The following is a 71,323-nucleotide window of genomic DNA, read 5'->3' as shown; positions in this document are numbered from 1 at the left end:
GAAGATTCTCTCTCTCAAGGCTCAGCTGAGGAGTCCTATTCAAAAGCTTCTTCAATACTGATAATCAAATATTAACTGAGGGATGAATTGCTTCTCCTTTGGATGTAGAAAGCAATTTGGATTGACTGAAGGAGTGACATTGAAAGTGACAACCATACTGGAAGCAGAGTGTGAGGTGGAGCAGGTTAATCCCCATCAGATTAGAGTTCTCTCACAGTCTGGAGCATTTTTATGCATTTTTGCTCTTGATTCCGAATCAGACTTAATTTACAGTTAACAAGACAACCTACTTTGGATTACAGTACGAGGCTGACTTCGTGTTTGTCTTGCGTTCTGTATTTTTAACGCACCAAAGAGAAGCAAGGCTCCTAATTGCTTTGCATGCAGTGTGCACACATTAGCATTGAGGCTCGTCAGTCTTTGAGCTTTTATGTTCCAGATGAAAGAAATCACACACCTGTTAAGGTGCAGGAAAACCATACAGCATAACATAACACTTTTGTCTTGATTGTTCTTCTGAAATTTTAACGGATTAAGTCTGTTTGAAAATCAGATATCTTTTACCTAAAACCTGTCTGAATCTGTGGTTCCTGCATTAAAAATACATTATTTTCAAACAATATACTGGCAAGTGATTGCGTTTCCCTTAGAAACATGTCATCCGTCGCAAGTTAGTTATGTGTAGCTGTTATTTCTAGAAGATATGCATGATGCAAAGATTCCCTAATGATTGTGTTTTATTGCAGCTGAAAGGAATATATTTATCCAGCTCACATAAAACAAAAAAAACAGAAATGAATGTTTGAGTCTGTCATTTATTTCTTTGTTGTTTTCTGTGGGTTCCTCGCGCCATCCAAGTCTGAGCATGTGAAAACTACAATATTACAAATTATTTTAAATTATCATGAGGCGAAGAGAGAAGAGACGAAGGATGATCGTCTGGCTTCAGACATCTGAGAGAAAAGGAAGAAGGGAGAGAACGAGACACAAAAATGAGAGTTTGAAGTTAAGAGAAACAAAAAGAGAGAGAAGTGGAGTTCCAGAAACGGGGTGTTGTGGTCTCTGCTGTGTCCACTTTGCTGCGATGACGTCAGGTTTCTCTCTTGCTCTGATTGTGTTGCGTTGGTACCAAGGTGTCTGTCTGTCCGTCCGTCTGTTAGCAAGATAACTCAAACCGTTCTGGACGGATCTTGATGACATTGTCAGGAAATGTTGGGAATGGTACCAGAAACACATGATAAAACTTTGGTGACGATCCAGAAGAGATGATTATGATTATGGATCAATTTGAAAGTCTTGGCAAAGTTGCAGTCAATGGAGCTTTAAGATTGGCTCCTCAATATCTTGGTTGATTATTGAGCAGTGCTTATGGAATTTGACGCAGTCATGTAGGGTGGGGGCCTCTCTCTCACAATCGAATTTCATCTGGATAGGATTCAGAATGACGTTAGCAAAAAATATTTTATTTTAAGATTGAAAACTCCATTGAGGGATTCAAAAATCTGTTTCAACTCCGATTCACTTTGACTTTTCATGTTTGGTGTATAAAGATACCAAGAACAATTTAGAACCTTTTGGTGATGATCCAGACATGTGAACGGTGTAAATGTAATTAAGAGGGGAATTAACTGCTTGGGGGATGCCTGAGCTCTGAGTGCTTTTCGAATTTGAGTCTTCATCTGTTGAAGTATTTGAGGATGAGGAGGGCTTTCTAGCTGCCAGACATTTACTTTGAAACTACGTTCAATGTATTTTTTCCCCTGGTGGAATTGCATGTGCCGGAAAGAAAGATAAGTGATGGCCTTAAAGCAACAAAGTCAGGGCAAGAACACCATTTATATGAGCGTGTTTTCTTACACACAACAATAAGCTCATTATCGCTGCAAACCTATATTTTAGCAGGACCCTTCAGGTTAACAGGGAAGTATTTCACCATTCCCAAATCTAGGAGTAGATATGTTTGTTGTTTTTTTAAATGAAATAACCAAAATACAAATACATTTGCGAGTCAATGCAAAAACACATCATTAAAGACAATAACCAGGATATAGAGCACAAAATTAATAATGACATCAAAATGTTTGAAGTCAAAACAACCTGTAGAAGCCCTTCCCAAACCAAATCTGCCTCTTGATATATCAAGCTTTATTCTCTCGTTTGATTTTATTAGGGCATACTTCTGGCGTGGTGCTGCAAAAGCTGTCAAAGAAGAAGAGCATGTACTAATCGACACCAAATTATCAGGCTGTGCTTGTTATTTTCAGCACATTCCTACATTTTTCTTTGAATTCATGCAGCCCAGCAGGAGAATGGTGCTTTTCGGATCCTGCTAATTCATTCGTTTTTATAAGTATATTTCTGCAAGCAAGTTCTAAACATAATTAAAGAATACGGTGAGAAGATGAGCTTAGCATTATCAAATGTGCTTCAGTGCAGTGTGTAGTAGACATTATAGCAGGGTATATATATATTAACATCCCCTCAAGCCTTCTCGATGACACTGGAAATAATCATTATGCCATCAAAATGATTTGATACTAGCGCAGGAAGCCTGCAGGGACAGCTGTACTTCCAGCCAGTCCCTGCTTGTGCAGATAGTGTGAATACTGCCGCATCTTGGATGCAGTGCTTACCAAAAAAAAAAAAGTGTAATGATTCGATGACCTCGTTTTGGTTAGAATGAATGTCACTCTGAGTAAACACAAAGAACTCCTCCAGGGGAAAATGGCAAGGAAGGATTTTCCAGAGATGAAAACAAATCCTGCACAGTGAAGAAGAAGAAAAAAAGTTCCATAGGTGTTGCAATCTAAAATACAAGATGACCCAATCTTAAGACTCATCAAAGTGTGGAGAAAATAAACTAGTTTGGCAGAGTCAGAAGCAGTCAGCGATACTAAAAGCGTGCATGTTAGGTTACTGGTCCTGTCTGTGCTGCACAGTGGCTGCTCTTGATTCTTAATGATGGAGGGTTACAAATTTCAATACAGAAGAACTAGCATATAATTTAAAATATCTAATTTAACTCACCTCTCTCTGGAAAATGATATTCTGTTCATGACGTGAGAAAATGTGGGAATGAAGTTGTAAAATCAAACGATGTTAATCGCCCTGCGGTCCGTGACGCAGTTCGATATTCTTACAGTGTTTTGACAGGGACTTGGATATTCAGTAGCCATACGGTTGAATTTCCTACCCAATCAAGTCAAGTCCATTTTATTTATGTGCACCAAAAAATATCTAGACCATCCAATATTTTATAGATACCCAACGAGTCCCCCATCATCTACCACTTGGTGGTAAGGGTGAAGACACGCAGCGTAATACTGTATAAGAGAAATGACATGAATCTTTTCTTATAATAATAATCTTGATAAAGTTTTCACTTAAATCACACATTTTTAATTTTTACTGGATAAAGATTATAAAGTAATATTACAATACTATCACTTCTACTACTGCAATAATACTGCAAAACATTACTAGGAAGTGACATAGGTTTATAAAATAGTAAAGTAAAGTATTATAGCAAAGCTGATAGGAGGAGAGCTGTGCTCCCATTTCCCCGAATGTATTTCACGTATTTGTAGCCTATTTGGTTGGATTCCAGGTTTGGTTCTCTGCCGAGTTTATTCTCCACATGTCCGAGTGAGTTCCACCTTCAAAAACATGCAATTCAGGTGAAATGATCGCTCCAAATTGTCAGCAGAGGAGAGTGTGAGTATGCATGGCTGGTTGTCTTTCGTGTACCCCCGCCTCTCACTCAAACTGTGGTCTGTTTTGTCAAGAAACAAAACATTACCTTTAAAATAAATAAAATAAAGAAATGAAGATGAGCGGTAGATAGACAAAGGTCAGGAAAGAAATTTCAATAAAGCATTACTTTTTTTTTTTAAGTCACCATTTTATTGTGCAGACTCAGCCCCCCCCCCCATAGTGAAGAATAGGCCAATCTGTGGCATCAGTCTCGGTGCGGCAGCGATCCAGCACAAACCATGTTTACGACGTCACCTACAGGTGAAGACCGTTCAGCTTTATAGACCACAAATCAATTTGCCAATATTCAGTTCAGACAACTTTATTTATCCCAGGGGGCATTCAATTCAATATGCGCACAATTTCACGGGTGTGGGTGTTACTATAATTAAGAGTTGTCAGTTTGTTCAGCCGTTCTGTGCTGAGCAGTTAACAAAAGCATCAGCTTTTCAGTCGTGAGTAGAAAGACACAAATAAATCAGGAAACCGACTCTTTAGTTTAGTTAAATACAAAATAACACTTGGTTGTAAATCCCATAGAAGGAACCCAACTATAATGGCATGTTAGCTCTATATGATTTATTTTATTGTATTATTTTTTCTTTATGAACGCTATGGAGGCTTACCTTCCTTTCTGTATTCCCTTTTGACTGGACATTACTTCTGAAAGCAGCGCAGTGTGGCATTTTGTTTTGATTCGAAGGTAGTTAGATCGCTGTGCTCGTAGCTAGCGGCAACCATTCAACGTCATCAACCCAGAATGCACTGCGCACGCAAAAACATGGCAATTATATTATAAGAAATAAATTTTTGTCAATCTACTTGCATTGCATGGGTCTATGGTTGTCACAGCTTGAGCTGGGCCTGTGCTCTTCCATGCATTAACTTCTCCTGCAATCAGCTCATTCCGGTCACCTGTGGTCCTACGCTCACCTGCAGCTAATCACTAATCAGCCCGGACTCCACACTTGCTCAGCTCAGGCGACACATCCTCGCCAGATTGCCGTGATTTGCGTTGTGATTTCCGGCACTGTATCCTGATCCTGACTCGTGTTTACCTGCCCTGCCTGTTTTTGATGTCGTCAGTCTGCCTGCCTGTCTTGGTTACCTGGTTTTTGACCCTTGCCTGATTTCTGGAACTCTCCTTTTGTCTGTCGCTCTTGTGATTTGTCTGCTGGTTTTTGAACAGCGACAGTTGTCCAGTCTGATCAGCTGCTGCCAGACTGTCCGTGTCCACACCAGAGACGCGGACAGTCTCCCGCAGCTTTGACAGTCAGAAACAGCTTTTCTGTGTGTGGGTGTAGCACAAACTGTGAACAGTCAGACTCAATCAACATTTGTTTGAAAATCAAAACACACACATGTGTGCAGCTCATCTCTGATTCCAGGGGAGGATGGGCATGTTTGGAGCGGCAGGCTACAATGTGCTCTCCACCACCGCCATCATGAAATCGGCAGACGTTTGAACGCAGTTTGCAGAAAGGCCGTTCATCCCGGCAGCAGAGTCCCAGTGTCTTTGAGGCTGTTCTAGAGACTAATTGAGGAGCACATTTGTTCCATTTCATTCATCACCCACCTCTAAATGACTGACAGCTCTCTGTTACACTTTGTACTTGGCAATAAAATGAAAGTGTATTTTTTTTAACAGCTGAATTGGATTTTCCAATCAGCGGGGTCGGCCATCCAATTAGCCCCTGGTGACCAGCAGCGACTTCAGAAATTGTGGATTTTGGTTTGAACATGCATTCGAGTCAAAGTGGAGGGCAGGATGATTATATAAAAAAAACAGGCTGTGTCTGGGATGCCACATTATATTCTCGGAGCCTGCTGTTGGTGTCATGGCCGTATCTTAATGAAATATGGAGCAGGGAATGCCCTTACTAGATAAAAAATGTCAACCAGTGTGCACTTCCACCAGGCACTTTTAGATTAGGTCGTCAGCAAATTGCCACAATGACGTAGATCCGTATCGATGCCTTCCACCATAAACATACCACTTATGTAGTCCATCATTCTGCACTGTGTGTTGTGTGTTATTGTGGCGTAAGGAATTATTACATGATAGTAAAATAAGCAATATATAAACTTGGCATTAGAATGAAAACAAATATAACGCTAGAATGAAATTCCCCTCTCTCTCTCTCTCCCTTTCTCTGCCCTGAGTCACTCCCAATCCAAACTGCATGCATCATCCATGACAACAAACATGCACACGTGTTTCAGCGTTTTCTGCAGTCATGTCGATAAGCGAGGGAGCAGCGTTCCCATAGGCAAGTGGTGCTGCGCAAAACAAACGTACAAGGCGCTACCGAGCAGAACAGATAGAGATCATGCAGGTATTGATAGACGTGTTTCTGAAGAAATTTCCACCCAAACAAATATGCAACACCTCGTCTACGCATATGTGCACAAGGGTGACAGTAGGAGTTGCATTAAATGACGCATGAAACAGAGATGGTGGGAGGAAACAGACACGGAACCAGATCGAGGAACAGAGACACGCTTCTGCTGCATCAACAGAAATGGGAGAGACGCACACTCGACACAATTAAACCTCCATCACATTTCCTTGACTGTGTGTGCTGTAATGTCGAAGAAAACCCGGCACAATACAAACTAACAGATCATGTCCTTTGATTTAGCATGACAGATGCACCGAAATGGGAACACCGGTGGTGAAAGAAGCTGCAGCGATCACCTCGGTGAAACACTTTCCAGCGCTCCCTTTCATGATGCATGCCCATGAATAATCCATTACAGCCATCATGGCTTTCCTCTTAAAGCCAATTCACCGCTAGTGAATTAGTCAGGTTTGTTATGTGGCTTGAGTTGCAGATAAATACTCTTGAACAGTGAATGTTTAGACGGGCAGCAGAACAACAGCTCATTCCCCTCCTAATTGGATTTACACCGTCCGCATGGTGATCTGGCTCATCATCAAAAGGTTCTAAATTGTTCTAGCTATATCTTCATACACCAACCATGAAAAGTAAAAGGGAATCGGGGTTGATGTGTATTTGTAAAGCTCCATCCTTAACTTTTTGAGTTATATTGCTAACGGACGGACGGACGGAAGCTGATCAGTGCTCACATGCATGTGCAGCAAGAAAATGGGCAGGTTTTCAAAGGGTCGAGACAGAGAAGATAAAGATTTATCAGATGATGCGATCGTCTCGGCCTGTGCTGAAGTCGTTATAACTTATTATAACGTTTGTGTTCACGAAGGCATGAAGGAGAGACACTGGACTAAGAAGCTGTAAGGAATGTGTGCATCTGTGATTATACGTGCGCCTGTGTGTGCTCTTAAGATAAGGAGCATCAGCTTCCATGTGTGTTTCCCATCACTCGAATTGGTTGAGACAGATTCAGCAGTCATGCATCAGAAATATCGAACCGCGTCCTTCTCTCCCTGGCTCCCTCTCCTCCTCACCCCCCCCCCCCCCCCCCCCCCATTTAATGTGCTGTCACTACACAAGCACAAACTCAATCTGCTTCTAATGATTGCTTTATTGACGAGGCGTAGGTCCATTCACAGACACAGGCCTGCGACAACTACAGGCCAAATCAGTTGGAAAGGGGGGGGGGGGGGGGGGGGGGATATATTTACCCTGCATTAAGTAATTGTGAACTTTGCAGCAGTGGTACTGAGAGAAATCTCACTTAATTGAGTTTGGTATAAAATGTGAAATGTGTATGTAATGAGGAATTATAGTGGTGAGGTTTTCTCTTCAAGTAAAGATGTTCTTTGTATTATGGAGTTACTGACACCTTTGGAAGGAGAGTTCTAAGATTTTGTTTCCTTCAGGGTGTATAAAACTCATGTGATGGGTGCAAATTACATATTCGTTTAGGCCTACTTGGAAAAAACACAAAGAAAAGGCGAGTAGTTTTTTTGGCCTCTGTTAATCCGATGAACGACACATGAGCGGGGCCATGACAGAAATATTATGTGGAGAATTTAAACTTTGGTAGATTCAACCCTGGTTACTCTATTCATGCAGCGGCTCACATGCGCCGCTGCATGATGTGGATGTGAATGCCAGATTAACAGGTCATTTACAGACATCGCAGCATCAGAATGGAGCAGGGGGAGGGCGTTCTGAAGCCGTTCAACCATGTGACCAGCACTGCTGATGAAGCATACTGGCACAGTAAGTATGGTAAACATCCCAGCTGCCAAACATCAAGCATGCTAATGCTGCTGCGAGGCAGAGAAGGACTCGGGCTTCCAAAACGAAGATAGAAAGGGTACCTGCATGTTGCCGGGCCCAGCAGCATGTAGAAGAATCCATTTATGGCCATTCTGCATGCTGCTGGAAGATCTTTCTCTCATGTAGAGCACCTCGTATTACATTTCCAGCATCTGCCCACACCTGAATACGACCGACTAACAGCTGTCAGAGCCGTTTATTCTCCGTCTTGTTCTTCGAGAAAGCTTCATGCTGTCTTTGTCATTATATTTCAGACAAACACACTGTTTTATGTTAGCTGGTGCTTTATTTGCCATTAAAACACGCGCTAGCCTGTTTCTTAGTCTCCACTGAGATATTGAGATATTTCTGTGAGATGTCTTAATTTTTCTGGCTCCTGGAGATAATTCCTGAGTTTGGACCGTTTCTCATGGGAATAATTTTTGAATCGTCTTTCTCATGTAAATTTTGCCTGCAGTGATAATCTATCTAAAAATAATTCTTGACAATCTACCTCATCAGCCATAAAAATGAAATCACCATGAGATGCTGGTAAAACTGAGCTCTTCTTTCTTTTGTCTCTTTCTGAGGGAAACAGTCATAAGGTGAGTGATGCGTTTTGTGCTGTATTGGATTTTGACAGATTACGGTACTATTGTAATTGCTGTTTAAATATAAAGAGAAATTAATAGGCAACACTGAACATTGATTATACATATATGAAGGTCTCCTGAAATATGTCTTGAACATTTTAAGAGTGTGCTCTGCAAATTTATTTGAAGGAAAGCCATTCAATCTTTCATTTCTTAAAGGGACAGGCAATCCAACACTTGAATCTCAAGATAAATGCGAAACATTTGACTTTTCAGTGGAGGAAAAACTCCTACGTAGTGCCGAATTAATGAAGCACGTGTCTGTTACGGCCGGGGAACAATCTGCCATGCAATGGATTAAAAATACATTTTGTTTTGTTCTGCATCTGAAATAGTAAAAGGTCAACATGTAGATAAAACACAAAAGTTGTTTGTCAAGAAAGGAGAAATGTAATTATTGAGGGAGGCGCTTCAACCAGTGTATGGCCGGATTGTTCGTGCACCCTCAGCTTGTACATTTGAATAAAGAAGCGTCAGGGGAAAAAGTTTGGAAGTTGGTAAATAGGTATGTTGTTCTGTCCATATGTGTGTGTCCGTGTGTGTGTGTGTCTTTGTGCGGCTTTCAGTTCGAGCAGTAGGAACCATCATGCACGCTGTTGTCCGTGTTTGTTTTTGTGGGTATTTCCGGTGATCTGAAGAGCAAGAGAGTATCTTTTCCCTGCCGCCTGGTTTTCATGGCTGGTTTCATCCAACACTATCAACAGACTCTCCTTTGTCTCTGCACAGAAACCCATATCTTGTGTTTGTCCGTTACGCTGCGGCATCAGTGCACTGCATGTGACACGTTCATATGCATGCAATAAAGAAGTGCAGCCGGTGATTTTCCGGCGCTCACAGCAACCGTGCCGCTGCTGATCGGAGCTTCTAAGAGTCGCTCAGCCGCCGTTCAATAATTGAGCTGTTCCTTGATTGCTGCGGCTCCCGGTGTCAACTGAAGGTGTTCGGTAATTGTCACACCAGTCAAACCCGTCATGACCTCACACGTCTAAATGTGGGTGGCGCCTTGATGTGCACAGCGGAGAGCGGACGCTAACAAGGGCTTGGTATAACTAAGTGGCGTGAATGTATAACTACGCTCCTCTCACCAGACCAATTACCTTCCAGTGGAAGCTCGCTATTACAGACACTTATTTTACCAAACGGGCTCCACCTGGCTCACCCCTAACGTGAGGTCGCCCTTGACTCTGTGTTTAAAAGTTTAATGGTCTATTGATTGGTTAAGTCGATCACATCGCCAACAAGGAATCACAATTATTAGTTAAAAAATAAAGTGCTCTTATCTCAGATTATCTTGGGAGTATCATGAAACAAGCAGTTTCCCGTGCCCAGTGTGGTAGGATTTATTTTATTTATTTTTATTATTTTCATTTTATTTGAATCCCTACAAGTGGTCCTCACTAATCGTCGTACTCCTTTAACGACGACTTGGGCTTTCCCAAATTTAAAAGTATGTGTTTAGGGACAAGAAATCACTGTTAGGACGAGCAGAATGCACTGGCAGAAGAATTATGAGTGAGTACAAATATATGTTTTTAATTCATTCATCGATACAATTCAATTTAATTTTCTATTTCTATAGGGGCAGATCGTAACAGAAAGTTATTTCTGGGCACATAAGAAACATAATGCATTTACACCACAGCCAGTGATTTTCAACATATCCTCCCGATTCACTTTCATGTCCGCTTTTTCCGCCTTCCGGGTGTTGATGGAGGGGGGTTAATTTCACAATGAAATGGTTTAGGGGCGGGGTCTTCTGAACGTAACTCCGTCATTAACTGAGGACTACCTGTACAAACACAGCTTTCTATATGAGTGAGGCAGGTGACAACAACATAAAGACTGGGACCACTGAGGGGTTTCTAGCCCCGTTCCCTGGCAATTCCATCCTCAACATCCTTCTACCGATATAGCCCCTTAGGTCTGTCTGTCTGTCTGTATATCTATCTGCAGACCTCAATATTATTAGTGCTAGCTCTGAACAACTGAATGCATTAAATTAGTATAACATAATGTTATATACGTTATTATTCCTGAACTGGAAACTACTCATTTAAGTCATCAAATTAATTTAATGGAGCAAAAAGCACAATATGTCTAAAATGAAGAAAAAAAGATTACTTGTAGTATGAGTATATGACCTTCATTGGTTTCACTGCTTATTTCTTTATTTTATTTTGCACTACTAGACCAAGTGCAGACCCCCCCCCCCCCCCCCGGTGTGTTTTGCATCGTGAATTTTTCAATAACTTTACACGCCGTTTTACACACACAATCCAATTTGCCTCCAATATTGTAATGACAGCAGACATATTGAAAAGCAGATATGACAAAGCTTAAAGTAATAAATTTATATGTGGTTTGATGTAATTGCCGTCAGCCGTCTTCACCTTGTGTGCATCAATCTGCAGCAGGAGCTTCCTATACTCGTCCCATAGTGGGGATAATTTGGTTTTAGTGAAGCCGAATCCAAAACCTTTCAAGGTTGAACATACTCAGCACATTCTCACAAAGAATTGCCACAGATGTGGAAGCATAATTCACTGAAGCAGGTCTTTGCATTTGTTTGTTCTTGGTCTAAAAGCGAATGCGAATGCATGCAAAACAGGGGGGGGGGGGGGATTTATACATTTACCAATTGGACCTTTGTCTGTGACTCTTGATTTATACGCAGGCGGTGAAGATTTGTTAGCTGTGTTCTTCTCACATCGGCATAAAGCAGTCGCTTTTGATTTCTCGCTCATTTGCGCACACATTGAACATTGGTACGGTTCAAATGTGCTTTACCAACATGGACAGGGCTTCAACAGCGTCTGAATGGGCGTTACGGTTTGGCCATTATAACGGATGTTAACGTCTGCATGTTCATCTTTTCATTAGAATCTACATTGTGATGGATCGGCCGATACAGAGTAAACAGTATAAACTGTGTTACTCTCAATGCCTTTTCAGTGTTTAGTCTCGGGTTTTTTGTGTGTGTACTGTGTGGATGAGTGTGAGATATTAGGAGGAAGAGAATTCAAACACTCGCTTTAGGCCTCGGTTTGGGCGCAGTCGGAGCTGAGCCAGCAGGGGCTCATGCAAATTTTGGGAGATTGGGCTGGTGTTGAGATTTGAGACCTGAGCGGGGGGGGGGGGGGGCGACGACTCTCATGAGAGTATATGAAGACTAACGAGGTGTCGAAGGTACGCTGGCTGTTTACCGACTGTTAAGGACCATAAAGGTTTGACTGTGATGTTTGCATTGCTTTGTCTGCAGCTGAGTTGACAGATACGAGTGTGCACGTGCCTTTGCATGCACTGCATGCTATGCGTGGCTTGTGTAGTACAGAAAAGTACACCCGCGTCTTCCACTTCCTCCTATTTGTTTGATGTAGCACTGCTGAGAGGCGGAATTTGTTCAGCAACAATATGACAGCCTAGATTTATCACAAGTCTGCAAAATGAGCATGCCGGCAAGCACGGGGCAGCTACGGAGCTCGCTGCCGGGGCACCCGAGTTGTTGTTGTGCATTGAGCGAAGGCATTATCGCCGCCCTGATTTGGCACTCTGGCACAGGTTAGGGCTAATCATCCCCTGTGGGAGAATCAATAGCTAGTACCATTCGCTGGGAGAGAGGCCGGAGGGGGGGAGACGCAGGCAAAGAGAAGAGAGGAGGATTAAAAGGATTCGGCATCGCAGTGTTGGCGACGCAACCGGAGCTTATTTAGGATGTTTTTCAGGACAATTTTTTAAAATTTGGTCGAGTTGTCATTGCTGTCGAGCTCTTCCAAAAACACGAGTTTTACAGTTTTAGATCAGCTGTTTTTAGGATTGATTTTTTTTTTAAATCGCTCCTCTTTTTTATAAAGACTATAAAAAACAATGGGGTTTCACACAGACGCTTCCCTTCCATGTTTGGACTTTCAGCTGTCGTTCTGATGCTCATCCGTTACAGATTGCTTGAATGTTCTCGACTGGAAAGTTGATTGAGAGGATTTTCGGGCTATTTCAGGCCTTCATTCATGTACCGGTATGTGTTTTGCTCTTGTCTGGTGAGGGCTGCTGTGAATTATGTATTCACATACTGGAAACCAGTACGTTCGATTCCAGTGTCATATCAAAGCCTTAATGTTGATAAACTTTTAATTTTCTTTTTTTTCTGCTACCTCTCCTTAAGTAGAATCGTTATAATGTAAACAAAGACAAGTCAGAATAATTCTTCATAATTTCCTAAAACATTATTACATTAGAAAATGAGGACCTTAGATGTAGTTCTTCTGTGGTTTGGAATGGTTTAGCATAGTATTCATATTCAAATGAAATTACTCATGTCTGAAAATCTGTGACTGTCTTCCCAGTGAGTTTAAGCTTAATTAATTTTTTATACTGGGGATAATTTGGTTTTAGTGAAGCCAAATCCAAAACATTTCAAGGTCGAACATACACAATCAGCACATTTTCACAAAGAATTGCCACAGATTTGGAAGCATAATTCACTGAAGCAGGTCTTTGCATTTGTTTATTCTCAACAAACAAATGGGCCAAAGTCTGCAAAATCATTTATCAATGAATCCTTGCATTTTAGTGAAATACTGGACCAGATAGAAAACCCAGTGGATTCACCAAAGTTCAAATGCAATCACACACACACACACACACACAAATGCCCGAAGATTCAAAAACACGGAAGACTCGACTTTTTTTGCTCCCCTTATCTATCTAACTGCATTTGGGCAAAGTGCCTGAACCAAAGCAGATTAATTAGGCAAAACAAAGTGCATACTGTGGGGAAAATCATACCTCCATTTCTGTGCTGCATTCATCTATTATTGGGAGGTGGACAGGCACTGGGTGGAGGGGGCTGTTGCCTCTGGTGCTTGATTTTGCAGATGGCACCCCCCACCTCCAGTCTGCTGTGTGTTGATTAATACGTTGAAAAGAATGCAATGAAATACTGAATATTTTGGGGAAAAAAGATACTAACAAAATTCAATCAGTGAAATTATTGTTTTGTCTTGTTGTGGAATTGTCTGACAATAATGTGCCAGGGAGTTAAAAACATTTAAATGTATCTATCTGTATATTACACACTTACACAATGGGTCTGCCTCATTGGTCCATCTGAAGATGCAGAAATGTCCAGAAGACTGACAAACAAATGGATCATATTTGAAAGTGGCACGGCTGGATGAATTTGTTAGGGGGGGGGGGGGGCACAAATTTGTATGTATTGACCTCCTCATTCACCAGTGGAGTGGCCTGTCAGTCTGGGTTTCTGTCAAGGGCCCGACAAGCAGCAGACAACGCATGCAGCTACACAGCCGGAAAAATACGACCTGGCCTCAAGGTTTCTGTGTGTCTGAAATAGTACACACGGGTGCCCTGGGACATCACAAGCAAAAAAAAAGGAAGTCTGCTTTGCCTTGTTGGAGACTTGTTAGCCTCGGTGAGTGTGCAGTCAGGGGACTGGAGAATGAATGCCTGGTGACACAAGCATCGGTGAAAAAAAGTAAATGCACACAAAGATCCACAAAATTGATTCTTAGTTTTAAAAAAAACAACTAGAATTAAAAGTATAGTTTTGCATTTTTTTTATGCAATTCTTTGCGTTCTTGCTAAGAGAAGACATTTAAGGTGAAACATGCACACAGAAACCCGCTGTTTCTGTGTGTAATTTTAAAACACCATAATTGGTGAAACATTCCGCTTCCTCACATTCCTTTGCTTCCGACACATGAAACAAAAGCGGATGACGTGAACACGCGGCACTGATGCAACACAAATAGTGTGAGCTGTATTCTCCATGTTAAATTATGAAAGCCCCTTCAGAATTTAATGCTCCCCTGCTGCCATTCTCCATAATCAAAGTGGTATCGGTTTGCTAATTTAATTTTAAATATAGAACCATCAAACTAATTTAGATAATGGAGAGCAGCAACAGATTACTGATGGGGCTCATCATAGAGACATGCTGATATTCCTTGAGGGAAAAAAATCCAACTCGCCTTATCTCACGCAAACACCTTTAAGCTGCTTGAGTGAGCAGACAAACAAAACGCCTGTTTCTTAAGAGGCAGCGCCAATAAGGTGCCTAAACTCACCTACTCTCTTACAAAGAGCAGGACAAGCTGGAACAACCTGCGCTATTAAATACAGCGTTACATTTAGGGAGTTTAGTGAGCGATCTGTTTTCATTTTGTTATCCAGGCAGCCAAAAAAGACACGGTTTGGAATTAAACCAAAGAAAGAAGGCGTGTCCTTTTTCTGAGGTATTGTTTTGTCGTGTCAAAGTTAAAACAGAAGGAAACTCATGCAATCCAAGTAACGAGCAGCTGTCGATGCCACGTTTGATGGCAAGCAGATGTTGTGCAGATGACAGAGGATTAGTCTGTGTCCAATTTTTTTACTGAAAGCTTTCCACTTTCTTTCTTCCTTCTTTGTCAACAGGTCCAAGAGGCAGAGGCAGAGCAACATCTCGAGTCAGAAATGCAAGATCAAAGGTAAATGAGGGGACCAGAAGATGAAAGTGGGCAATAAGGTTGGCTCCAGCATCGCTTTCTGACACTGCCGGGAAGGCTTTATGAACTTTTTGGATTCGGCGTCCCTCATCCTGCAACAGAGCAGCATCACGCATTTTGGATAGCGTCATTAGCTCTGCTCTGTGCATCTATTACCAAAGACACTGTGGGTGCAAAATCGTGATGAGTGGGATTATACTTTTGATTAAACTGCGACTCCGTCAGATCTGGGGTGAAACTGTGCGGCAGTGATTATGATCAATCTTCTACCGCTCGAAAGGGGCTGCCTTCAAGAGCCGCGTTGGAATTGGTTAAGCCTTACGAATTGCCTGAATTAAGGAAAGCCCGTCAATGCCTTAATGTCGGATGCGATAACCTCCCGATTTCCTTAGGTTGACATTATTTATCACACTTGTAAATGTGCCCTTGTTCAAATCATTTTGCCTCATTTCTGTTGCAAAAAAAAAAGTAATTACAAAAACAATCCATGCAAGTGAGCCACGACAGCTCACACTAGATTACGTGCATGGTTAGAGTCACATATTAAACCAACCCGCGTGTCTTCGGTGGGCGGGAGGAAGAGGGAGCCCTGGAGGAAGCCCACGTGGATGAGGAGAGAACACTGAACCTCAGACACTCATGAATTGTCTCCTTTTCTGGAACAAGCCCAGATTGACCTGGAGTGTGGGTCAGCTTCTTTCCCTTTGTGACATGACATCTCCCGCTCTTTCCTAAAGTCTCTCGCTAGGTTGACCTTTCCAAACAAAATGCTCCAAAGCCCCCCAAAAATGTATTGTTGACTGTCGGTGCACTCAATAATTCATCCTTACTGCCATTACTTGATGCTGCTGCTTCGTAAATGTGCTTCAGTTTCTGTTCAAATATTTGTTCAACATGCGACTGCCTGTAATTGCAGCCTAATCAATGATTGCCTCCTAATAATATCATATTTTGTCATCTTGTCTGTAAAACCAAGTGTCGTTTTCTCTGTTCAGTCCGTGTTTACAGACCATGAGCATGATCAGACTGCTCTACCACCACCAGAATTAAGGATTGATCAGATGAAGCTAAACTGGGGTTATTGTGTCAGGACTAAATTAATCTTCCTCCTCCTCCTGACAGCAGCTCAGTCGGTTGGGCCTTGGGTCGGGGACTGGAGGGTCACCAGTTCAAGTCCCAGCCCAGATGAAATATGGAGCGTGGCTGCTGGAGAGGGGCCAGTCTACCTCAGGGCACCGCCCCCAGCTGCTCCGGGTGCACCGATCATGGCGGCTCCTTCACCCCATGCCCTCTCTGCATGCTATGGGGACCCTATACATATATGCGTGTGTGGGATTGTTTCGAGGGGCCCCTTGTAATATAGGGTGTAAATACAATTTTCTTGTTGCATGGCTAAAAATTATTAACAATGACAATAATAAAGCTTTCACAATACCAGCATTTAGTCAAACGCCTCCTTCATAGGCCTCGCGTGGTTCATGATTGAGGTAATAATTTTTGTTTGATGACACAGTTCATTCTCAAACATGGACAAATGTCATCCATCCCTCTGGTATAACTCTTCAGGTGAAGTTAATGACGAGTCTTGGGTTATAACGTTTAGAGCCGATATGCAGGTCAGGGTCCTTCGTTAGTAAACTCTTAAGTCACAAGAATCCTCTCTGAGATCACATTGTCAGGTACATTTTCTTCTAGGTCTCTTTCCCTCAGTAAAAATGCGGAGCCACCCGACCCCCTTAAGGGATAATAATCATAACACACGGGGTTATTGATCCGCACTGGAAAAGTCGCTCATAGATAAACTCTATAGAGAAAAGCCTCCGGTGAAAAAGTGAAGGAAGGATCTCATTCTTCTAACCATTTCAGAAAACATCAAGATAATCACTACCCAGTTGACGTATATTATTATTATTTTTTCTGACGAAAGTGGAGCACAATTTTGCCGCACCATGAAGCGGCTCAGGTTTTTGGTGCAAGTGCATGAATGCAATTGTGTGCCTGTGTGTGTCACTGTTGTATTTTTGGATACTTCGCTTCCCTTTAGAAAGGCAAATTGTTGCAAAGGTTAGTCTCAGGTCGCTTCAGCAAGTTAGGCGTGCACACTTATCCCCATCTTTCCATTAATTTTACTTTCACAAAGGGAATGGTGCAAAACTCCACAATGACAATATGCAAAAACCTCCAGAATCTAATTTCTACTCTACTCATCTGAATTACAATGCCGTCATTATCGTTCCGATGCTGGAATTATACACTCCATCAGATAGAATAAGCCGTTTCCACTGACAAGCTGACTGTGTGTGTGCGTATTGCCCTCGATGAATACTGTGCCTGTGCAGCATGTTTATGCACAACACGAGATTTTATACAAGCGTGCATACTTTCTCAGATTAAAAGGTTCATTTGTCAGACCTAAAGTAATTATACTCATTTTATAGCCTGTGCCAAAAATGCCGCCTCCTCAAAAACAAGTAATTACCAAGAGTGCAAAAATGTGTGACTTGATATGCAATGAATATTGAATAATGTGATGGATTTTTCCTTTGGGAGTGTCTTTTTGTTGAATTTGAACAAAGTTGGAGACCTCACTCAAACGGCTTCCGTCTCCGACCAGCTGTGCTCCAATAAGGAGGCGTCCCTGCAGCTGTCAGCCTGTCCAGGTGTTAGATCTGCATGTTCAGCTCCTTGAAGGGACTGCTATCATTTCACAGACTATTCATAAACATTAACTAAATGGAGTATCCCAGCGTGTTGAGAACAGGCCGACTCCAGTCCCCTGAGACCCGGACTCATGGTCATTCTTTATGGTTGAGTTTGAAGCATCTGGACTGCACTTTAGGGTTTGAGGACATTTCAGCATGTTCATTTCAGCACCTTCTCTTTTCATTACCGTCTTGTCCTCTCAAAAGTAGAACCCAAATGAAGAAAGCTTGGACTCGTGAGACTCGTGAGTTTGTATTTTTGTGGAACTTCTGAAGTAAACTTCTAGTGTCCTTCAAGTTTGATTTGATTTAACTTGAAATATAAAATTGATGTCCAAGCCATTAGAAACTAAATGGCTGGGCTTCTATTTAATGTTAAATTGTTTTGTGTGTTCAAGTCACTGGTCGGGAGCACCGCATGTTTTTAAATCAAAATGAAAACCCTTTCAGCACTTCTGTTGATGTTCCTGTGATACAATTAGGAACTTGTGCAGACGCATTTTGAAATGGTAGTACCACTTCAACAACAGGTAAACAGCTTTCAAAGTGTTTCCACGCCTGAAGAACATAACGACAAACCCTCTCCTGAGTGCGTACAGATAGTTCAAGAGCACTCCGAACTAAAAACCTCGGGACGAGAGAATGTGAGGAGGCACGAGCTGCACCAATATTATAAAGATTGTCTTGTGCAACATCCATCATTCCCGCAGAGCTTTTATCCACAGCAACTCGACTGCATCCATTTAGCATGGGTGCTCCCAGTGGGAAATGAATCCCTGACCCTGCAGTGGTACCAGCGTTATACTGAAAACACTCGCAAAACTACTTTTGGTGTGAATCATCCTCTGTGCAGGAAAATAATTCAACAAAACCTTAGCAGATCGGAGTGACCAAACTGTTAAAGGTATACACTATACATTTTTACAGCGACTTAAATAAGTATAATAAAGTAAAATGAATAGGTAAAATGATGTCACATATTTGTAACGGTGTCACTAGGAGACACCTCCGTTGTCAAAGTGCTTGCTCTTTTGGTTCAAGTTTGGTTCTGTCTTTCCCTGCAGGTCTTTTCCTGCTACACCTGTAAAGTGACCTGAGATAACTTTCTGTTCTGATCTGGCACTATAGAAATAAAAATGAATTGAAATGACTTGAACTTAAAATGTAGCTGATGCCCTCATAATAAATTAAGACTTTAATTTGAATAAAAACAAAATTGTTAAAAAATGATTGCTCATCTAGAAATGAGAATACTATTGATCCATAATGCATGTTAAAGTTTCTTTTAGCAATATGCTGAATTACAAAGCATTCATTCAAAACAAAAAAAATACCTGAATACTTTTTCAACCATTAAAATTAGTTAGTGCAAAAAAAAAAAGAAAAAAGAATTCAGCAGGAAAAAGCCATATTACAAGGCTGCACCGACTTAATGAAAAGAAACCCCTGCACTGTGTGTCATCTGCTTTGAATAATTACAGACGATTAGTCAGTATAGCTGGAACACTTCTTTCAAGGGCCGTGAGTCTGAAATCCCTCTACATTCTGTAATCTACTGTTGCTTTCACATACATATATTAAGCCCTTCTGAAAACCAATCGTACAAAATAAGCTTTACTGAGTTAAAATCAGACATTTAAATGAAAGTCTTTGTATCACGTTAGTCCAGTCTACAGTCTCTCTACTGATCTAAAAGAAGGTCCAAGTAATCAATACAAACACTCAATGGGGTGAAGAGAAATGAAGCTCAGTAAAGCCTCAGGTGTGTGTGTGGGTGTGTATGTGTGTGTGTGTGTGTGTGTGTGCCCATGTTTGTGTTGATTCATGCAATATTTATATGTGTACGAGTACGATATGCATCAGGGAGCGGAATGTTTTTATGGAGTACTCCGTGTAAAGGCATTCATGTGTACCGTAAATGAAAAGGAGTTATTGTTCTGCCAAGGTAGAGTTCCCATTTTCAGGTTATACTCTTAATTTATAATGACATCTCTTTACGGAGGGCATGTTTTATTAATGATGTTTTTTCAGCCACGATGGCAACATTAAGGCTTTTCCTGCTGTAAAAATGTTTTTAGTGTTAAAAATAAAATACTATTTCACGGCTGTGTTGGCCACTGATCCATGCTCCATTTGAGGCGATTTATAATGACTCTGGTGATCCATATCCATCCATCTTCATAACCGAACTCAGACAGCTGCAATGTCATCAAGCAACCTACAATAGTGAGGGTCGGAGGAGGTTACGTGATCGCCCATTTTAATGTTTGTTTGTTTGTCAGCAGCAAAAAAAAAAAAAGCTGTTAACGTATGCTGATGGGATTTTGGGGTCTAGTAGTTGATTAGGATTTAGATCAGGCTAGGAAAGTATCACTTCTATCAACTGTTAGTTTTGCAAATGTGAAAAATAATTGCAGGCCAAATAAAATAAAGATATACAGGCATAAACTTGGGATTTTGCTTCGCCGTCATCTTGGAACTATTTTCTGATTGTTTTAGTGATGATTGCATGTGCTCCCGGACTGCTTTCTAATTTACAAATAATAATATTCATCTTAATGTAAAATACTGAACATGGTGAACATTACTTCTTCTCAACATCCGCATGTTTGCATTATCATTTCTGTTAGCATTCCGATGTTAGCATTTAGGCTACAACACTGCTGTGCTCTGCTCATCATCGCAGTGCTGCGAGCATCGAGAGACAATCTCATGTTACCCAAAAGCAGCAAAACTGGCAGAGCCCTTTTACATTCGCTGCTCCTCCTATATATTTGTCTTTCATCCTCTCCTTTACTGCTCTCTTCTCTCCTCTCACTCAGTCTTGAAGGTTATCAGACATGGCACTCACTGAGGACGCTCAATATGGGAGGACATACAGTAGGCTCTGAGGTCTTCATGCGATATAGGAAAATATGATCAATATTTCCAGGTTGGTGGAGATTGATTTTTGTATTTTTTTCCATTTTCTAATAATTCCAACAGTTGATCTCTTCTCACCAAGCTGCTTGCCTATTGTAGATCGGCTCATCCCAGCCACGTGCAGGTCTACAAGTTTGTCCCTGGTGTCCTTGGACAGGTCAAAGGTCTGGTCTTGTGCATGGTGCAGATTGGAGTCTGACTGTTTTGAAGGTGTGGGCAAGTTATGCATATAAGTCCAAACGGGTGCCGTTAACACAGGTAACGAGTGGAGGATGGAAGAGCTTCTTAAAGAAGCAGTAACAGAATTATTGCTTGTTTGTAGGTGCCAAATACTTATTTTACACAAGACTTGACGAATAAATTGTTTACAAATCATACAATGTGACTATGGGGTCCAGCAGCAGCGTGAGCTCAGCATTTTTAGTCCACAACACAGAAGACAGCGTTTCCCCTCCACAAGCAACATGCAACCCCCCCTAAATAAGAGGTCCTAAATGATATAGTAGAAATTGAGGGGGTGGATTAATTCCCATCAGAGATTTAGATTTTTAATAAGGTTAATGGAACAGTCCCATTAGGGTGATGATGTATACCTGGCCTGCACTCACATGGGCGCGCCCAATGTCAGTGGCCCCGCCCGTCACCTTAAAGAAAGGAGAAACTGATGAGAAACAGAGAGTGGCATGTTAATTAAGTTTAATTAAAGCAGGAGAAGTAGTAGTAGTAGTAAAGGAGAATTTACTACCAAATAAATGAATGGACATTCATCTTTGACACACACACACACACTCTAAGAAGTTTGTATATTCATCACAGTTCATCCACGTCAGTAGAAATTGAGAGACAGTAACAGCCTCTTTACATCCAGCTCATAAACAGCTACACAGTTCTCCTGTGGGGTCAACTTGTTTTCCTCACCTGTCAACAATCTCTCACATTTTTTAAATCCCACTGACATTTCTCTCCTTGTAGCCTCGGCTGTCAATGAAGCCAAACAAACTGAAAAACATCTACAGTACTCTGATCTGTTATGTGACTAGATTACAAAATATAGCCACAAAAGCTGAGCATGTTTTTTTAGCATAATCTTCTGGAATAATTTTCATCGGTGTTATAAATATGTTTATAACCTCCTTTATGTGACAGCCAGTGTCTGTTAATGTCATACAACTTATTTGCAACTGAAGTTGTTTATCTGTCTTGTGGATATATATTGTGGGATATATAAGCAGTTATCAGTCTCATGGAAATGTTTTATACATGTTAAACCTTATTACCATAATAATTGGATACAATTCAAACTCCGACCAATCATGGATTGACTGGAAATTTCAGTTTAATGAAGGCACGTAAAGGCCACCGGTATTTTTCCCGTTAATGTAACCGCATTATTTAGTGATTAGCTCCTGGTCTGAAGTGTGAGTTTTGCCATATTGAAACACTGACTGATTCAACAATAATTGCATTCGTCCCATCTACAGCATCGTAGCGACAGAGAAATATCAATCCTCGGTAACACTCCAGTTCTCATCGAGCCTCTGATGGAGCCCTACATCAAAAGTGACCACTTAAGGTCTTGTCTAAAGCTTGTTGAGACGTGGTAATCGGCTTCTTTGACTGGTGATGATGAGAAAAGGGGAGCTGTTCACAAAATCTAATTTCAGGCCCAGCCACCAGAATGATGTAGGAAAAGTCTTGTTAGGCGTGCAGAAAATATTAAGGTGCGCTAGCACCACCTGTAGACATGCTGCGTCTGTGCAAAGAAATAAGCAAAAAGGCATTAAAATAAGAAATCAGAATCAACACTATAAATGTATTACCTGCTGTATGTCCAACCTTATACAACTAACCCATATACTGTATTCAAAATAGGACTTGCAGTGTTGAGCATTAGTTTGTTGCTGACATTAGGTGCAGCATCTCATACAACAACAACAGACGGGGTGAAATATAGTTAAAACACTGTAGAAGCAAGATAATAAAAGCAGAACTAGATTGACTGCATGCATCCATCATTAAATGTGTGCTGATTCTGTTCGGTGTAACGGTAAATCACTTGTTATTCTAACTTTCATCCAGCAGATGGCGCCCCAACTAAGAGCAAAACTAAATTCTGTTTTTAAATGGGTTCAAAGCAGAGTTCCTTGGACGTGTAATTCAAAACAACTACAGTCAGTGTGACTGGTTGTTCAATGGACCAATCACTGAGCACTTTATAGCAGAGTATGTAGCGTGGCAAATCACCACACGTCCTAAAACACATTCCCACGCTTGTTTAAAGTTCCACAACAATACATGTCAGTGATCTAAAACCAACTTCTGCAAGTTAAGCCACTTCATGCATTTCAAATTATTGCTCCAAGTCAGGGATGAGTCACCTCGAATGAACTGCTTGTAATGATGACGTGGAAAAAGTACAAGTTGCAACAAACCCAACACAAGATAGAACGCCTGAATTATGAGAGCCGTAAACTCGAAGAAGGCTACGGGCTTTACGGAAAAGCATGGACAACAAAGACAGACGTGCAAAAACAGATATTTATTTAACCTGACATGAAACAGAAACTCAGACAAAGCGTGGCAGATCCCCGGCTCGGTTCGTCTCAGCGTCTGAGAATGGACAGAAGATGCAGTGTATGCAGATTTGTTTTAACAAAGGTGCGCCAATGGCAGGAATCGGTACAAAGTTCAGGTCACCAATCAGGTCCATCGTCACATGACATGTTTCTCACTGACACATGACTGAGGGCTTCGCTTTCCATGTCAAGACAATAAAATACTAGAAACAGTCAGCGTGCGACGCTTGGCACTGTAACGTAAAGTATTACTGCGACCGGCACGCAACTCAAGAAAGTCCATTTTCTCCTTATTTCGTTTGAAAAATTCCATCCAGGATTTACTTTGGTGACCACAGGGTGAAAGAATCAGCGATCACTTCCCCAGAAACAGTCCAGTCTCCGGTCAGAGCAGGGAGGCAAGTGGAACTCGCTCACAGCAGACGTCTGTAACATACAGGAGGAACACAATTATAACAACGGGGAGGATGCCAGGACTGGACGGGTCAGATATGATGCAGTTATACATGCATTTACAGGGATTTCAGGTGGAAGAACCACGACAGCAGCGACTGTTCTATTACCTTGTATTGATCTGCTGTTTTTAGTTATCACTATTTTATTTTTTATTGAATTGTTTATTTCAAAGAAATAAGGAAAAATATTAAAGAAAACAAATCAAGGGGACAAAAACAAGACTGTGACGTTACCATTCAAGCCAAATCCAGCTTCTTCTGAGCTTCTGCCAGTTTCTGCTGAAGCCGTTTTTTCCTCCAATCCAAAAACTTCCTCCTCATTTTGTTAGACTGCCAGCCCAGCAGGAACCCGGCAGCGAAAGAAAACACGACGGCGGCTTGCAACGTTCTCTCTGAGACACTTGCCATTTTTCACCTCTGGCTGGAAGTCGCCGTCATTTGTCAATACAGGAAGTGAATTCTCGCTATTATCGCGAGAGTACAACCTTGATCTCGTACTTTCGCAAATCAAGATCCGGAAGCGCGCGCGGGTGTTAGGACCAATGAGGTGAGGCGACAGTGATGACCTCATCTTTATTATAAGAAGGAAAAATGGGCAATTCATTGAACAAGCTTTATTTTGTTTGGGGAAAAAGTATGCTTTAAAAACATTATTATTATTAGAAGGGAGAAAAACGTTTGACAGACAAAAAAAAAAAACATTACAGATTGCTCAGGGTGTGTAAAACATTTAGAAAAGTATAATAAACCTCCCAATGCAGCACAACTACCAAGATTATGACTAAAATCAAGAAAAAATGATGTATTGCAGGCCGTAGCCCGAATGGGGGGTGAGACGGCCATGAGACAGAATTCATACACAGATACACATTTACTCATACAAATATAAGTAAAACACATTGAACCCAAAATATTAAAGTAACAAATACTAGTCATTTTCAATAGTTTGTGAAATTGAACCAAAAGCTGTACCATTTTGTGATATACTGCATGTGACATTAATGAGTTTACACGTTGCTGTATTTAACTAAACCACCTTTGCTACATAAAAACACATATTAATGCTCAAAACATTTTACTTGATAGTATTATATTTTTTACTACAGTTGATATAAACTACTACTCCATCAGTTAGGCAGGATAAGACATGACTCAGAGGCATTCATATTTCAAATGTCTGGTGAAGTATTGCATGTGAGGAATGTAAATTGTTTCGCCTGGATCAGTGTGGCAGTAACAGTTTTATTGAGCACAAAGCTTGTCTTCTCTTGCTTTCCTTTGCAGCTTCAAGTACAACAAAGGCCTCATAAGGTGCTTTGCAAAGTGTATTGCAATTCAGAATTAAAACCAGCGAATGTCACATGATAAACTAGAAAAGCACTCAGAGAGCGCAGACCTCTGCCGAGCAGCTCATTCGCCAACTAATTGGATTTAAACCGTCCACATGGTGATCTGGATCATCATCAAAAGGTTCTAAATTGTTCTTGGTATCTTTATACAACCAACCATGAAAAGTAAAAGTGAATCAGAGTTGATCTGTTTTAACTGATTTTTGAATCCGTAAATGGGGCTTTCAATTTTCTATTTTCTATTGACTCCATTCTGGATCTGATCCAGATTACATTTGGTGGTGAGATTGTGATCTCCACCCGACATGACTGTGTCAAATTCCATAAACATCGGTCAATAATCAACCGAGATATTGAGGAACAAATTTTGAAACTCCATTGACTGCATTGTTAACAAATATTTCAACGTGATCCAGAATCCAGGATCTCTTCTAGATCATCACCAAAATGCAATCAACTGTTTATGGCAAGATTCCCAACATTTCCTGAAAATGTCATCATAATCCATCCAAAACCTTTTGAGCTATCTTGCTCAAAGACGGACGGATGGAGAGACAAACAAACGTCTGCGGTTACGTAACGATTCAAGAGAACACGGTGGCGAGCCCCAGCATCTGCTTTCGTTTCCTTTCGGTCCCGTCATTAAGAGCAGCAGTAACTGGTGTCACAACTTGTCCTTTCACTGCTGTGCTGTGGTTTGTGGTTGAGAAATGCTCACATTAGCAAATAGCTTTACTTCATAGCAACGATGAAATGTTTCACCGTTTAAGGTTCAAATATCGATATCAACAGAAGCGGATATGAATTAGTTTCTGCGAGCATTTGCGAGAGCGCTTATTACAGTAACCACAGTCTGCGTCTGTGATCGATTGATACCTGGGTCAACAATGTCATTAAAAAAACAAAACTACACACAAAAAAACAAAAAGGCAGACATGGCAGCATGGCGTCTAAACCCAAGGACAAAATGTCAACATAATAAAGAGGTAAAGCACCACACAGGTTGACTAAGCTCCCTGTCTCTGTGGGTCTTCAGAGGTGTTGACACGGAAATCAGGATTAAGATCTGCACAGACTGAACATCAATACAGGTCATGTGTCGATAGATAGTAGCTGCCATTCGGAGCCGAGCTATTTACGAACTAAAGCCATTCAGATACGCAATGAAGAGTCATGGAAACGAGATCATTGCCTCAGCTGTAAAGAGTCTCACCGCGTCCGGTGAAACGCTGGTGCACGTTCTGGATCCAGAGGCGCTCGCGATGTAACGCTGATGGCTGAGAACATGTGAGCAAATCCGCAGAAGAACAGTCTCTGGTGAAAGGCAAGGTTCACTGCTCTGCGGCGCATCACAACCGATTCTGTTTAAGCCTGTCGATGTGGTAGCACAGTTTAAGAGCCGGTCCCAGCTTCAGCCCCAGATACTTCATCATCATCTCACTCTTCAGCAAGAGCAGGGCGTCTCCGTCTATCTCCTGAAACAGAGTCACGGATTTGTGTGAATATACAGAATTACACATTTGACACCTGTTTGCAGAGTTAACTTTAGACATAGAATACAGCAGTAAAATGTTGCTCTAAATTCTACATTCTACATCATTATAATCAATATAATATAAAACAGAAGAGCAAGCAACATGTGAGAATAAAGAGAACAGAGCACATGGAGATATAAAGGTAACAACTTTTTAACTTTTAAAGATACCTTTATTATTTAATGACTCTTGCATTTATTCATAGACGAAGATGAATAAACTAGAAAAGCACTCAGAGAGTGCAGAGTTCTGCCGAGAAGCTCATTCCCCTCATGGTTGGATTTACACCATCCACATAGTGATCTGGATCATCACCGAAAGGTTCTAAATTGTTCTTGGTATCTTTATACACCAACCATGAAAAGTAAAAGTGAGTCGATGTGTGTTTGTAACCAATTTTTAAATCCGAAAAAGGGGTTTTCAATGCTAAAATGAATATTTATTTCTGACCTCGAAAACATCACCTCCTCAGTGGAGGAGTCCACTCACTGTAAATAGCTACAGACACTGGAGCATCAGAGGCAACACTGTGGTTAATGGGGAGGCTTCCAATGTAGCAATTACAGTGGCTGATATCTGACTGCAATTCCGCTGTAATGAAAGCAGCCTGGACTCACATGCTTTCTGAATGTATCAGCATGGGGCCCCAGGGCCTGGGGGTCAGCATCTTTAATGAACCAAACAACCTCCTCGACACCCCAGCGGGACGGGTCCTTTCCAGCAGGATGCGTAAGCTCTCCGTTGACTGAAGCGGGACTGTAAGCTGGGTGACGCAGTAGAACAGAGTGAAGATACACAAATATTCAACATAGTACACAGGCATTTAAGCAAAACACTCGCAGCCTTGTTACGCCGCTAAAAACAACACAGCAGAAATACACACACGCATTCATATATATATATATGAATGCAAAACAGTACAAAACATACTATTACACTTTATTTTCTGTATCTTTTTGTGTATATTTTGCTTTCATATATATATACACATGTGAAAGCAAAATATACACAAAAAGATACAGAAAATAAAGTGTAATAGTATGTTTTGTACTGTTTTGCCTAGTTGTGGTGAACATAAAATACAGCCTAACCTTTCCGGTTTCCTTCCTGGAAGTTTCCCGGGCTTGATGCTTGTCTACGCAAGCCCATTGGCGTAGAGCAACTGCTGCCACGGTAACCGTAGGAGTGCTTGGATGGGTACTGGGATGTCATGACATTGAAGGCAGAGTCACTGGGATCCACAGCGTAGCGCTTTGGGTCCACTGGTGGATCACATAAGAAGTCATCAGGCATTGGCGTCTCTGCTGGGGGAGGAAGTATCCTCGTGAGAGCTGAACGCTTCTGTAAATGTTGTCTTTTTGATGTGGAAACTCTGCTTTGTAACCATGGCAATTTGGCAGAGGAAGCATAATAGTAACTTTGGCAATTCCCTGACTTTTATTTTGACATCATGAAGTCAACGTTTTGTCCAATAGTTTAGGTTCTGAACAAAAACCCTACAAAATTAACAAAAATCAGACTCACTTTGTATTTAGAGATAAATAGCAAATATGCTGACACTTTAACCAAAGCTGATGAACAGGGTAAACATTGTTCTGCAAGCGTATGTAATTATGCTAGTGTTTAGCTCAATGCATCCAAAATGGATGAAAGCACCACAAATTACCAAACATTTACAAGAAGCCTACTGTCTGTTTCAATATCAATATTTCATTTTAATATAACATTTGTAGAATTTAGTCGACTATATGTGACAGAGAGTGTTTTTAGGTCAATGAGTGGGGAATCAAATAAAACTACATGCGAGGTCCTTTAGCCGTAACGGTTGGGAGGAGAAACAGACAACAGGTAGTAATTCTTCCGGATCCATTCCTCGACGACGACCGTTTTTCCACCCTGTCAATAATGTAGATGCCTGCTGGTTATAACAGAGCTGGACAGTTATGGATTCACCCGACGACAGAGTGATGAGACTCCACAGAGACGTTTCTGAATGATCCGTGCTCGGTTCTCCCAGAGAGGTCAAATGGATTTAGCTAATTACTGTAATTTTATGAGTCTATGAGAATGAGAATATAATCCTTATTTAATAAGCAAATGTAAAAATTAATAAATAATGTAATGTGATATATTTGTCAGTACTTGAAAAGGGATGCACAGAATCCCTACAATGAAGAGACTGTTTTTGCTCTTCTGCATCAGAGAAATAATTTACATATGCGTTTTTGTGGCACCACAGGGAGCAGTGTCATGTGTGTGTGTGCATGTGTGTGTGTGCGTGCACTTCTTTTCTGTATATGTTGACAGTCTGACATCAAACACTTTTCATCGTCTGTGAGAACAAAGAGGAAAGCTCTGGTCCTTGACACATGAGATTCCCATTACCACCTCCAAATACACTCGAGCCATCCTTTAAATATTTGCTCATTCAGAGCAGGACAGGATGCAAAACATAAAAGTGAGAAATGAGGGTGGCAGTTTCAAGATGTATTTTCTTTTGTGGTAGAATTGAACATTTTCTCCAGAACCTCAACAGGAAGGCAAAACCCAGTGAGAAAAAAAAAAGATGTGAGATTAAAATATGTAATCGTACAGCAAAAACCCAGAGAAACTAGTGTGGCTTTTGTTTTTATCTGCCAGACATGTACTTGAGCGGTACAACAGAGCGGGTATTTTTGTAATAGATTGAAGTGAAAGTCGGAGCGATGAAGAAGAATCCAAAAGGTAAAAGAGAGAAAGGCACCGCACCAATCCTACCACAAACGCACCCAGCACCGACTCAAACTGTGGGCGTTTAATAACCGTCTGCTGAAAAATATCACTAGACGACATGACTTTGCAGCGCCGACTTCGTGCCTCTCCTGTCAGGATGGAGATTACTGCCTTCACAGACCTGTTAGAAAAGCTTATAAAGGGTACTGTGTGTGTGTGTGGGGGGGGGGGGGTTACCTGTTAGGGCTTGTGGGGTGGAAGAGTGGGGGACAATAGCAGCATCCTGTGGGACGGAGCCCATCTCAGGCTCTGGCGTGCTGCTGGGAGGAGAATTAGCTAGCGGGGACATCACCATCCTGGGCTTCAGCTACACACACACAAACACACACACACACACACACACAATTATGCATGCATATGCAAACATATTAATATTGTTTGATTCACTTTGTTTGGTGGGGCTGTTTTGGCATGAAAAACCGAACATATCAAAAGTTTAAAAGGATGGAAAGTTTGACCTGTTGGCGGCACCAGATACAAAAAATAGCACACCGTTGGACTGGAGGCAACGCTGTGCCAAAAACGTACTGGCAAAAGGCAGAGAGGAAAGCTGCTGGCTTCGTGACCGTAATGTGAAAGAGTGCAGGCTTGAATCTAATATTTAAATACAATTCACTGTTTTTTCTCAGATGAAATTAAAACCAGATTATATTTGAATGAAAAGCATGGACGTGTGCCGGCTCTGTCTCACAGTGCAGCAAACTACTGAACCAAAATCAACTGACCTTGAAGCCAGGCTTCCTGCCTCTCTTCTTCGGGACCTTGAGCGGAAACATGGGCTCAACGTAGTGACCCTGGAACTCCAGCTTGCGGATTGGGGGCCGCCCTCTCTTCCTGCCAGGCACCTTACCCCGGGGCCCCGCAGTGAACTGGGGGTCGAGAGTGGGAGTCTGCATCTCTGAGCTGGCAGACAAGGTACTCATCAGACCTGAGGGTGATGGAGAGATCCTTAAATATAATCTCGATGAAACAGGAAGTAGCAGCTTTAAACTACGCACACCACTGAGTCCAAACTGGAACGGAAACTTAGACACTGCCACCACAGACACACACACACACACACAAACACATACAAACCATAGACATAGTGGAAACTATACACATAAAGCTGTGTACTCCAACACACCCCTCCCCTCTTCAACTGCAAAGAATGCAATAAATATCATTACTGCACAGAACGACAAAGCCTCTCTCGCTCTCTCTCTCTCTCTCTCTCAACCCAAGCCTGCCGCCTGCGCATCATGGAGCCACACACAGACAGACAACCACTTACACTCACACTCATGGACAATTTGGTGATCATTTTTTCACCTAAATTGCATGTTTTTGTAGGAAGCCGGAGATCCTGGAGAGAACCCTCGAGATGGTCTGGCAGAGCTCCTCTGTGAATATCAGACTTATACACGACTGTAGAAGGTTGACTCATGTCCCCTATACAGCAGGGGTTGGCAAGCTTTTTCATGACGAGTGCCACTTTACAATATACTCAATATAATATCAATTCCCCTCATAATTAGATGTACACATCCACATGGTGATCTGGATCATATATATTATAAAGTGTTCTATGTATCTTTATACACCAACCGTGAAACGTAAAAGTGAATCGGAGTTTATGTGTATTTTTAACAGATTTTTTAATCAAATGTGGTCAATGTAATTTTTTCCTAACGTCATATGTGTCAACCAGACACGATGTGTAGCGTCACGATTGGTCGATTGCCATGTGGGCGTGTTTTACAAAAAAGGTAAATTGACATTGTCTTTGATGTGATAGGGCCGGGGCCATGTGACCATGTCTTTGATGTAATAGGGTCATGTGACATGTCTTTGATGTAATATCAAGGATATTGTTCGTCCTTTGATCTATTGAGTTCTTAAGTGTTTTTCAAAGCGAGTCCAGACTATATATTAAAAGTGAAACGAGAAAAAAAGTCACAGTTGGACCAGATCCTGTTACAACCAACACGAACAGTGTATTCTGTGAAAGCCATGACAAGACAAGAAGACAAGGACCAAACGCTGGAGTCATTTCAAACACCTGTGACTCTATTTGAAACAGAAACTGGAAATGTTTCTCCTCTGAGCATCACCTCCTCTGAAACCATCATGTCTGTCAAAAACATTCTGGACAAAATATCAAAGGACATCTGTGAGGCCAGTAAGATGGAAATTCCAGCAGAGGAGTTGCGTTTCATTGAGTGTCGGCTCCCCTCCCTGAACACAGAGATGGTAGCGACAGACATAATCGCTATCATAGAGCTGGGGCAGTACCAGAAAAGACAAGCCACATCAGGCAACAAACAAGAACATCTGGGTGAAAACCACGTTTGGGAGAAGGTGGCAGCCGAACTTAAAGCCTTTTTTGTCCACATATTTGTGAAGGAGTCAATCCTTCAAATTGTGGAGAAAGTGAAGGACGAGTTTGGCCTCACTTTATCGCCTTACATCCAGAAACCACTGTATTCCTTAGTTGAAGCAGTGGAATATGTGGTTGAGGGCATGATCGCGAAAGTGAAAAAGGAGACTGGGGACACTGAAGACATCTGCTTTTATAGCAAACTAGCAGAGGACATCTGCAGTCCTCACTCAGATATCGTCACAAAGCTCATGGGTACGGTGTACCACCATCTGTCACGCAACGAAACTGGGATGGACATCAGGCAGGTTATTACCGGTGAAAAGGCCAAGTTCACCAAGAAGATGAAGGACTGGCTGGACGTGCAGGTTCAACGAGGGCAGAAGAAAAAGGACCTTGTGAACCGTGCAACAAGGAGGATTAAGCGAGTAGCGGTTGCTCTTTCAACTCAATCGGCGCCCTCCCCCTTTGTGGAAGGACAGCCTTTGCCACAGGTGGAAGTAAAATCACCTTTCACCCATAATGAGTTCTCCAGTGAAGACAATGGCACCACCAGTGATTCACTAAAACCTGCAACAGCATCTGACTTAGAAAAGCAGTGTCAGTGGATAGTGATAAAGGTTCTTCAACAGATCTTCAAGGGCACAGTTGATTACTTCGAAATCTTGTTCATCCTCGACTTATTAACAAGTAAGCTTGTCATCAAAATCCAAGATGGTGGGAACAACACCCTGAAGATGGATCAGCGCCTGGTCAAAAAGATCGCCAAATATGTCCGCAAGAAGTTGCTGAAAAAGATTGGCAACGAAAATACAATACGGACACATCTGCTAAGAAGTAGCCCATCCGTTTCTGACATGATCATTGAGGCGGTGATGAGATGTCTGGAGCTGAAGCCCACCATGTTTAATTGGTTCGCCAGATGCCTTTGCCGTGCCTTTTGCATGTCACTCGGTCAGCCAGATTGACCACTGAATGGTGTCCCTCGGCACGGTCCTTGAGGGTGCATGGGAGTTTGCCCAACCGGTCTACATGTGTTTTGTGGATTTGGAGAAGGCATTCGACCGTGTCCCTCTGGGAGTCCTGTCGGGGGTGCTCCGGGAGTATGGGGTGTGGGACCCCCTGATACGGGGTGTCCGCTCCTTATATGACCGGTCCCAGAGCTTGGGGACGGGAGGAGGGGAGGAGATCCTGCCCCAAGTGGAGGAGTTCAAGTACCTCGGGGTCTTGTTCACGAGTGAGGGAAGGATGGAGCGAGAGATCGACAGACGGATCTGTGCAGCGTCTGCAGTGATGCGGACTCTGCACAGATCCGTCATGGTGAAGAGAGAGCTGAGCCGAAAGGTAAAGCTCTCGAGTTTACCGGTCGATCTTCGTTCTCCTACCCTCACCTATGGTCACGAGCTTTGAGTAGTGACCGAAAGAACAAGATCCCGGGTACAAGCGGCTGAAATGAGCTTCCTCCGTAGGGTGGCTGGGCTCTCCCTTAGAGATAAGGTTGAGAAGCTCAGTCATCCGGGAGGAGCTCGGAGTAGAGCCGCTGCTCCTCCGCGTTGAGCTCGGGCATCTATTCAGGATGCCTCCTGAACGCCTCCCTGGTGAGGTGTTCAGGGCACGTCCCACCGGGAGGAGACCTCTATTTCCCAACACAAGTTCCAACCCAGCCTGTTCTTATTGATGATTTTCTCTGTTAATGGCGAGTTTCCATACAATCAACATATACCCAAAAAAATATTAAAAAAAAGGTTGTTCAAAATATGAAGCATTGTTTGTTTTGTTTTTGTAACAGTACACTGTTACATCTCTCTGTATCTCTCTCGCGCTCTCACACACACACAGGAAGTGAAAGTAAAGCACACAAACCCACCATAACAATGAATCAAGCACTCATTCACACACACAGACATCCTTCTCTCATCGTTTCATTCAAGCTTTCATCCCATCGCCAGTTCATGGCCTTTGAGACCGAGGCAAGTGCTCTCTGTGCCGACTGGATCTAAACACAACCTCATGTTCTGCAGAAGCTGCCTGACATTAGTGCAATGAGTTTACTGTATAACACATTGTGATGACAGCATGTCGCGAGAGGAAAATCAAGAGCCGAGACAGACAGGATCATGTGAATATGAATGATGCCTTCCATCCTCATCCTCTCAGAGCAAATCACACACAAAAAAAGATTTACAATTCTGGCAAAATTATCATTCTGAGCACTTCCTACCACGCAGCCAGTCGTCTGGCGGGCGCTGTCTGCACGATGCTTCACGGCAGCCGCAGCTTTCTGAATGAATCCCCCTGATGGATTTGCCTCTACTGTTCTCTGCTGCTACACTGTCAAGACGCCGGCTACGCTGCGGCGTGCGTCTCTCACTCGCTCTCTCCCTCAATCTCCAACCACCTCTGAAACAACCCCCTCCTCCCTTTACCTTCCACCCTAACCCTCTTCCTCTCTGTCCCCTTTCAGTCGTCATAGCAACACGCCTCTAACATCCAGCGGCAGCCAGAGGAGACCTGCTGAGCCCAAAATGCTGTCTGTGTGTGTGTGTGTGTGTGTAATGTAATTACAGTTGCCACAGCTCATGGCTTTTCTTTTCTGTCATCTAAAAAGGCTTAGAGCAGCCGACAAGGGATTCAAGCTGTGCAAGTGTTTTGTGCTACAAGCGCTCGGTTACAAAAAGTAATCTGTCCTCAAATGATTTCTGAGGAAATTCAAATTCAAATTTGGGAAGGAATAGCCCAGTCTAGAAATCACGGCAAAATTCTAAATCTTTTAATCACTCGAAAAATGTTTGAACTATCTTTACTGACTGTTTTTTTTTCTTTACGGACAGAGACTCCTATTTCAGGATTAAGTCTGCTGCTTTTTTTGTGATTATGAGATCATATTGCAGAAGCTCCTGCTGAGGTTTTATTCTCTAGACTCTCATGTATGTGTTTTTTGTTTTATCTAAAATGAAATAAAAAGAAAAAAGGTGCTCATAAGGAGTAAAAAAAAGACCCGCCAAAGGCAAGGCTGCACACGCTTTAGCCGCCAAGATGAAGGTATGAACAGAAAAAACAGGCTTAAGTGCATGTGCTTTTTTATTTTGCTCGCGGGCTATAAGTGTAGAGTAAAACTCTCTTTTTTCCCTTCCACCGTGCGTGTATCGATTCGTTACACTCAGGTTGTTTCCAGTTAATTCTGTTTTGCGGTCAAGGAAGTCACACCGGTGAGTATTAACACTCAATCAAAGTCAGGTTAACCTTTCAGAAGAAGGATCAAACGGTGTGCCCTCGCGTCCACGCACAGCTGCTGCCGGCGTGTAAAAAAGATTTTGTTGGCTTGCAAGGCGGTCGCAGAGGAGCGGCGTTAACGGCGAATGTAGCAAGCCAGACTAAAATGCAGTGTTTTATTATTTAAAGCCTATACATAATAATAAACGCTGAGGTCAGGACACCAAGATGTTGAATGCTGGCAACGTGTTTCCCTGGCATAATCTACCGAGCTTGTAGTGTGGGTTTGTGTGTAAAGGATCCATAAATCATAAAAGTAATTACACAGCGAGATTAGTCCTGATGTCCCTCCTCAATCAGTCCAGTCCCATTTCAGCTCATCTCATTAGAGACAGAGACTGACTGGAAGAGAAGGAGATAATCATCTTTTACTTAAAAAGAATTGGATGTGGGTGGGGGGGGGGTAGTAGGTGGGAGGGGGGGTAGTAGGTGGGAGGGGGGGGGGGCATTACAACTGGTTGATAATAGGAAACAACATCTTTTTTGGCAGACAAGGGGAACGATTTGCACGACTGCACCACACCCTAACACGGCACATTCAGGGCTGCAGCCTAATTTGTTTATGGCTAATTAAGTGATGAAATGGCCGTGAACCCCCCCCCCCACACACACACACTTTGAATTCCATTTTCTGACATGGGGATATCGTTCCCTTTCGGAGGTTGAACCTGCTGTTATGGCCAAATGAATGCAGCAATGATCAGCCACGATTAGCATAAGTTAATCACGAGCTTCAGGGGATTTGGATTTGTTTTCACTGGTGCAGAGGGGGAACTGAAGTGCTGCACCACTAAAGCACGCAGTTAGAACGCCATCGCACTAAAGCGCACACAAGCACACTAAGCTGCATGCATAAAATAATCGAACCAACTAAAAACAACATATATTTCCTTAGATGTGTGTGTGTGTGTGTGTGTGTGTGTGTGTGTGTAGTGTGTATTGGGGGGTGGGGGATAATAAATTTAACAAAGCTCTTGAATTTATTTACAGTTCAGCCACGTTGTCACCATGGTAACAGACAGTGAAATTGGATCGTGCACCAGAGTCATGTGATAAGGTGGGAATAAATAAACACATAAACAACAATGAGTGTATTTAATAAGCCACACTCACACACCCCTCCTTATCTCACTCCAGCCTCTTCATAACACGACACACTGCAGACGACAGAGAAGCCTCTTTCCATCAGCGATGGGCCACACACACACACACACACACACACACACACCTGAGGCTGAAAGTAGCATGTAATATAATATTTTCAATACATTTCCCTTCAGATCTATTGGATTTGTATTACGACACTTTATTTTCTAATGTGCATGCACATCATGTGCACGTTCACCCTCTGTGACATCACAGGGAGTGAGATTTCTGCCAGACGTGTTTCGGGTGATTACGATGCAAACTATGCAGAATTCACTTGATGGTTTATTTTGCTGTTTTTGCGTTGGTAGTGACTCAAAACCACCAAACCACCAAATTATTGCATTTTGGTGATGATCCAGAATAGATCCAGGATTCTGGATCAGGTTGAAATCTTTGGTAACATTGCAGTCAATGGAGCTTCAAAATTTGTTAATGAAATTGTACATTTATTTTGAAATCTCATAGATTCATTAAAAAAACTTTTAATAGTGTTATATATTGTTGTGTCTTCTGGATATGACCGTGATAAACAAATATAGGTTTAAAAAAATGAAGGTGTTCAAAAATCAAACGATGTTGACTCTTCTAAGATGAGTTTTGTCCCTGGCATCGTGAGATCTTCTTTTCCAGGACTAGAAGCACGTATCAAAGAAAGCGCGCGAACGCCATCCAGGAGGTGAAGGAGTGTGTCAGCAAGGAGAGCTGTTCCCAGATCAGCCAGGAGCTCAGCAGCGTTAGCCCAGCACAGCACAACAGCACTAGCTGCAGTCTGAAAACAATGGTTGCAGCACTCACTGGTTTTCAGCGTGTCTGCTTGCAGGAGCAGCCAGAAAAAATGAGGCCTACACTATTCTGATCGATAGATAGCGATGACGTGCTTGGCGTGTTTGTAGACTTCATGTCTTTAGCATCATATAAACAGCATAGTATTCTTAGGGAGTCACCAGATTTCAGAGTTTTTGAACAGCACTGCATGTTAATATCAGGAAGTATTGGAATGCAATTTAATTAATCTGGCGTGCCTGACTCTGGCGCCACCCAGTGGAGATTTTAATACGCACCCTTCTTCAGACAAAAAACTTTACCATTATCAAGTTTAAAATATGCTAATCGTGTCGAAGTTCACCACACAGAAGTTTTAATAGTGATTTCACTACATAAAACGTGTCCCTTCAACTCTCCATCATCTGCCGAGTCGGTCCCCGGTGCAGTGTTGTTTCCATCTGTCGGTCCAAACTCCATCGACCCAACGAGACAGTTCCATCAGTCTGCTTGACCAAAGCTAGCTTCCTGCTGCCTGCCATTCATCTGCTGACTGGGAACCGGCACCTTCCGATACCTTCAGGTTTTTATTTGACGAGGAGTGTGAAACGCTTTTACATTTATATCAGACAGCATCAGACAGCAGGCGGTGTTTGCTCCCCATCTGGCTTGGGACGGGCGTGACGCCACCGTCTGGAGGGAGGGGGTCCGAGGAGTGAGACTCGGGGGCGTAAACTATATGCAAGCACGCCCATAAATATATATACATGTATATATTTATACACACGTACGTAATAGACCGTGTTGGAACTGAAACAGGTAAAAGTGTGCAGACTCAAGTCTTCATGTTTAATAAATTAATTAATCAAAAACTAGACTATAAAATGCCCCCTCAGAGCTTCCTCCAAACTTCACTTGGTGAAGAAGGCGGCTCAACTTCAGCAGCTCCCAACGCTTCAAGATTGAGTCACGGCTCCGATTTAAAGGCCTCCTTAAATAATCGTGGCTTTTGCCGCCAGGCGTCTGCAGGCTCCAGCAACAGCCAAAGTTGCTAAAGCGAGAAGCTCATCACGAAGCTCAGATGCCTTCATGAATCATTGTGTGTATGTCATGTATCCCTGACCTCTGACCTTGTATGTAGCGTCACATCAGGGACACACGCCTCTCATTTAAAAGTTTTTATTTTAAATGATTTTAAATACAAATAATATAATTTTGTTTTCCATTTACAATGACAGTTCCTTTGTAAACAAAAGTGGCAGATAGTCGTCGGGTAGTTTGTCCAAACTGAGGCGGCCAGCCAGGCAGACTGGCTCCGTCACAGGAGAGATGGCTCACCCCCCCCCCCCCCCTCCCCCCAGAAATCACTCTAAAAAAAACTACTGTTGAGTGGAAATATGGTTTAAGATTGGGGAATTCAATGTTTCTGACTTAAGTGAAGCCCAGAGCTATGGAAGGAACATTTTATTTGATTTTTTTTAATTCTCTGGAGCCCGATGGATGTAGAAATAACAGTTTGAAATAAAAAATAAAACAAGGCATGACATTTGCGAAACACAAACCAGATCTTCTGTTTGGTTGGGTTTTTTGTTTTGTTTTGTTTTTAAAGGGTTTTGCTGGTTCGCAAAAAAAAATAAAACAAAAAATAACTATCAAACATAATTATTCAATCTGATATAGGAGTCGTATTTAACAGACCTGTTCTGTTTTAATGACAGGAGAGCCGGTGCAGCACAAAAATGTGCTCCGTCTCACACTTCATCTCAACATCCTTTTGTTTGAGGCGCGTGTCTTTTTAATTAGAGGCTTCATCCTGGAAACATCGGCGATACGTCCTGGGAGAATTACTAAAGTGAAACTAAAGCAAAACACTGAAGGTTTTTACAAACGGAAGAAGCAAGGGCCCGAGTGTTGTCGTACGTCAGTCGTATTCGTAAGGCCTTTTGGATGATGAGTATGCGCTGGAATGTGCTACGACTGCAAAAACGAAGGATGCAGAGAAAAGAAGCCCCCCCCCCCCTCTGAAAAGCCACATGTATACGGTGTGACAAAGCGTCCCATTGGGTCGCTGCCTCGGACACGAGCGCTGCCAAACGGGGGCTAAAGGTCACACTTCTGCACATCTAAGTGTACAATAGAACGCATCATTCGTGTGGAAATCATCAGTCCAGGATGAGGAGTGACAGCGATGTGAAGGTTTCATTACAGGAGGTTGTGTGTTTTATATGGAATTAGCTGTAATACACGCCCCCCCCCCCCCCCCCCGAAGGACCGGAAGAAAAGAGCCCAGATTATAGGTCCTACAGTCCACAGTGTGTCAATCGTCCATTCCTGTACAAACACACACACACATTACAAACGCACACACGCTCTACTCACACGTATTGTGCCACACACACACACACACACACACACACTCTCACATGCACATACGCTTTCAAACAGACCTGGGTAAGTATTCACAGGATTCCGCCCCCCCCCACCCCAACCCCCCGGCAACAGAAGGTGAATGAAGGAGTCTCAGTAGAAAAGAGGAAAGGCCAGGATCACAGTCTATGTCACCGTAAAGATGAACTGGAGGACGAGGGCTGTGTGTGTGTACGGCCTGTCCCCGGTGTGTGTGTGTGTGGGGGGGGGGGGGCGCAGCTTTGCTGCTCCTCCTTTGCTGTTCGAGTGCTGCCGTGGGATCAGGCGTGGGAGGGTGGCTCTTCCATCGGGCGGGGAAGGGGGGGGGGGGGGGTCTCGGCACGCTGGACCTGCACTCAGTCGTCCTCATCGTCGACTTCGCTGTCCTCGATGCCGTCGCTGTCCTCCTGCTCCTCGTCCTCCTCCTCCGTGTCGGGGATGTCCCACTGTGGGTGGTTGTCCAGCATGGCTTTGGCCTCGTGGACCTCCAGCTGGGAAATTCAAAAAAGATTTAGACAAAGTTAGTAAGCTGACTTTCTGCAGGGGGTCATAAATCATTCTACGCAGCTCCCCCTAATTTACTGACGATTACAAAGCAGAATATAAATTCCGCTGCCTCTAATGCGTCTAGTTGATGATTTGCTGCCCTCTTGTGGCCACTGGAAATAACAGATGAGGATTATTTGTGGAGGCTGCAACACAACCTCAACTAACGAACAACAACTGAGTGTTTTATAATAATATCACGCAGCAAGATCATTAATATGTGATTGAATATTCAGTACAACATCCAGTACTGTGACAAAATACTGCAGATCGGTTTTGCTTGCATACAACAACAAAAAACTTCAGGAAAACGACTTAGAAATTCACCGTCAGGTGATTGTTTCATCTGAAAGCTTTATATCTAGATCACAGACATGGCAGACACCCACAGAGAACCCTGAGAGCAGACCAGAGACACTGACGTATGTGTGAGTGCGTGCGTGCGCATACACACACACACACACACAATATTCCCTTGTCACCTTGAGTGGTTTGATCTGGTCGAGTCCCAAGTAGGAATCGGAACGGAGGATGACAGAATATTGGTAGTTGCCTGTTTTGGAAGGGGCAGGAAACTTCAGCTCCACCTGGGATCAAACAAAACAGACAACAAAAACATCACATGAAGAACGGGTCCGACTGGAAGTAGCTGGCAACATTACTAAATGCTACGTAGTTGCACGCGGCAAACATCTAACTATAAGCGCAGCGAGGCTAATTATTATTCGCCGAATGAGCCAGCGACTTGCTGCCCCTGTCGTGTCGATGAAAGTCGCCGCTCCGTCCCCGACAGTCATCACACGCAGAGTGTGGGGGCAGTCACGCACACAAACAGAAGGACCCGTTGTCGTGACAGATTAGCCGATTACTCGAGGGGGATGCTTATCACGTGGGGTCGCCTCCTGCCATTGCATTCCCTCAGAGCGTGGACAGCAGGACCTGCAGGGTTACACGGGCCTTTCATTGGCCGCCAGCCCTTCTTGTTGCTGGAGAACACGGGGATCAGAGGTGCACACTGTGCAACATAAAGTCCTCTGAGGAAATAACACCAGCGCCAACAGGTTGCCTAGCAACAGGATGCAGGGTGGGCTGTGGCGTGCAGGAAATAAGACCACATTCACTCTTTTAAATTGTTTTTTTCTTCCAGACACAGTATTCCTCAAACGCAGATTACTTTCAAGTGCCGCATAGAGCACAACGCAAAAACGGAAACAGAGCTCTCATGAGCCCGAAACGATAGGCGCAAAACTCACCTCCTCTGTGTCTTTGAGCGTGCAGACGTGGTAGGGCATGGAGACGAGGGTTTGGTCCCGGCGGTCGGCTATGTAGAGCCACCACCACTCGTGCTTCTCCTCGGGGTAGTAGAGGCTGTAGACGGGATGCGTCACCTTCGACTTGGTCTCCAGCAGGGCCCGCTCTCGTCGCTGGATGCTCTGCTGCAATGCCTCCCACTCCTGAGGGTCGCGGGAGAAGAAGGTTTCAGGTTTCTCGCTCGACTCACCGTGAGAGGAATGTCCGTTACTGTTCCAGCCGAGCTTCTCTGACCTCTTCGTCGTCACCGGCCATCTCGTCCACCTCCGTGTCGCTTTGTTTGTCGCTGTCGTCGTCTCTCTCGCTGGGAGAGTCTTTGTTGGCGTCGCCCTCGTCCGACTCACTGCCCTTGTCTGAGGCATCGTCCTCGTCCTCCTTCACCGCTGGCACTGTTGGTGCTACGACCTCCTGTAACGTCAGCATGGACGATGAGAGATTGCCATGTTTTTTTTTGATCAGACACAAAGCTGTAGCTGTGATTGGACGCGTACATTCCCTGCCACATTGCCATTGGCCTGCTTGGCTTTGGCAGGTGCTGGCGCCGCTTTCTTTTTGGTTAGTTTTTTCTTCTTGGACTTGGCCGTCTTCTTTGCCGCTTTACTCTTGTTCTGCCACACTTTCGTCTTGGCTTTGCTCGTGTCCCCCTGGTGCAAACATAAAATGGCTTCCGGTGAGATCGGTCTCGAACCAGGTAACTTCTAATTGTGATTATATGCGACACAAATTCAGCGACTGTTGTCGGAATTGGATCACGTTCACGTGTGATTCATCCTCACCGCTTCTTCTGTAGCTGCCGCGTCGTCTGCGTGACACGGCGTGGATTCCTGCTCCTTTTCAAACACCTCCTGCACACAAAAGGTAAGAGTTGATGCAGACTAGCCAGCAATGCTTTGTGCTCGACGTCACTATCTAGTGGTACGTTATGGGAATAAATCTCACATAAATCCCTTTGAAATACCGGTAAGTGTATTCTGCCACCGTCTCAGTCTTTAAACCAAATGCATTGACTCCTTACCGCCATTCGTTTTCTGGTTAAGGTGGCTGTTACTGTCACAATAGAGCCTGCTGTGATGTTATTGCTGTCTTCATCATCAAGCACTGCAAAGACAGGGACACACGGAAAGGAACTTTCAATAGCCTAAAGTGGCACATGCTGCTGTTTGAATTAAACTGTGCATTTATAAAGAACGTTTATGCCGTAGAAAAATTCATTACATTAATCGGTTAACTTTTCTTTAAATGCCTTTTTGTATGTAGAAATGGAGTCGCATCTTAGTTTATATATACAATGATATATAAAGACGGTAACATTTTGATCGACGCATGGAGGCGTTCTAACACGTCGCCGGGGAAATGGCGCCCAAAGAAAGTGTGTGTACTTTAGGACCAACCCTGTAGCTTGGTATCCATGGTGATGTGAGGGAAGCTGCCCAGCACAGATATGACCTCGTCATACTTCTCCTCTCCCAAGAAACGCAGCATGCTGCGTCTGTCCGAGTCCTTGAGACTCACCAGGTCCTGCAGGCTTCGAACTTTATACTGGAGAGGAGATGAAAACGGACCCACTGCTGGATAAAACCTAATATATGTGTGTGTGAGTGTGTGTGTACATGCACGCTATTGTTACCTTCTTAGAGATACAGTAGCGGAGGTGCTCCTCCTCAAAGTGAGGCAGCTGCAGCAGGGGTGACTTTGACTCCTGCAGACCCTGCACTGTCATTTGGGTCAGCTTCATGCAGTTCTCTATGGTCACCAGTCGAGGTGCATGGAAACCTGGACTCAGGCCAGTCAGCACAAAACAACACACACACACACACACACACATTAGGACGCAGACAATTTACCAATGGGCAAAATGATCAAAGTCCTTACGTGGGTTGAAGCTTGTGAAAATGTATTCAAAAATATAAGTCCTTTTAATTTGAGTGCTTGTACCTCCTCGGCTGTTGGCCATCATGGTCAGCTGACAGCCCACGTTGATCATCTCCTGCAGGAGGGCTGGACTCTTCCTCACCACAAACCTCTGATCTGGAACGAAGCCACAAACAAATCATCTTCCTCACAGCTCCTCTGTGATATTATTTCAATGGGATGTATTTTTAAACCAGGTTTATTAGAACATTGGCTTATGATTGTTTAAACTGTCATTTTCTGAGCACAGATGAGGCAGGTAGAGCTCAAATAAATCCTAACGACTACAGCGGTGCTTTTAACATCAACGCCACAGTTTAGCACAAATATAGATTTTGCGTGTTCATTATGAATCATGTGACACAAGCAGCTGGTTTATTTCCTATTTTTGGAACTACAATCAAACGACGAGTCTTGCTTTGTGAAATAGAGCTTTATTCAAGATAATTGCGCTTAGAAATCAACTTCTAACATCTCAGATAGTAAAAGATTAGGTTTAAATTGTTACACATCTTTGGTAAATTACCTTCCTCCAGGTCCTCCGACACATCCATACGTGCCAGGTGAGCGAGCACCAAGACCCTGGCCTTCAAACTGTACGGATAGCAGAATGGAGCCTCCTTCTTCTTCACGTTAATGTTTCCCAACTCGCGAATCAGCTGCAAGACAAACAGGAGAAGTTGTGTCTGACAAGCATTCAGATTTGCTTCAACACATTAAGCGCGTTGCATCGATGCCTGACGTTACCTGCGGTACTTCGATGTTGTCCGTCGGTCGTATGGTGGCCTCTTTATTGCTGCGAGGGTCGAACTCAAACGCTGCCGTCAACACCATCCCTAAACCTGGAGGCCAGGATTCAGGAAGATTAGATTTAGTCGACAGGCAGGAAGGTGAGACTCCAAACCGGTTTGGTAAAAAAGGAAGTAAAGTTATTTTTTTGCTTCACCGGTGGAGTCCAACCGTAAACTCATATGCAAATCCCATTTGGATGCCAGAATCAGTAAATTTTAAATTAATTTGCATTTTTATTTATTCGTCTTTAAAAGCCAACCCACATGGATTATATTGTGTTACAGCTACTGTATTTTTAAAAACGTACCCGAACAATGCCGTCGATCAATTCATTTAAAACACAGTAACAAATTAATTGGGTACGAATTGATCAAGAAACAAACATGGACGGTCTCTAGAAGGGCTTTTTTTTTGGTACTAATTGGCGTAGAACACTTATTTCTATCTATTGAACAGTTTATAACTGCAATCAGGAGACCCATACTAAACGTTTACAGAGGGAACCGATTGATTGATCGTCAGAACTATTAACACAGCCTCTGCCGTCTACGGTTTACTGCACAGCTGGGATGCACATCACGATGCGACCGTGGCGTGGGGAAACTCACGCTTCATGTTCATGTTGGGCGTCTTGTACATGAAGTGCATGAAGAGCTGCGTGGTATTGATGAGGATCTGGTCGCCGCTGTATCGGATGGAGCGATACCACCACGTTCCCTGGGACCGAGAAGTAAATGCCCCAAAAAGGAACAAAATAAAAAAAGGTGAGAGAAGCGCGTTTCTGCAGAGCCCGGTTTCAGTCGGGACGAAGACTTACCACCACCACGGGAAGGATGACCATAAAGGCTAGGCCGTACACCAACAACACCTACAGGGGAAAAGCAGACGGGGTCGTCTTCAAAGGTATGCAAAGTCTAACAGACATTTAATGCGTTAGTTTGTGTTCTAGGATCATCTTAGCCCAAAACCCACCGACTCAATAAAGCAAACAGGGTGACTGCACCGCTAAACAGGCGTCTATCCTGCATCCATTACTGTGGGCATTCTTACTAGCGATTAAACATGCCACGCTATGTTTAATAGGTTTGTCAGCACAATATTCACATCCATCTTCTGACTACTTGATACTGACTTTTAAAAAAGGAAACATTTTCTGAATGCATTTCACACAGAAACAAAATCTAGATTTACCGATTCAAACTTCTATGACATAATGAATGAATGTGTACCAGCATCGAGTTCTTCTGGTCAACGATCCAAGCAGGCAGAGCGATGCCGAAGCTGGTTGCTGGATGGGAAGACAAAAGAGGAAATGGGCAAACATGGCAACATCCCTTCTTTGCCCGCCGAAGCGGCGTGTGGCTCCGTGGTAAATTCATTTCATCACACCTTTCTTTTAATTTCCTGCATTAAATTACGAAGCGCTATCAACGGCTTTGCACCCCGGGCCCTGGGTGCCAGCTCTCATTGAAACGAGTGAAAGCGATGGCTTTCATCTGCCACACATTCAGGTCATCGGCCCCGACTCACCGGGATGAGGTACAGCGAGTGTTGACGCATTAAAAATGCAAATGCGTGCTGTGGGATTTATGGGAGCTTCACTCACCTCCTGGACCGTCTGGGTTTCCGTACGTTTCCCAGTTTTGTCTTGATTGTTCATTCGTCAGGCTGCGGAAAAATACACACACACACACACACACACACACACACAAAAAGTAGATGAAACAATCGACTCGGATTGATTCCTCCGTTTACCGATTATGCAAATGCAGACTTGCTGCCTGGCTTACAAAGGCCTGACGGAAACTTACGCAGCATAGGCTTTGGCAATTCTCATGAACATGGCCTCGTCACCACCTTTGTCAGGGTGGTACTTGAGAGATAGCACGCGGTACTGCTTCTTGATTTCTGGCAATGACGCACCCTGGAGAGAGACAAACCCTCAGGACACGGCATACAGAAGATCATTACGATTTGTGTGCGTCTTTACCGGGTCCAAGCTGAGGACTTCATATGGGTTATACTCCTGGTACTCTCGGTCCAGTTTGGACACCTTGTACGCCAGCAGCAGGAACACAGCCCAGCCAAATAACAAGGCTGCTTTCCTGAAAATACCAAGGCAAATATAAGGGCAAAATGTCTCGCACAAACATCTGGGTTGTAGAAGCAGCATCAGGCACGTTCACACTGTGGCTCCTAATTGCTAAAATTGTTGTTATTCTGCAGCCTATAATGAAAACTCGCTTCCAGCATTTTAATGCATTCAAAGTTGCAAACACTCATTCATAACTTTACAAGCTGCAGAAAGCTTCATCTCAAATGGCTGCGTACGCGCCGACAGGCGGGACAGGATCCGATAGTGTTGTTCTTTGGTTCTTACGTATGGAAGTTAAACCGGTTTCCATGGCAATCACAAAACCCCGTGTCCGACGCTGCACCAACTGTTGCCCTGACAACACATCACTCATCCAAGTTGGCTGAACCAGATCAATTCCTCTAACAAGCTATCGTTGCTAACAAATACTGATGTGTTCATACATGGGCTGACATCATTCATTAGGCTTAAGACAAACGCTCCGATTCACGCACAAATGATCAAGCAGATGAAGAGACGCACCACAGAGACGAGCTTGAGTCTGTCTTCTCTACTGAAAGCAACATCCTTACGCAACATCTGACGACAACATCTCTGTCTAGCTGCAAATACGCACTTGAAGAGGTTGGCTGTTCGCGAGAGGACAGAAGAAGCTTCTCAACCCAAAATGTGGACAACAAAAGAAAGAAAGGCTGTGGAATTAATTACATGCTAAGCAATACCAGCGATCCACCTGAAGCTTTGCGTGTATGTTTTCATATGAACCGAAGAGTGGAAGTGCCAGAAGTACACAGGGCGTATTTCTAACAAACCCAAAGCACGCGACTCACTTCAGAGTCGGGACGATGCTCTGCTGCGACTTCGTCAGCCTGAGCCGGTACCACAGACAGCGGCCATGTTCCCTCCGCAAGCTCTTCAGGCGCAGTTGTTCTGGGAAGAGGATGAACAAAATCAGGATTTATATTGAATTACTCCACTTTGAGGTTAATCTAAAGAGTATCATTTAAAACAAGCTAAAAGTTATTCTTGTTTATTTCATCTTACTGCACACAGTGTCACCAAGAAAAGATTTGAGTAAAGTAATAATGTTCACTTTGATAAACTAACTTTTATCCAAGCTATAAAATCAACATATTTGTGACACGTTGACTGACCTTTTCCCAGTAATACCAGCTGAGTAAAGTTGGCTATTTTACTACACAACTGTAGCAGACACGGTTTGTTGCTGACAAAGATAGCGGTTCGAACATCTGAGCATATTTAAGATGAAAGTTGAGCCTTAAAGGGTTGACGCTAGCTGGTAATGCTTGTCTGAAATTCACTTAGCGACCAAACGTAAACAACAAATCTCTACCTTTACGATGGCTAAATGAGGACGTGACGCTTGGCCAGGCTGCGCAGCCCTTGAATGCGACGCTATTCGCAAAATATGCATAAGCAGGTAGCAAACACTGGCAAGTGCCGGCCGAACTCTTCACCGTGCACTTAGCTGTGGTGAGAGTTAGCCGAGTTAGCAATGAACTAGACATTGGGCCTTACCAGCGTTCTGATCCCGTGGCCAGAGGTAATATGTGGCCGGGATCACAATAAGTCCGACGAAGGACGTTAGGAAGTAGAAGAAGGTGTTGCCGCTGTCGTCGTACTGGAACTGTTGCCCGGCCATTTCGTAGCGGCTCTTGGGTCGCCCTTCTTCTCCGCCGCTGCGCTTCCCTCCGCGAGCCCAGTGCGTGCCGCTTGACAGACAGTTAGCGGAGTCAGCTAGCACTAGCAGTCGGCCAAGAGACAGCTCTGACCCGTCGGTGTACGTGGTGTACGCATGCGCAATGCTGTCTGTCTTCTTTTTCTTCGGATGATTCAGCGCCGTTTTGAGCACGCGACTGCCCCCTAGAGGTGGCCGTGAAGCACGCAGGAGCAGAGCGCGAACAGACGTGTGAGCTCCAGACTGTTAGATGGGTATGATATTGGGCAAAAAGACATAAGCGTTGATTTAATGAGGATTTTCCTGAACATACACTTTTACACTTTTTACGCTGTCATTGAGATTTCAGGTTTATACGCGTCTCTTTGATTTGTAACAGTTTGCTAAATTGTGGTGGCAGGATTTAACTTTAAAGTATTTCTCTTTAATTGAATGAATTATGTTGGTATCCTTTGACACAATTTAATGTTCCACGTTATCTTGCATACAACATTCCCTCTGCCCCGTGTCCTCAGAAATGCTTCCTCGACAACCCTTGAGGCGATGCTTTGTCTCTCATGGGTTATAAATGTTTTTATCTTTGCTCTGACCTGACTTCTCACTCACCCTCCCTTCTCTCTTATGCTGAGGTTTACCTACGAATTTCATATAAATATTGTACACATACGTTGAATCGTTGCACACTTATGCCGCCACTATGTGCTGTTCATGACATGTTCCCAAATCTGCTTTGATTATTTTCTAACTTTTTGGATAAAATAAGAAAACACAACTCTGTTTGACTCAGATCTTTATATGAATAAATTTAACATAAATTTGGTTATTATGTGACAGAGGAGATTACCATTATTATTAATTGTTCAGTTTGCGCAGACTTATAGTAGTTCTGATGGGGGAAAATGTATAGCAGTAAAGTAAATCAGCTTTAGCTCTAAATATTGAAAACATTGAAAACATTTTGACAATGGGCTGATGAAGAAATCAGTTCAATATTTTACATCTGCTATTGGACTGATTTTTTTTTATTCAAATATGCACCACAATATCATCCAGAGGCTTGCGTTTAAGGTCTGGTACTGTGGCATCAGGCGCAGGGTAACCCACAGGAAGCAACATCAGCAGTTTCTCATTGGCGGGTCGCTTGAGGAGACGCCTGAGCTGCGGCCCACAGTTTAGGGGTGTTGATGTGACAGTAACTAGGCCCACATTCTGATAAGCAAAGGAACAGGAAGAAAAGACAAACACAAAAGGTATATTTATTTCACCAGAATGTGTGGTCTCTATCATATATATATATATATATCATTACACACATTCAATATAGTATGTATATATATCTAATGTCTAACAGATAGAATGTGGATCAACTCATATTTGCCTTTACCTGCAATGCAGCCAGAAGCATTCCAGAGGCGATGGCGATACTGATTTCACTGTAGTAATGCTGCTTTTTTTGCCCATTTGGTAGAATCCCATATGTTTGTCTAAATATGAGGATCAGGTATGGAGCATCGTCCAAGTACTTCTTGATCCAGTTGGTACTGAAGGAAGATTGCAAGATATTTATTGTGTTTTCCCTTATTTGGGGAAAATGGGTTTTCCTATTGAATGTAGCCAAAGAAGTGAATGCTCACCGAAATGCTGACAAATCTTTGACCCAATTGTCTCCCATCCTCTGTTGGTAGTTGATCATCTCTTCTTTTTCCACAATCCCTCTAATCTCATGCTTTATCATAGCATCTGACACGACAACAAACGTCCAGGGCTCTGTGTGCGCTCCACTGGGGGCCGTACCTGTCCAAACGAAGGAGGAGGTGGACTGGGGAAAATGCTAGGCCAGTCTATAAAAGATCAATAGTGGTCAATTGGTTTTGCACTTGCCTGCAGTGCGGATGACATTATCAATAACTTCTCTCGGTACCGGGTCTGAACTGATCAATCGAACAGTCCGTCGCTGGTTCATCAGAGTGTAAAAATGTTGGGATCTCTTCAGCATCACATCGTCAGGGTAACGCGGCTGCGAGTGGGGGACGTGTGGATGGTCTCCTCCTTCAGCGTCGTCTCCGTAATCACAGTCCTCTGAAATGATAAAAGCAGGACCGAAGAGCAGGTAGTGAAATTAAACGAGGCCTTGAAGAAGGCTGTTGTTAGCACATGAATATAATTACCTTGTGTATACTTAGGATACTTTTAAGTGTATTAATAATCAAGTAAATGCCTTCTCTACGGCACCAGAAACTATTTCAATTCACCGAGGGCATTCAAAACGGCATGCTTTTGGAGGTGGTAGGAAACCCACACTGACATAGGGAGTGAGGACACAGCACTACCTGTGAGGGTCATGTGGCTGCACTGGCTGATTGGCCTACGACTCACACCTGTTTTCTGCCTCTCATCCCAGACACACCTGAGGCTGATTACAACCGGCCTTCATAAGCCCTGCTCCGCCCGCTGCTCCTAGTCGGACTATTTTTCATGGATCGTGTCCCTGCTTACAGAACGTCTTTCTGCCGCTCCTCATCCCTGGGATCTGCCTTTGTTAGAGTTTTGTATTTTGAGCTTGCTTATTTGCTTTGTTCTTTTGGCTGTGTCTTTTTGTTTAAACAAGATATTTTCGTTGGGCTCCAGCCACCCCGTAACCCGTGCGCAGCTCCGGGATAGTGACTCGACTGATGAACATTCCAGTAAAACTTATAGTCACGTTTGTACTGTCTCCGTCCTCTGTTTCTTGGGGTCCTCTCGCACCAGTCCGTAACACTACCCACTGTGCCACCGTGCCTTCCCTGACGCGTTGCAAAAAGGCAACACTATTTATGCAGCCTGGTACAAGCCCATGAGAGGAGAAGGTTATTAGATGACTTCTAGTGGTGGAAGACGAATGGGTTTCGAGCACTTTTGTCATGGTTCAGGATTTTATGTTTACTTTCCGTTCTACATTGCTGACGAACACTCGGAGACGAACAGACAGACAGACGCCTGTGATTACATACCTCGGCGGAGGTATTAATGGCTCTACATTTATTTTATCGATATTTTTAGATTCCCTAACCATGAAAACAAACCTTTAGCAATTGGATTCACATTAATATTATTAGTTTAGAAGTTATTCACAAAAAGCACACTTTCAGTGTGAAATAAGGGCAATAAAATACAAAACAAAAGCTCCAAATACACAAATAATAAAGCGCTCACCGTCCACTCTGGTCGATGTCTTTGGATCAGTCCGAGAGTCCTCCTGGTCCACCGACGGTCCAAAGCCTTCAGTTTTAACTGCGGAACTCTTGCTGCTCTTTGCCGCTCGTGTTTTCACCAGCATGAAGCCGATGATCAAACACAGACCCACCAGCAGGACGGGCGTCAGGAGGGTAAGGGTAGTCATCGCTCGACAAAGACAGTGACTCAGCAGGATCAAAGGGTTGAAGATTCAAGTCAATCAGTGATAGATGTGGGCGGATCAAGGAAGATCTGACCCTGAAAGTATAGGAGAGGAACCTGCACCCATGGGTTCACCTCCCAATAAATCGCCTCGGCACACCTGGCAGGATTTCGGAGAAGTGGTTTGAAGTGGAATTTGGGCACACTAAGTATTCGTTTCTTACCAAACAGGTTAATCAGCTCACGCATCACGTGATTCAAGTATCAGACTGAGATGTGATCAGCTGATGTTAAAGATGAAATGCTTTTATTGTCATATGTGTATATACACAATCACTCCACACACACACACACCTACACACCTAGACACACTCATACACACACACACACACACACAAGATGTCATTTACACCCTACTGCTATTGGGCCCCTTTAACAATCCACACACATGCATATATGTAGGGCCCCGGCCCCGTATGAATGGAGAGGGCTCCATGAACGGCACCTCTGGAGCAGTTGGGGGGGTGCCTTGCTCAAGGGCACCTCGGCAGTGCCCTCTCCAGCCCCGAATGCGCACTCCATGTTTTGTCTGAGCTGGGACTTGAACCGGTGAACCGGTTTCCAACCCAAGGCCCAAACCACTGAGCCGCTGCCTGCATGTTAAACTAAACCGAGGTTTTATTTTACAGTGTAAATTAGACCACAATGCTAGAATCAGATTATTTGACATTAAATGTAAGACACGGCCTTTTTCCATCTCCGTCCATGACGTTTGAATGACAATTTTATTTTATTATTATTACAGTATCGTGAAAAGGTTGACGATTCATGTGGCAATACCGCCATGCAGCCGACAGGTGGCGCCAAGAACTCTTCAGCCGTGCTCCAGGTTCTCCCTCCGGCCCAAACGCTCCATTGAGATAATTTGGTTAACACGCTGCAAACATATCGACTCTAGGTCAGGATTTTAAAACAGACGTTGTATTAAAATCTTTTACGTTCTAAAAGAAGCTCCACAATCCGACATATTTCATCTCTCGTGTTTAAAATGATAATCATTGATTCTTTTACCGCTCTGTGTGACACGCAGAGGTGAAATGACGTCGTTTTTGTTCATTGCTCATGCAGATGTTTTTCTTTCTTTCTAGAGACAATCAGATTTGTATTTTAAACAAATATTAAAGACCCCGTGGCAGTCATTTCTTACAGTGTACGCTCCGCCTTCCCGGAGCTGCGCTTTAAATAGCTGCCGTTTAAAAGCGCTTCACCATTCTCCTCCTGTCTCCCGTGCGCCGTGCGTTCCGTCTCAGCGCCACACATCCCCGCCCTCCCCCCGCCCCCGTCCCTCATTCACACATTTTCAAACCTTCACATTCTGTCATGTCGGCCGCCAGCACCGAGACCAGTGCCCCGCTGCCAACCGCCGGCGGTCGCGTCTTCTTCCAAGCCGCGACAGGCGTGGGTTGCGTGGGCTCCGGCCCCCTCACCGCCGGGGACGACCCGGTCCAGAAGAAGCAGGGCAAAGTGACCGTCAAGTACGACAGGAAGGAGCTGCGGAAAAGGCTCGTCCTGGAGGAGTGGATCATCGAGCAGCTGAGCGATCTGTACGACTGCGAGGTGAGTGGGGTCAAAGGTGTCCCACCTGGACATGCACGGGAGACAGCGGGACAATGAATGGAGACAGCAGGACAATGAATGGAGACAGAGCCTGAATCCCACAGAGAGTCTATCAAATCCGGTTTATTGTTTCTTCAAAGGCTTCAGAATCAGGACCCGTGTGCTCAGGGATGGATGGATGGATGGATGGATGGGTGGATGGATGGATGGGTGGATGGATGGATGGATGGATGGATGGATGGATGCATGGCATGGTTCGAGGAAGTCGAGATTGAGTGCAGTAAAATGAAATGTGCATGGTCAGCCGGACTTCATGCACATGGATTGTGTCATTTTAGCAGCTCTATTCACCTTTGTAGAGGTTTCATTATTGTATTTTCTCGTTTACAATTCCTAAATCTGCGATTCCTCGACGGCAGACTTCATATGCTTCACTCTGATTGGGTGGAATTACTTCCTTTGGCGTGGAAGTGGCAAATTCCCTTTCAGCCTTTTACGAACAGTCGCCAGATCACGAAAGGGGAATTTCATTGGAGGTCGTGTGTGTGTGTGTGTGTGTGTGTGTGGAGAGACACGTGGTGGAAGATGTGTAGTATGTGCCCACGTCCACGTACAGTATGCTGCTGGAGCCACGCATGTGGGGGGATGGGATGTAAGTCAGAAGAAAGAAGGGCAGCGGGTGAGGGATGCACCGATCCTCACCAGCCAATCACCTCTCCTCAGGCCCTCTGCAGACACACGCTGCAGGCATACAGTGTGTGTCTGCAGAATCCACCAGTCAGGAAGTAGACACGTGCATGAATCTGTGAGGAGAAAGACGTGTGTGTGTGTGTGTGTGTGTGTGTGTGTGTTCCTTTATGCAATATACTCTGTCTGACAAAGCGGCTGAGCAGAAGAAAAAAAGGCACAACAGGATGAGCAAAACAAGCACGTCCTTCTCGTACTTCGGGCAGACACTCATTTCTTGTACCATCCAGTCATAAGATGCTGTTTTTCTTGATGGCTGTTGTCCTCTGGACGGTCCCCCTCCTGAATGAAAGTCCCGCTTTGTCTCGCACTTCAGAAACGAGCTGTGCAGCTCGTCTGAGTGCACCGCTTGATATTTCAGAAAGATAGCCGAGCTCTCGGCTGCACGTCCGTCTGCACCATCGGCAGGTGCGCTTGATGCTGGTGTCGGATGAAGCCTCCGCAGGCCTCATCCGTCTGCCTTTGTGGATGGATGCTGGCCTGTGGTTTGCTTTGATGCAAATTCTCTGTTGTGGTGCCTGCATGAACAGAAATCAACCCTTCAGTAGCACGGCTCTCATCCGCACACCTTTCTTTCTCCCTCCAGTGCGGATTTCAGTGTAGGTATTCCCACCTCGTTGTATAATGTCTAACCCCCCCACCCCCACCAGGCTCTTGTTGCCAGCCCTGATATCCTGCTTTAAGCTCAGTGCGGACTTGTTGTATTGTTCAGGGTTGGGGTCCGGGCGTTTCATTTGATGATGATGTCAGGGTTTGGGCAGATGGATTTCAGTACTTTGCTGATGATGTTTGATCGAGTGACCGTCAACAGGAAATTTCTGTTAACACCTTGAGAGAGGGAGAGCGAGAGAGAGAGAGAGAGAGAGAACGAGAGAGAGAGAGAGATGATTTGGCTGTGTTGGTCCAGCATAAAGGTCAGGATCCGTATCTGTTTCATAAGTAAACCTGATACTAGAGAACATCATAGGGCGATTGGGTGGGGGTGGGGGGTGGGGGGTGGGGGTTCTAATCAGCTACAGAGGGCATAAAAGGTCATCTCGCACTGAATTCCTGTTTTTTTTTTTATTCATCCCGGTCAAATTGTGTTTCTGGTCCAATGGATTAAAAACCCAGGATCAGCAAATAACCGCAAGTATTTTCACACAATAAAGGCAAATCCACAAAATGCATTACACACACACACACACACACACACACGATGTAACGCCGTACATGGATAAACATAGTGATGTTATATTTGGTATTATTAGTATTGAATTTGATGCATCACCATGAGCTGAAAACACTCTCAAAATCGCATAAGGGACATTTAAATAAATAAATGTCATTCTCATGTCTGCATTCAATATGATGTAAAGCTATTTCTTTACCCAACGACCTTTTCTTGCTATGCGGACTCTTCCTCTTCCTGTGTCTTATCTTTCATTGAAATGATTTTGGTCCAACATTCGTGTCAGTCTGCCTGGAGCCTCCTTCTCTCCTCCTCCTCCTCCTCCTCCTCCTCCTCCTCTTTCTGGGTGAAGGTGAAGGTGAGTTCTGTCAGAGATGGATTCCCCTCGGCTCTCCCGGGAAACATAGCCTCTGTTCATTTCATGTTCAAAGGACAGAGAGGAGGAAAGAGAGGAGAGGGAAGAGCGAGAGAGAGAGAGTGAACGAGAAACCAAAACCAAATTATAGCTGCAAAACAAAAGGCGTTACAGGATCTTGTTTCCTTTGACATTTTCTGTCATGTTGACATCTGACAATTCCATCGGCCCTTCTTTTACATTGGATTTTAAAAAAAAACAATTACATTGATCATTTGTTTGTTTTTGAAGTGTAAGGAAAAAGTACTTATTTTATTGCAGCGTAAGAAAAAGAAAAGAGTTCAGTTCTGTAAACAATTATTGAATATATATTTTTTTGTCCTCATTCTTTTATTGGTGTGTTGGCAAATCCCTTAAATTATGTGATCCCCCCCCTTCTTAATTCCGTGGGTTACAAATTCTTCTGCAGGAAGGTATTTAGATTTAAACTCGCTGTTTCAGTCGCGCATGCTGTCGTGCAGATTCATGCTGAGCAGGCTGAGGAGCCCGAGAGCGTCTGAACGCAGCCAGAGAAGGAAACCTCTAACTGGCGTGATGGAGAGAATGAAACGGTGGCGGGAGTGATGGAGCGGTCAATCTGATGCAGGTTTGCCGACTCTGAAGTTTGTGTGAGTGTTGTGTTTGGCTGCATGCAGCAGAATGAGGGACAGACCTACTGTAATGTCCTACTTTCCCATGGCTCAGTGTCAGACCCCCCCCCCCGGCCTTGTGTGTTTGTGTGTGGGTCTTTCTGTCTGTCTCTGTGAGGTCCTGCAGCGCAGCGTCTGCCTTGATTATGTCCCTTGTTCCCGCAGTCATGTCTTTTAACTTGAATGGATGAGTATGATGGACACACACTTCTTTATTCCTTATATATATATATTACATTTTATGTTTTTGTGTCACAATTGTACCACTTTTATACCCTTTAAAGTTATCATACTCTTTTTTTTTTTTTGCATTTACGTGCTTGATATTTTCACTTGATATATTCACTGCAATGGAGAATCTGGGGCTGAAGAACGAGTTGCACAACCTGAGCGACAGCAAACGCCTCGAATCATCACGAAAGAAAGGAGCCTCCTTCTCTCTCCCTGTATTCTTTTCTCCTCCTCCGCCGTCCTTTCCCCGTGACCTTGTCAAACGCGTCTCCTCTTTCTCGCCTCTTGCGTTTTTCTTGCCGGGAAGGGAAGCGGTCTCGTGTCATGTGACCCGCGCTGAGTAACGGCAGGAGAAAACGATGCAGTCCAAGCCAAGTCATTAGCGATGCTCGATAGCTGAATGAATCGTATTGCAGAAGTATAGTTGCTATGTTAGGGTGATTGCTGCTTTATTGATTTATTCATTATTGGCCCAATCAAATCACCTCTGTCAGTTGGGGGATGTTCAGATCAGGAACTGGGCTGAGCACGAATCCAGAGTGTTTTGCCCTCAAACTAAAGGTCACGTATTATGGAGTTGGGTCTAGCATAGCCATAGCCCCCCCGATTCGTGATGGCTCCAGCTGGGAAGGCGTGTTTCTGTCCGCCATTCAGATCGCGCATCGGCGAAAATAGACGCTCGCTTAGCGCCTGTGTCTGAGCGCGTGTTCGCACATTTCTCCTCCGCCTGCAGACTCATCTGCAGCTCAACAAACCGGAGGTGTTGACATGCAGGCCTTTCAGTGGGAGGAGAAGCCACCAGCTGTTTCAACTAAGACGCACAACAGAAGGGGGCCAAAAGGCCACCGCGGAGACTCAGAGGGCAAAGGTCACTCTTTGTTTGTGCCCCCATCCCTCCACGTGCTTCATCCTCACTTCTCCTATTTGTCTTCTCAGCTTTTGAACAACTTAAAGACTTGTGCAAAAATGGAAAGATCTGTAAACGACAACAAAAATATCTATAGGTTATTAATGTGAATTATTGATCTTGCAAATCCCAAGGTGGGGGTGCAAGATAGACTAACAATTATAGCAAAGAAACTTTCAGTCCATGCCTAATACAGTAATCTAAATTAGCTTTAGTCTCAACCACCAATGGAAATGCAGAAATGGCGAGCTACTGAGGCCGTGAACGGAAGAGATACTGTGACTTTCCTGTCTCTCTATACCCCCCCCCCCGAAATAAAGTAGATCCAGTTACTCACCAGTTCCCTTGTCAGAAGTTGGACTTGATTTTTAAGCTGGCGTCACACAAACACTGACTCGTTCTGTGTGGTCGCCACTGAGGAAAGATGCAAAACACAGCCCTGCCTGTGAGAGGGAGTCTGGGAGAGGGGTGGGGGGGGGGGGGGGAGAGGAGGAGGATGGTTGTTTTGAATTACAAAGTCGTGTGAGCACACTATGGTCGTGTATAATTTGCTTGTATTCCTATGTTTGCATGCCTTGGATGAGAAATTCAAATTTGCCAGTGAAGCTCTAATCAGCAACAACAACGTGATCGTGTCATACCCAGAATTGATGGTTGATGGCACCGTGAGCTGCTGGCGGCTGCTCTTGCCATCGATCCGTAATTCAGACCTTTCCCAAAGAGCTGTTTTATACCCCAGACAGTTGACTTACTTGCGGCTCCAGAAGCTGTGCTTTAGGCTATAGGCCAGATACCACAAAGAGACCTGAAGAGCTTTGACTGGTCAGATCCCGCTGCCCCTGCAGGAAATCTCATCTAGATCAGGTGAAGGATGTAAGAATGGAGGCAACTCCTCTCACCTGGCTCTTTCTCGTCTCTGCACTGCACTGCAGTGTTGTACTGGTCTGGTCAATCTGACCTTCAAATGCTGAAAGGGTTTCTGAAGCGGCTGTATTTTAGGTATCTATGGTGGCATCGTTATTCTGCAAAATCTAACAGAGATATGACACACAGGTTTATACCAGTTCCATCATGCTTCACATTATGGGCCAATGTTTTTTTTTTTTTTGCGTTCTAGCATTTCAAATATTTCTTGGCTGTGTGAAGGTCTTATTGAATGAAGGATTTACTTGCAGCCTGAACATTTCCGCCTCTGTTCTCTCCCACGCGTGTTCTCTCCTGTTGAATGAAGGCCCTTTTGACCCGAACCTCTACCTGAAGTAGATCCCTTTCCCCCTTTGCCTCCACTGCTGGCAAGATGGAACTGTTTTCCCCACAGCTGGGTGTGACCTCAGCTATTTTAGGCTCTCAATCACCAGCAGCACGACTTCACTGTTTATCTTCATGTTAACGGTATGAGTGTGAAAAAGAGTGTCTATTTTTAATCATTGTATTCAGTATTTTTAACACACTCGGGATTCAGCGATATAACCCCCCCCCCCCCCCCCCCCACACACACACACACACACAGAGGATTGCTGATAGCAAGACGTTTGAGTGTGAAATTATTTTGCACATCATTGGCAACGCCTGCAGTCATGCCTCATGAGGCCATGTTTGCTGTCTTCGTCACGGAGTGACAGAGGGTGACAACTGCATGAACTGCCTGCTGACAAGGGACACACACACACACACGCACACAGTGGAAGAAGATAGGTCCCCTCGACCCTCTTGAGAAGTAGGCCGTGTGTTAACTTCCCTCTCCCGATGGGCGCTCACTGCAGAGTTACTCGTTCTGATTCTCTCATTCATCTTTATTATTAGGTTAAAGCTTGTCTCTGTAGCGCATAGAAACCAGCAGGCAACATTTTGCAAGCATGACATCGCTCACTGCTCACTTTGTTTTGTTTCTATACATTTGAGTTGCAGCTAGTGGATGAGGAGCCTGTGCGGTGCAAATGGAGAAATTAATTGTGCTTGCATTCTCGTGGGTACTGAAAAAGGAGAACCGAGATTGATGTGTGGATCGCAGGTCGTGGGTCGGCATGGTCAAACACCCCGGTAGCAGAATTATGTTAATCATTTCATCCTTTAACTAATCTGTTCATTTCTCTTTGCATATAACCCCAGTCCTCCGGTTCCAACAGCACACACTCATCTCTGCTAACAGGCGACAGGCTCCGATATGTTCTGCATCACCCCCCCCCCCCCCCCCCCCAATTCCTCCTCTACTTTAATGAGGGAGGGATTTCAGTGAGAGGTCAAAGGGGATGCTCATCCAAAGAGAGACTGGAGATGCTTAAAAACGCTTGCTGTGAACACATTTTTAATGGCTCAGGAGTGAGGATGAAGGTGGGGTGGACTTGTGTCAAACTGTGTGCGAGACAAATGCTGGAACTGCTATTTGAATTGTATTGATCTAATTCTATTCTACGCACGTCAACCCAGACATAAAAAAAGAAAGAACTCTGTGTGCATTTTTAAAAGCTGGGAGCTGAACCATCCTTCATGTTCCTGTGTCTGAATGCCAGAGCATGCTGCAGGCTAACTCATAAGCACAGTCCCCTGACACACACACACACACACACATTGTGATTCACAGGAGTCAGTCGACCTCGTGCATCAAAAAAAGACATCATCTCAAGTATACTGCCCAACAAGCGAGCTAAAATAGCACGTCTTCTGCCGTTCTCTGATTCGCTGCTGTTTTTTCTGAAATTCAAGCCTTTTTCGGCAGCCTTGATGTTCCCTCCTCCGATCATCATCTACTTGATCTCCAGTGTTAGCGTGATTAGTTTATAGAGCAGTGCACTGACATGACAGGGGAGGCGATGCTGAGGTGGCAGATGCAAAATTTAATCTGAGGCAATTATGCGAAACCACAGGATATATTCATTTATGATTATTTTTTGCAAGTCTCATACCAACCTTTTTGAAATTATGACTTGCTTCTGGTCATAAAGGACATCAGGAGTGGCAAATAAACTATGGTTTAGGCCCTAAACTTTAGGCTATGGGTCGCTGAAATCCTTCAGGTCAGAGAAAGCTTGTTGTTGCACATAACGAATTGCAGCTTTGCAACAACATGCACCGTCTCCTGCTTTAAAGCTCTTTTTGCTGCAGCCTCAGAACCACCAGGACTTCCACGTCTTTGTGCTCCACCTGGAAACATACGGATTGATTTCCAAGCGATGGCAGCAAAATGGAGTCTGCTACGATGTTGTTGGTAAAAGATGAAGAAGCTGCACATGTGTGTTTGGCTTCTATGGATTTAATTCCCAGAAGGGAGAGTCCGGAAGATGCATCCTGTGGGTAGCTGGAAGGGGAACGCTTGATCCTCCCTGCATGCCTCTTTTGCACAAGCCTTGTGGTGGAATAAAACGAACTGGAGGAACACGGAACGTTTGACGTGGTGCTGAGCAGAGTTCAGCCTCTTACCACAAGGCAATTAAACAGCCCGGCCCTGGCGGCACATTAAGACACGGTGGCATTTCCATATGACGTCTGCACCTAATAAGTAAACAGAGGAGAGATCCGGAGCTCAGAGAAGGGACTGAACACGATTGAACTATATAGGAACAGGATTGATGCACCTTTTTTTTTCTTTCCCACCCAAATTCTTGAGTTTGACATTTTAATTCCACATCCTGTCCTCCAGCTGGCTTCTCATTGACCTGCCTCTATTCCAGCAGCTGACTAACCAAGAGTGTTTGTGTGTTCCAGGAGGAAGAGATGCCAGAAGTAGAGATAGACATAGACGACCTGCTGGAGGTCAGCAGCGATGACGAGAGAGCCAGCAAGCTGCAGGTATTCCCCTGCCGCTGTGTGGGTTTGTTTGTTTGTTGATCAAAGTTAGTGCCAAGTGAAAAAGTCAATGAGTTGCACAAGCCCTTCTACCCTTCAGCTTTACACATTGTTCACCAACCAGCGATAAAAGAGAGCAGGGGCTATTGAATCATGCAGCACGTTCACACTGTGGTAAAGAACATTTGATGGCTAATTCCCTCTTTGCATTTTTCTTTTACTCAGGAATCATTAACAGATTGCTACAAACCAACAGAGGTGAGTGTGTTCAGTTTCTCGCTATTCAACAAAATGTCTATAATCTTGTGAGCAGACAGACATCATTGATGTCCATATAAACCATCTGGTGTGTGTGTGTGTGGGAGAGAGGGGGGGGGGGTCAAGTGTCCATGGAAATTTTGACCTTAATATCTTGAAATGTTTAAAGATGCTGTTTTTATCTTTGACTGAACAGAATAAAATGTGCAGTGAGAATAAACCATGATCAATAAACAAAAACATGTATTTCAGAATATATTGCATTATTTATTTTTTTGGAAAAGGCTGATTAGAGTTTGAATTAACTTATTAAACTCTGTGCAATTTTATTATTAAACTCCTAAATTTGTTTGTCTTCTTCGTTGTTGTCGTGTTCTTGTTGTTTTCTCCTTTTTCCTTTTATAAATGAAAATTATAAATACAAAGTAAAAAAAAAACGATCAAATCAGAAGAGTCGAATCAAGTTCAACATTCGTGCATACTTAAGTTCACGAGGCGAGTTAACGCATACGTTTTTCTTACGATCCCTCACAATGTGTGTGATTGTGCGTGGAGGCGTTTGGGTGTGTTTGCGTCGCCCACCTGTCATCTGTGTGAATGTGTCTGGTGTGAGATCAGCCTGTCACAGCCGCTACAAGGTCACGGCACCAAAGCCGTAGATGTGTCCGATCAGGTGTACGACGACTCGTATCCAGACACACACACACACACTGTAATCCTCTGAGAGTGAGGCAGCGCAGATGCCATTTTGAATGCCATCCGACACATGGATGGAGGGAGGAATGAGAGAGAGAGAGAGAGAGGACTGTTAGAATGAAGGCGCACTGGGGAGCTGAAGGAATGGAACTAGAGACATGGGAAAGAGAATGATGAGATTTAGAGCACGATCCATTCACTGACAAACGAAACAAGCATGCGCAGACCGCTGGCCTATGTGCGTCATTTTATTTTAACTGTCTTTCTAACCCTTATTTTATACTATTTCTGTTGCAGGACTTTGTCCGAGAGTTGCTGGGCAGGATTAGGGGAATGAGAAAACTCAGCGCTCCTACTAAAAAGGGCCTATAATGGCTGTCATGCCAACCATCGGTCAGCCATGACACACATTTTGGCTCCACCTACTCCTCGTGGACCGTCGTCACAAAGAGAAGCCCGGCTATTTGTCAGCATCATTAAATATTCGGCATCCCGAACCCTGCGCACACAACATTAGTCACTCACAGCGCGTCTCGTAGAATGAAGTGTATGATTAGTTGGCTGTGGAATGGCACTTAAAGCAGAGCGAACGCAGGTCCAGTAGCGCACAATCACAGTAACATGTCAATCCCTGCAATGTGCCACGGCTGCAGCCGTGCTTTCACACGAACGCCACCTAATGCCATATATTTCCGAGCCCTGTTACGAACAGATGCTGTGATGATGACAGCCGTACAGACTTAAGACACCAAGGGATCTCTAACAGGGAGGCGGCAAAAGGTTTTTACTGTAAAAGGTGTTAAATTAGATGCCAACACAGTGCTAATGAAGTTTTTTTTTTTTACTGGGGTGTTTTGCTGTTCCTCTTTTTAAAATGTGCTGTACGCTGTCATTTATCGTTCGTGTGATGGAAACGTGTTCTTCTACAGTTTGTTTTTGTCCTACTTAAGAATCGACCTTAACGTCCTTCTCTCTTGTATTTCAAGCACAGGGATGTTAATACATCATTTCTGCCCCTTTTGTGACGCATAATCTCTGGGAGAAAAGTTTGCTCTTTTTCAGCCACTGTTCTGCTGTAATAGCCGCACGATGGGTGTTGTAGTTCTCTGTGTGGGACTACAAAACCTGTATGATTGGCGGCCTTTCACTTGTGGGGTTCCATTTGCTGTCCCTCGTCAGAATATGTATCAGCTGCTTGTTTCGGTTGAAGCACAAAGCCCAAACCTCATTAGTTGATTCTCTCTCTGGTTCACTTGATTTTTGCTAACTTGCCTCTGATGCTGGTCAGTTTTGCCTTCAAGAATATTCAGGATCGGTTCGCAGCTTTGAACCTTAACTACTGACGACTGAAGGGCGAATACGGTAAAGTCGCAAAACAACCTGAGGACAGCTTGAAACTTTACTTTTTAAACTTACAGAAAACATTTTTTTTAAGTTTGTGAAACATCCTTGGGGTTGGGATCTGAATTTTGAAATGTCTTGAAACATTTCCAGGTTTGCAGAAAATTACATAATCGCATAATCACAGGTTTAAGAGGTTGGATATAGATGCGTAATCAATCTAACGATCTGTTCACCAACACACCCAAAACTCTTTTGGCTCTGGAACAATCAGCCTTGAGCAGACCTGAACCTGAATAACCTCAGCTGCCAAAGACAAACACGGGGCAATGTCGCATTTTTATCACAACACTTGCAAAGCACCCGCCCTTGCATGGTAAAAGAAAAACATAGATAGCAAGTATAGATATTATTAACCTGTAGTCAAGCAAAAAAAAATACTTTTTGGATGGAGCTGCCATGTCAGACTTTGTAGAACTTTTGACCCGCGTTGCAGAAAAGCCAGGAAAAACCTTTTAAATGGTGCTGTTTTATGTTCGAAAAGATGCATTTTATTGTTGACTAATGGAAGAGAAATGTGCAAGAAATGCGTCTGTCTCTGAGAGGAAGCTTATCTCTCCTCCCAACAAAAAACAAAAAAAAAATATTCTAGGCAACTGGGATGCATCCAGAACTAATTTTGAGGTACTTCATATTATTTTTTTTCCTCTCTTGAAACATTTTAGAGGCTCTAGGCTGATATTTTATTATTCATAGGATTTAGTGTGAATAGTGTTTTAGGAGTGTCCAGCTGTACGTTTGCATGTATTTTTTAAGTTGCATGTCAAGGGGAACATTTTTGGCCCAATGGTTTTTATTTCACAAAATACAACACTTTCATTTTTATACCTTTTAATATTATTACTATGACTACTAAAATGTTTTGTTTTTCAGCTGCAGTTATGATTTTCTGTACATCCACAATAATAGTTCCTGTTTCTAAAGTGTAATGTGGTGTCTGTGTGTGTGTGTGGTTTGTTTTTGCTGATAATAAAACTACAGAATGACTTTTGCGTTTAAACTGATGTCTTCCTTATTTTTTGGATTTTTAACTTGTGAGCAATCATTTTATGTGTCGGTTGTAATATTAATTTACAGTCTGATTGCTGTTGACTTGAATAAGAATGATTCCACACTCATTTTGTCACCTTCATACCTTTTTGCTTTGCCCCCCATGGAGTTCAGATAAAATGACCAAACTAACCTGGACCTGTCTCCAGAGGAGAGACGGGGACTATATCTGTAGAAGGACGCTGAGGATGGAACTGCCAGGGAACAGGGCTAGAGGTTGACCCAGGAGAAGACACATGGACGTAGTGAGGGAGGACATGAGAGTGGCTGGTGTTGGGGAGGACGATGCAAAGGACAGGGTGAAGTGGAGAAGGTCGGGTTGCTGTCTCGACCCCTCACGGGACAAACCGAAAGTACGGTAGTAGTAGTTGATCTTCCCATCTGATGGCAGACGAAGTGAAAAAAGTGCCTTTCCTAAAATGGAGTCTACGGGTGAATGAGCGGAGATGTAATGTCCCGGTGCTTCTGCACGAGGGTCATATTAGAGCGCTGCGGCTGCCACTGTGTTCCTCCTCAGCACCGCACGACGTGGCAGCAGTTTAGGAGGGCAGTCCCATCTGATGCGGTGATGCTCGTCGGAGCATGACATTATTGCTCAAAGTGCGCATGAGTAGCCTTCCTCTGCAGCGTGCTGGCCCCATATGGACTGTACTACTGTATGCTGTTGCTAGGTAGAAAGCCTTCACTGCTGTAAGACACACGGTCAGTTAATGTGCGAGAATAAAAACTATGCAAGTCAAGGTTACATATTTATTTCTGTGTCATGGAGCAAGCCAACCTCCCTGCAGAAAATAAAATAAAAAGTTCTAAATGAATGCTGTGTGGAAGAATAAATTTGGAGGAAAGAGAATGCTTTTGCTGCTTTGGAATTGGGGGTGCATTCAGAGCAACGAGGCAGTGTGTGCCTTTAAATTCCATGACCCACTTTTCACAGCTGGGGCCTGGCTGGCAGGGAGAGCTCGTGCACGCCACCTTGAATAATCGGGCCTGCAAGGTGAATGTGAGGAGAATAGTAAGAGACGGGCGCGCTCCCTTTAAGTCAGCGAGCTGCACACCAGCACGATCTCACAGCACGCTCGCTCGTCGGCCACGCCGTGTCGGATGCTGAGGCTGACGTGGATTGGAGGTGGCTGCTTGATGGATGAAAAGGAAATTATGTCTGTGTGAAATAGAACGAGACTGGCAAGAGTGACGGAGGAACACTTTATCAGTAGCAACAATAAAGAGTGCAAAAAGGTTCATGGAATACGATATGCGATGCCTCATATCTCCAGGTGTGAAACAACCCAGCAGACCCTACTGTGAATTGAGCATCCCCCCCCCCCCCCCCCCTTCAATTTACCTTTCCCTCCTGAGCCTTTATTTTCCTCTTCACCCCGCCTTCTTCTAGTTTCCTCTTTTCACCTTAATGGACACGGCGATCCATCATTCAGTATGTCAGGGGGAGACGGAGACAGTGAAGGGGAGCGGACTGAGAAGAGAAGACACAATGACAGGCAGATGAGAGAGAGGGTGACACCAGCAGCTCCCTCCCACCCGCCTTCATCCGGGAGACAGATCCCTTCTCGTCCACGCTGCTGCGGGACCAGCGAAAGATGAATCCACGGGGGACACGCTGGCCTCTTCGTGTGGCATGCAATTCATCCCAGCGACATGGCACATTAGCCAGACAGAGAGACGGGAGTGGGTGGTGTTTTCTTCCGTCACCTTCGCGACGCAGGAATGAATTAACCCTGCGGAACTGCTGCATTGTGGGTACGGGGTAGCTCAGACTGTTGCCATATTGCTACTTGAAAGTGATCCATTCTGACGGGAACATCAGGTGCAACAATAAAGAGTGAAGTCATGACAAATTTTACAATGAATATTTTATTTGACTTCAATTTTAAGTACCAACCAAATCCCTGGGAACAACTTCCAGTACTGCTTGACACACGTGCATGCCTGTGTGCCTAGCAGTAAAACTTTCAGAACACGCCTCGTGGGAGAGAGCTCTTTAATTTCACTACACTGAGCTCATTCAATCTTCCAGCACTCAAGACATAGATGTTACAACTCCCGCTCCACGAGCATAAAATGTTGGTGCAGTTTAATATTTACAGTTTCTACAACTACAGCTGGAACCAAAGATGCACATTTGAAGGCTTAAAACCTTTCTACTAACGTTTCCTATGGCGTACTACTACAAACAGAGTAAATACGAGGTGCAAAAAAAAAAAAAAAAAGGAGTCCTGTGTTGCCCCAAACTCAATAAGCACTTGGATGTGGACAGTCAACACAGTGAGAAAAAAAAATACCACTGTGAACCCCCCGGAGGGATTTCAAATGAATGCTACTATTTACGTCGCCCAGCCATATGTCCGCTCGCCTGTTTGCAGGACTTTGTTTTCTTTCTAGCGATTGGCCCTTATCTGTGCATGACCAGAAGGATGACATCGGTCAGATACAACATGCGGCCTGATAAGCCGAGAGTGTGTGTGTGTGTGCGATTGAGGCAGGGTAACATTACTGAGACAACATGTAGGGAGTACATGGTAGAGATCTGTCTTGTCTGCAGGGGTGGGGGGGGGGGGGGGGGTGAGTTCGGATCATCCTCCATCTGTTTGTAGCAAATGGCGCAGAAACAAAGATGGAAGAAGCTACTATCATTGTTGCTACCAGAGCGACACGGAGGACGAGGACGTACTCCGCGTTACTCGAATTCAACCAAACTTCGACAAATCCAGTTGCTTGAGGTGTTTCTTTTGAATTGAATCTCTCATCAGTGTCTATTAAGAGAATGATCTGACCCAGCTCATTAAGCCAGCCTGCTTAAACTAGAAACTTATCCTCGCCTCCACCTTGATGCTCACTGGTCTATCTGTTTATGTCTCCGCAACGCACCCCAGCCATCTTTGATCCTCCGTGAAGGAGTCGCGTCTGTCGCCGCCCAATCGTTGAGTATTTCCCACACCTCCCATGTCTGTGAATGCTCTTTTCATGATGTGGATTTATTACTGGGGAGAATCTCAAACTCACTCGCTCTGAAGAAGCAATTACAGAAAGTTCAGAGAGACTTTCAATTGTGCACGTGTGTGTGTGTGTGTGTGTGACTATTGTCTAAATCGCCCCGTGCTGAATGTCAGCCCGGGTTTTATCCAACGTGCACCTCAGGACCAACATTCCACAGCAGACAACAGGCACCAAAGAAGAAGAGCTGGTGAGATTTTCTTTAAAAAAATGAAATACAAATACTTGGTTTGGTGAGGGGTTTGGGATAATCCTTGCAGGAGTGTCAAGTAAAGCTCCCCATTCGCAATTAGAATGTTCTCCATCTTTTCTGTTTCTGACTATATCACGCTGCAGAGATCCCAATAAAGTGGCGCGTCTGTCTGTCTGTCTGTCTGCTAGTCAGGGTCTGGACATAGACACGTCCAAGTCAATGACCGACGTCTCTTTCCTCCACCTCCCCCATCAGAGGAATTACTAAACAGCCGGTTGTCATGGTTGCAGTTTTCTGTGCACCAATAGTAGCCATGTTATTGGGGGATAGGGGGGGGGTACAGATAGGGGGCTGCTTGCACATTCTGGCAGATAGCAGCAACATGAGAGCTAGTAATAGTGAATCCTCATTCAAACATCACTCAGTTAGTGGAACAGCGGCCCATTTTATGTTTGCTCTGTCCTGGTCCGTCTGGTTGAAATGCCTCTTTGTTAAACTGAGTGAAACAGCCTCTATATTTTATGTGTTGCGTCATTGATTGATTTGATGGTGATGAGACATAATGGTTACAATCTCTGCAGCTTCACAGCGACGGCATTAAAGAACCGCTTTATTCATTTTTAATGGGTTTGCAATTAGCTGACAATGGCTAATCTAAAACCTGCATTACAGAACACCCTAATAGGATTTCAGTGGATACAGCATTGGTGAGTCAAAAAGTGGTTGATGTGAGTGGAGGGCGCCCTCTGGTGGGCTGGCATAGAACTTTGGCAGGTAAATCAAGTATGCAGTGCTGTCAGAAGCATAGATTTGCTGTGTCGACCCCCTGTAGGGACAAGCAGAAAGAGGAAGAAGGTCACAAATCCGACTTGGGACCTTTCTGTGAGGAGTGTGCATGCTCTACTCCCGGTGCCTGCGTGGGTTCTCTCCGGGTTCTCCGGCTTCCTTCCACCACAAAAAAAACATGCAAATTAGTCGAATTAAATGTTAGTTATAAGGAATGTTGTGTAAAACATCATCTTCATACTAACATTTTTTTTTAGTCCAGGCCCCATTCTTTGGTGGAAATATTTTCAACATTCTTTCATGAATTAATTTGTCGTTTTTAGACGCAGTAAGTAAAAGAACCTTTAATATTGCATGGTAAAAATGCATTCCTGTGGTTCGACACGCGAGCGAATTGCTCAGATGGTAAAGGTCACCCCCGTTCTGCATTCACAAGCAACAATTTCCATTAAAAAAAATTCACAAACACATTTTTTGTTAAGGCTACTTTAAGTATTTCAAAATGCACAATTTTGTGTAATGAGTTAAGTGAAGTACCTTTGAATTTTAGGGTTAGGGTTTGCCACACACATGTGCACGCACCCAGGTGGGCCAGTAGATGGCAGTACAACATTTAGCACAGATCATGAAGCTTCACTGAAGACGCCTCACTTCATGTTCAGTTCATCAAGGAGTACGACTCGCATTGTTTAGTGATTTAACCACAACTCATCGCTGGGTAAAGCAAGACAGATTAAAATACTCACATTTAGGGTCACATTTGAGCAAATATATGGAAAACTGTGTGTCACAACTGCGGTGTTTATTTGCATGTGATTCTAAAGCTACATTAAACCTACCCCCCCTAAACACACACACACACACGCACGCACGCACCTGTCTGAGGGAGGGCGCCCGGCCCTATCAGCGGCTCCCTCGGTTCTCCGGCCCTCCTGTGACGTCAGGAGAAATGGCGGAGCAGGATGGCAGCGACGCATCACCTCCCGAGTCCCAAGGTGAGTTCCCACCGGCGAAACGAGTTTAGACAGAACGGACTGTTTCAGCGCGGATGAAGTGTCGCGTTAAACGACGTGCGCCGGCCGGCGGAGGAGTTTCCCTCTGAGTTTGTCCGTGTTTATTACAGAAACTCGGGAGACGCGATCACGGGAGGAGGATTAACTATCGGCGACTCGCCCAGCCGGTTTCTTGGAGTAAAATAAATAATAATAAATAAACACGAGATGAACTCTCATTTAACGTGTTTCCCTCGGTGTCGTTTCTGTCGGCGGACGCTGTCAAAAAAAGAAACACCTGTTGCTGACGTTTCAGTCCGGCCCGTCGTTTAAAGCGGCGCCGGATGACGCGACAGGTGAGCTGGCGTTATGAACAGCTGGCGTTATAACGCGTCTTCAGGACGTCATAATGTCTCATTCTCACGCCACCGCGGAATGAATGGCTTCTTAGGCCAAACTGTTCCACGTTGGATAACTTGGATAACTAAAAATGTGCAGTACTGAGCAGTAATCGTTGGATGTTGTGATTTAAGAAAAAAAAAAAAAATACATCAAACACTTTTGTGTTGCTCTTATGTGATGTTGATTTAAAACTAATATCAAAATGAGTGAATGACTAGTTGGGCAGTTTTCATAATTGAAGTAGTCGCAGCTTACTTAATAATGAAACACTAGGTGTAAATAAGTGCTGTGACGTCACTGAGCTGGGTTCAGTTTCTCTTGTAACTCTGTCCTTTTGTTTTTGGGCTCTGGATTGTTGTTTTTTTTCTGTCTGCAAGATAACTCGGAAATATTTTCATGTGATTTTGTGTTGATTTTTGATAGTTGGCATTATGAGATGGATGTGTGTGCAGATTCTATTTCTCTAACCAAAACGTTTTCACAGTTTTCCCCCCTCAAAACTTTTTTATTTTTATTTTGCTGATGCCATATGAATCATAATAGTAAATAGCATCGAAATGCAGATTCAAAGTCATTGAAAATGAATTTAATCTATCTGTGAAAGTTGTATCTGGATGAAAGATAGGTCCATGTCTCCCGTAATGAACTCATAAACTGCTGTTGATAAACGTCTGATTCCAAGTTCTAGGAGTCGGATTTCGACTCCAGGAAGTAAAAGACACGGCGTGGGCATGAGGTGGATCTGAGGAATGGGATGATGGCTTGTGCTATGGCCCCGGTGCGATGGCGTTGGCTCTCCAGTGTTTCTGTGTGTCTGGATTTAAAAACCTTGTTTGTTTGTTTTTTGTTGTTGTTTTTTAAACTTTATTTCCTCTTGATTTGACGTTACAAATCAGAGACTGATGATCGTCAGGGTCGGTTATTTTCACTCTTGAATGCATCCTAAACTTTGCATTCATTTTTTAGCTGCCCGACATGCTTTGTCTCTCGCGCTTGTTGCACGGTGTTGTGTGACATTGTTGGTTCAGTCTAATCGGGCTTTGCTTCTCTTAGGAGTGGAGCTGCACAAAGCCAAATCATAGACAGAGCACCCGTCTGTCTGTCTCCCTTTCTTTCCCCCCCCCCCCCGCTGAAAGTTAATATAATGACGTGCTGCGAACTCTCTGCATGCATCCTCGCTTTCCTGCGTCATGGCAGCCGCTCTTTCACTCTCGGCTAATGGCTTGATTTCTCTTGCGATGCTTATCACATGACACCTTGGAGCTTGATCATAATACCAGGCGTGAATGCGTCGGGTTGTGACTCTACATGAATCCCTTCAAGCAGGGTCTTTTCCAGTAGTTTTTTTTTTTTTAACCCTTTCATGAAATGCTATTTGGTTTCATGACAGAAAAGCTTTTCCGCACCTTGTTGATCCATCTTACCGACGTAATTGGCTCAAGGCCACCTTTCTTTTCTTCGGCCAAGTCGCTTGCGGTCCTGAGGTTTGCTCCACAATGAGTCCTGAGCCTTTCTGCTCACTGTCACACCTTAACTGAACTGAAAGCAGCTAATGCAGTGCCGTGTTGACGTTCTCTGAGTGGCAGGAAGGATAATCATTTCCTGATCTTGGTCCCTTTCGTCTTGTCGTTTCATCTACTTCATGTGTGTCTCTGCTAACGCTGGTTGTGTTTTCATGTTCATCAGCACAGGTCAGCTCTGTTTTGATGCAGCCATTGTAGTTTTAGAATGTGTTTGCAAAGTATTTCACGCTATCTAGCAAAATGAGCTTTTTGCCTCAAATTGATCAGCACTTCCAAATTCTGAAAATATGCAGGTGATGTCACGAATGGCTTTGCCGTCATCAATGAAACGTCCTGTTGTCATGACTCAGCAGTTCTCAGCGTTCTAAACTGCTATATTTAGGCCTAAAGTCCTAATCCCTTTGCAGTCACACAAAACAAGCGTCCCC

At 43.8% G+C, this 71,323-nt stretch overlaps 4 protein-coding genes across 4 annotated transcripts; 1 reads left to right on the top strand and 3 right to left on the bottom strand.

The window, feature by feature from the left end:
- Positions 1–26,449: 26,449 nt before the first annotated feature.
- scml4 (Scm polycomb group protein like 4) lies at positions 26,450–30,303 on the bottom strand. The gene is made up of 5 exons (XM_068754056.1): positions 30,133–30,303; positions 29,585–29,714; positions 27,727–27,939; positions 27,253–27,398; positions 26,450–26,575 (listed from the first exon to the last, which is right to left on the bottom strand). The coding sequence occupies exons 1-5, from the start codon at positions 30,301–30,303 to the stop codon at positions 26,450–26,452; spliced, it is 786 nt and encodes a 261-aa protein (XP_068610157.1).
- Positions 30,304–39,203: 8,900 nt separating this feature from the next.
- Positions 39,204–47,674, bottom strand: sec63 (SEC63 homolog, protein translocation regulator). The gene is made up of 20 exons (XM_068753603.1): positions 47,551–47,674; positions 46,842–46,941; positions 45,907–46,021; positions 45,728–45,840; positions 45,523–45,584; positions 45,146–45,204; positions 44,734–44,784; positions 44,525–44,633; positions 43,872–43,966; positions 43,651–43,783; positions 43,149–43,241; positions 42,841–42,986; positions 42,605–42,752; positions 42,229–42,311; positions 41,990–42,058; positions 41,705–41,857; positions 41,448–41,621; positions 41,156–41,356; positions 40,385–40,489; positions 39,204–39,847 (listed from the first exon to the last, which is right to left on the bottom strand). The coding sequence occupies exons 1-20, from the start codon at positions 47,672–47,674 to the stop codon at positions 39,713–39,715; spliced, it is 2,268 nt and encodes a 755-aa protein (XP_068609704.1). The 3' UTR covers positions 39,204–39,712.
- Positions 47,675–48,541: 867 nt separating this feature from the next.
- On the bottom strand, positions 48,542–51,089 carry iyd (iodotyrosine deiodinase). Its single transcript, XM_068753964.1, has 5 exons — positions 50,903–51,089; positions 49,592–49,789; positions 49,345–49,504; positions 49,095–49,251; positions 48,542–48,919 (listed from the first exon to the last, which is right to left on the bottom strand). The coding sequence occupies exons 1-5, from the start codon at positions 51,087–51,089 to the stop codon at positions 48,737–48,739; spliced, it is 885 nt and encodes a 294-aa protein (XP_068610065.1). The 3' UTR covers positions 48,542–48,736.
- A 1,376-nt stretch (positions 51,090–52,465) lies between these two features.
- Positions 52,466–61,970, top strand: ppp1r14c (protein phosphatase 1, regulatory (inhibitor) subunit 14C). The gene is made up of 4 exons (XM_068753880.1): positions 52,466–52,702; positions 60,505–60,588; positions 60,811–60,843; positions 61,837–61,970. The coding sequence occupies exons 1-4, from the start codon at positions 52,466–52,468 to the stop codon at positions 61,909–61,911; spliced, it is 429 nt and encodes a 142-aa protein (XP_068609981.1). The 3' UTR covers positions 61,912–61,970.
- Positions 61,971–71,323: the final 9,353 nt, after the last annotated feature.

Source organism: Brachionichthys hirsutus, chromosome 20 (genome assembly GCF_040956055.1).
Source record: "Brachionichthys hirsutus isolate HB-005 chromosome 20, CSIRO-AGI_Bhir_v1, whole genome shotgun sequence".
Lineage (NCBI taxonomy): Eukaryota > Metazoa > Chordata > Actinopteri > Lophiiformes > Brachionichthyidae > Brachionichthys > Brachionichthys hirsutus.
The sequence above is the reverse complement of the archived record's forward strand: the minus strand, read 5'-3'. Positions and strand labels throughout refer to the sequence as shown.

Bases quoted from the DNA above. Each gene is read 5' to 3' on its own strand.
- iyd (XM_068753964.1), bottom strand. From the start codon at position 51,089: ATGACTACCCTTACCCTCCTGACGCCCGTCCTGCTGGTGGGTCTGTGT. The intron at 49,790-50,902 runs GTGAGCGCTTTA...TTATCATTTCAG, and splicing joins GACATCGACCAGAGTGGACG to AGGACTGTGATTACGGAGAC. The intron at 48,920-49,094 runs GTAAAGGCAAAT...TTTGCTTATCAG, and splicing joins TGCTTCTGGCTGCATTGCAG to AATGTGGGCCTAGTTACTGT.
- sec63 (XM_068753603.1), bottom strand. From the start codon at position 47,674: ATGGCCGGGCAACAGTTCCAGTACGACGACAGCGGCAACACCTTCTTC. The intron at 42,987-43,148 runs GTACAAGCACTC...GCCTGAGTCCAG, and splicing joins GATGGCCAACAGCCGAGGAG to GTTTCCATGCACCTCGACTG. The intron at 42,059-42,228 runs GTAAGGAGTCAA...TTTTGTGTGCAG, and splicing joins TAACCAGAAAACGAATGGCG to GAGGTGTTTGAAAAGGAGCA.
- scml4 (XM_068754056.1), bottom strand. From the start codon at position 30,303: ATGCAGACTCCCACTCTCGACCCCCAGTTCACTGCGGGGCCCCGGGGT. The intron at 29,715-30,132 runs GTCAGTTGATTT...GTGTGTGTGTAG, and splicing joins GCAGGAAGCCTGGCTTCAAG to CTGAAGCCCAGGATGGTGAT. The intron at 26,576-27,252 runs GTGAGTCCAGGC...ACTCTGTTTCAG, and splicing joins CTGATACATTCAGAAAGCAT to GAGATAGACGGAGACGCCCT.
- ppp1r14c (XM_068753880.1), top strand. From the start codon at position 52,466: ATGTCGGCCGCCAGCACCGAGACCAGTGCCCCGCTGCCAACCGCCGGC. The intron at 52,703-60,504 runs GTGAGTGGGGTC...TGTGTGTTCCAG, and splicing joins GCGATCTGTACGACTGCGAG to GAGGAAGAGATGCCAGAAGT. The intron at 60,844-61,836 runs GTGAGTGTGTTC...TTTCTGTTGCAG, and splicing joins ATTGCTACAAACCAACAGAG to GACTTTGTCCGAGAGTTGCT.